General features: G+C 34.6%; 5 protein-coding genes across 9 annotated transcripts in view; all 5 read right to left on the bottom strand.

Annotated features, from left to right (window-relative positions):
* Window positions 1-7,954: 7,954 nt before the first annotated feature.
* Window positions 7,955-16,609, bottom strand: LOC111994142 (uncharacterized). Of its 3 annotated transcripts, none has more exons than XM_024025996.2 (10): window positions 15,680-16,606; window positions 14,993-15,123; window positions 14,816-14,878; window positions 14,589-14,678; window positions 14,161-14,323; window positions 13,365-13,554; window positions 11,679-12,514; window positions 10,534-11,148; window positions 10,386-10,451; window positions 7,955-8,304 (listed from the first exon to the last, which is right to left on the bottom strand). In XM_024025996.2, exons 1-10 carry the CDS (start codon window positions 16,235-16,237, stop codon window positions 8,200-8,202), a joined length of 2,817 nt encoding a protein of 938 aa, XP_023881764.2. In that variant the 5' UTR covers window positions 16,238-16,606; the 3' UTR covers window positions 7,955-8,199. The 3 variants fall into 3 exon arrangements, with proteins under 3 accessions (XP_023881764.2, XP_023881765.2, XP_065617157.1); XM_024025997.2 differs by having other exon boundaries at window positions 14,816-14,875; window positions 15,680-16,605; XM_065761085.1 differs by having other exon boundaries at window positions 8,300-8,406; window positions 15,680-16,609.
* A 12,530-nt stretch (window positions 16,610-29,139) lies between these two features.
* On the bottom strand, window positions 29,140-35,101 carry LOC111994153 (exosome complex component RRP45A). 2 transcript variants are annotated; one of them, XM_024026014.2, is made up of 9 exons: window positions 34,781-35,101; window positions 34,462-34,671; window positions 33,844-33,939; window positions 33,639-33,753; window positions 33,150-33,230; window positions 32,835-33,023; window positions 30,696-30,970; window positions 30,441-30,499; window positions 29,140-29,737 (listed from the first exon to the last, which is right to left on the bottom strand). In XM_024026014.2, exons 1-9 carry the CDS (start codon window positions 34,915-34,917, stop codon window positions 29,520-29,522), a joined length of 1,380 nt encoding a protein of 459 aa, XP_023881782.2. In that variant the 5' UTR covers window positions 34,918-35,101; the 3' UTR covers window positions 29,140-29,519. The 2 variants fall into 2 exon arrangements, with proteins under 2 accessions (XP_023881782.2, XP_023881783.2); XM_024026015.2 differs by lacking the exon at window positions 30,441-30,499 and having other exon boundaries at window positions 29,596-29,737.
* A 9,733-nt stretch (window positions 35,102-44,834) lies between these two features.
* On the bottom strand, window positions 44,835-51,603 carry LOC111994147 (transcription initiation factor IIB). Its single transcript, XM_024026007.2, has 7 exons — window positions 51,131-51,603; window positions 49,436-49,460; window positions 47,227-47,356; window positions 47,011-47,141; window positions 46,598-46,686; window positions 45,342-45,418; window positions 44,835-45,262 (listed from the first exon to the last, which is right to left on the bottom strand). Exons 1-7 carry the CDS (start codon window positions 51,514-51,516, stop codon window positions 45,129-45,131), a joined length of 972 nt encoding a protein of 323 aa, XP_023881775.1. The 5' UTR covers window positions 51,517-51,603; the 3' UTR covers window positions 44,835-45,128.
* A 5,651-nt stretch (window positions 51,604-57,254) lies between these two features.
* Window positions 57,255-57,725, bottom strand: LOC112002266 (uncharacterized). The gene has a single exon (XM_024034427.1). It carries the CDS (start codon window positions 57,723-57,725, stop codon window positions 57,255-57,257), a length of 471 nt encoding a protein of 156 aa, XP_023890195.1.
* Window positions 57,726-59,355: 1,630 nt separating this feature from the next.
* Window positions 59,356-64,006, bottom strand: part of LOC112032354 (leucine-rich repeat receptor protein kinase HPCA1) — a 9,276-nt gene continuing 4,625 nt past the window's right edge. The window contains exons 9-19 of one of the 2 annotated variants that reach the window (XM_065761094.1): window positions 63,951-64,006; window positions 63,784-63,852; window positions 63,489-63,563; window positions 63,297-63,368; window positions 62,986-63,120; window positions 62,336-62,820; window positions 62,056-62,208; window positions 61,827-61,963; window positions 61,380-61,599; window positions 60,501-60,739; window positions 59,356-60,134 (exon numbers count right to left, since the gene is read on the bottom strand). The exon at window positions 63,951-64,006 is cut by the window's right edge and continues 13 nt beyond it. In XM_065761094.1, coding sequence (XP_065617166.1) covers window positions 59,661-60,134; window positions 60,501-60,739; window positions 61,380-61,599; window positions 61,827-61,963; window positions 62,056-62,208; window positions 62,336-62,820; window positions 62,986-63,120; window positions 63,297-63,368; window positions 63,489-63,563; window positions 63,784-63,852; window positions 63,951-64,006 — 2,115 coding nt within the window. In that variant the 3' untranslated portion in view covers window positions 59,356-59,660. Of the gene's footprint in view, window positions 60,135-60,433; window positions 60,740-61,379; window positions 61,600-61,826; window positions 61,964-62,055; window positions 62,209-62,335; window positions 62,821-62,985; window positions 63,121-63,296; window positions 63,369-63,488; window positions 63,564-63,783; window positions 63,853-63,950 lie in introns of both variants that reach the window. The other variant, XM_065761093.1, reaches the window with a different exon arrangement.

Below are 64,006 nucleotides of genomic sequence, written 5' to 3'. Positions count from 1 at the left end.
AACAAAACAAAAAAAAAAAAAAAAAAAAAAAAAAAAAAAAAAAAAAAAAAAAAAAAAAGGGTAACAAACCCTTTACTTAAAAGAACAAGTAAAGTTAACAAACTAACTTGATTGGTAAAGTTAAGAAGAACAATTAGATTGAGCTAGCTCAAATGGGCCATGTTTTTGAGTACTCGTGCTAGCAAACTCTCAACCCGATTAACTTGTGCCTTCAAGAGTTGTACATTAGCATCACTCTCCTTGCAGTGTTCCTTAGATTCTTTCAATTTCCTTAGAAGGTTAGCATCATTCTCCTTGCTTCTTTCCTCAAATTCTTTCAATTGCCTCAAAAGGTTTGCATCATTCTCCTTACGTCTTTCCTCATATTCTTTCAATTGCATTTGGAGGTCACAGATAGTAGATGAAGAGGAACCCTATAACTCTGTAGGACTAATACCATCACCATAACCACGAACACGACCTTGATGTTCAGGTCCAAATACCTCTACAAACATTTCATCACCGGACATTTGCAAAGACCCTTCAGCCACTTCAGCAGTAAGTCTTTTAAATTCCATCTACATTAAAAGAGCATTTATAATTTTATACTACATTTGCTAAAAGCACATAAAAAAATACATTTTCTAGTAGCATATAAAAATAAATCTTAATAACAAGTTATACAAGCATTTTTAGGAATTTCCATACCAATACTTCCTGTGTAGTTTCATTTACAGCTTGCCCATTAGATCTCATATGTGTGATCTCAAATAATTGAAGTCGGCTAGGATCTTCTCCAGTTTTCTCCCTCTATCATTAAACAACACAAAGCATAGACATTCCATAAAATGTCGATCATTTAAACAACACAAAGTATAGACCTTCCATAAAATGTCAAGCACCATACTATGCAACAATATTTTATCTTGAAAAAATTAAGTTTCAAAGATTGAGAAAATGATATATACAAACCTCTTCTTCACTTTGTTGTTGGAAGCTTTTTGATCCAGTAATGGGAAAGATAAAGTTTTTGGAACGACTATACTTGTTTTTATCACACATTGTCTACATTCAAAACCATACATTGGATTAAAAAATATTTTTAATTCTCTATAAAATTTCACAAGATAATAATTTCCATATGCAGTAGTACCTTCCAGTCCTTATTGCTCCATAAATTCACAAGATAGTTCCAATCACCATCCGCCATGTTAGGTGGCAAAATTTCTAGTGCCTCCTCAGGATCCTCCTCATATGACTTAAACCATTTTTTCTTCAAGGAGCTTCGGTAATTTTTGTATGACCTATTCATTTGCCGCCAAACAAGAGTCTCTTGACCCTCAACAATGAAGCGTTCCTAAAAAATGAAAACTAATAAGGATTACATTTGTGCATTATAAAGAAAACTTTTATTTCAAAACACTTTTATATAACGCACCAATATATAATCAAATAGCTTTCTTTTGTTTTGGTAAGGCTCCTCTCTCCAATCTTTGACTTGTAAAGGTACTATACTAATCCGTCTAACAAGGTACACTTCGATTTGAATACTTTAGCATATTTCCCTAGTGGTCTTCCCTTCTTCCATATGATTGGGAAACTTTCCTTTGTAAAAAGTTTTGCAAGTTTTAGATTTTGTGTAGCCCCTCGCCCTTTCTTATTTTCTGTGTAGTCAAAAAAATTGATAGACACAAGTTAGATGGTTGCAAATATTAGAATGATAATTTGATAGACATGTCAAAAAATGTAGTGTTTTAGTAAGGGGCATTAACTGCTGTTTCAGAATCTGAGATCACCCACTACGTAGTTATTTGCAAGTTTGAACTAGTAGCTTATGCGTATTCAGAGTTTGCAGAGGTTCCTATCCGTATAAAGGTACAGTTAGATGAGAATCCTATGCAGTTACTATTCTGCCTGTAACAGCTAACATGTCCTTCAATATTTGTAACCAAATCCCATTCATTCTTTTGCTCATACATTAATAGATTTTTATTTTTTGGGTCATTGTAACGACTAACGAGTGGCTTCGGCTAATAGTTAAATATTTATTTTTAAAAATTTTTAACACAACTTTTACAAAAATCAAAAGAATTTTCAAAGTATTAATTACTTTTTTTTTTTAAATAAATTATTAACTATTACACATTCTCTTTTTTTTTTAACCGGTGCGAATTTCATACCAAAAAAAAAAAAAAAAAAAAGGTCTCCTGAACCGTAACTACGTAAACGCATGAGTGGGTAACTTGAAGACGTGGAACTTGAACAACATAAATTAGTGAATTACATGCATGCACAGACTCTTTATTAACAATCCTCCAAATCCATTAGTGAGAGAGAGAAGCTTAGGAATTTCTTCGGCATGAGTTCACCCATGCCAACGAGTTCCTTATGGCTTTTCTCTTTCCCTTCTTATTGAAGGATATGTAAAATGAAAGTAGATAGGGGCTTAGGGGGGTACCTAGCTTGTATTCTTCTTACATAGGCGTCGTTTTTTATTTTTATTATTATGTCTTATTATTTGATTAAACTAAGTTTTTGGTACTAAAAAAGAAAAAGAAAGAAAACTAATATGATTTGAGCTTATTTACACAACTTTTAGATTTTATGTACAATTTTTTAAAATATCATTTTTTATCACTCTATCAAAGTATAAATACACTTTAATGCATTTTCAGCAAAAAATTTTCACAAGAAATTAGATAAATTTTTGCCAAATAAACACTTAGATATTATTTGTGGATAGGTAAAGTTTTTGAGTGCTTTTGGTTTCCCGGATCTTTGATATACAGGGGTTCTTTTGGACCATTTGTGCACTTTAATTTCTTTATATTCTTTTGGACAATTAGAGCATCCACATCAGTGGATGCAAAATCATATAAAATAGAAAAAGATCACATTTTTACACATTTTGCCTCAAAAATGCACTACATCAGTGCTTCTAAAAATGTGTATATTTTACACACCCACACACAAACACATCCACATAGACAAATCAACACAGAGATTCACTTGCTCAAAAAAAAAAAAAAACACAAGAGATACACAAACACACCCACACACAAACAAACCCACACGGACAAACAACAAAGAGACAAATCGGAGCCTGATCGGAGCTTGACTAGAGCAATCAAAGCTCGTGGGTCTTGCTTGTGGAGATCTGGACGATGCTTGTGGATCGGAGCTCGTGGGTCTCGCTTGATCGGAGCTCATGGGTATGGGTCTTGCCTAATCGGAGCTAGAGAGATCTCGGATTTGATTGGAGCTGTGAGGGAGAGTTGATGTGTGGGTATGGAGATGGGTGAGATCGGAGCTAAGGTAGAGTTGATGTGTGGGTATGGAGATGGGCGAGATCGGAGCTGTGAGGGAGAGTTGATGTATGGGTATGGAGATGGGTAGAGAGATGGGTACAGAGAGACAGCAAGAAATCAGAAAAAATGAGTAGAGAGAGAGACTGCGCGTATGTAAAGTGGTAGTTGAGAGAAATAATAAAAAAATTGATAAAATTGATTATTTAAATAAAAGAGGGGATAGAATAGATAAACTGATGTGAGTATTTTGTAAAAGTAGATGTGTAAAATAGAAAAAGTAGGTTTTTAATGTAAAAATGGGTGTGTATAATGCATGAACTGATGTGGTTGCTCTTAACTAGCAAGTTTATTTACACTTATGTTACTGTGATTTTACTCTAATTGTTTTGCATTTTCCGTTTCTAAAAATATAATTATGTTTTTAGAAATGTGACTTACCTTATTTTCTTTTTAAAAAAGAAAAAAATATATATGTAACTTACTTTGGACCAAAACAAATTTATATATCAGTATCACCTTATAGTGGACTACATGCTAGTTTTTATAAATTTCACACACATCTCTTACATCTGTGTTTTCATCTCTTCACTCTTCATATATTGAATTTTTATTTTGTGATGCTTTTTGGATGTGTTCACTTTTCTTCATGCACGAAATAACAAAATAATTAAAGGAGAAAAAAAATTCAAAAGTAAGTCCAGAAAATTATATTATAAACAAAACAAAAATAAAATAAAAACCCTTATCGAAGGGAAATATTAGAGTTAAAAAAATATTTTTACTAGTGGTAAATTAAGAATAATGAAATTGATAGTTCGGAGGTATGTGAATGTGAAAGTGAAAGTGATGGAAGAGACAAACGGAAGTGTCTACAACACTACAATTGTCGAAAAAAGCTCGGTCCAATACAATTGAGACCCTTGGGTAGTTCACCAGACTCGTGGGCCAAACAGTGGGCTGATCATTATGTTTAAGGTGTCTATTGGCCCGGCCCGTTAACTCAAATTTATGTGAAAATTACTTAGCAAAGGGATTAAACTTGTGAAATGAGAAAGGGAGACTTTGAGTTTGTGAACCTAAGGTTGTGTTTAGTAGAGTGAATTTTAAGGAAGGAGAGAGAGAGAGAGAGAGAGAGAGAGAGAGAGAGAGAGAGAGAGAGAGAGAGAGAGAGAGAGGAAAACTTTTTTGAGAGTGTTTGGTTAGAAGGGGAAGAGGGAAAACACTTAGGCCTTACCAAAAAGTTTTCTCCCCAAAATGGGGAGAAAATTGGGGGTGGAGGTNAATTTTTATGCTAAAAAATGTGTTACATTTTTATTTGCACATACTCTATTTTCTTGGTAAAAAAATGTGTTGCTTTTTTGTTTTATTTAATGAGGACATAATTTTAAATTTATACCAACTTTACTTTTTCATCTTCTCATTTTTCTTCTTAATCAAACAAATAAGTTTTCCATCACTCCACTTTTCCATCCTCCCCACCAAACACAAATAGGAGAAAACTAAATCTCTTCTATATATCCTTTCACTTTTCTATCCTCTCTCTATTTTCTATTCTCTCACTTTTCTACTCCTCCAACCAAACGGATCCCAATTACTAAGATATTTAAGTAATTGTGTTTAAGATATGATGAACTGTTGTTTGGGCCTCAAAATATTTAAATTTTTTACTTTTTGGCAATTGCTAACAATTATGTTTTCAACTGTTAGTATATTTAAATTAATACCACAATTTAATATTTTGTGTTCCGTGATATGTAAGGTCGTTTGGTTAAACGTTATAAGAGATTAATTTTTTTTTTTAAAATTCAAAATTTTATTCTATAGCTACAACTTCTCATAACTTTTTTACAAACGCTTATTTTTAACTCAAATCATAATTTTGTAATAGCTTATACAAATAAACCCGTAATATCTTTATAATTTATATATTTAATTTTATCAACCTATTAAAGGTTTGTTAAAATCTCACGAACAGCCTATTAAAAACCCATTAGGCCCGCTAAAGGGGGATTTAAATATTTTCATTGGAAATACAAGAATATAAAACACAATTTTATCATTTTATAATATCATATCATATATACTATATAATAAAAGTTGGGCTTAAAAGTCATGGTTGTGTCAAGTGGTTTTACCAAATTGTAGAAATTTTTTAGATTAAAAAAAAAGATTTTAGATATACGTGATCATTTTTATTGCGAGATAAAATAAGTGAATGAAATATGTTAACGGGTGTTCAATTACACTCAATAAAGAAGAATCGATTGGTTCCTACTGTATTCAAAAGTAGTAAAAACTAATAAATAAATACTCTTTTGATGATAAGTTACTTGAAAAAAAAAAAAAAAAAAACCTCAATGCTACGTTTTTAACTAATGCAAGTCAGCAATTGTTAACTAGGCCCAAAACGAAAGGGTAACCATTATTCATCTTTTTAAAGCAAGGTAAGATAGAAGGAACTAGAGTAAAAAAAATAATAATAAATAAAAAAATTCATTACATACTATATTTGTCACAGATGCTCATTTGGTAGAACTTAATACTTCAAAGATATGGCTTAAGTCAAGTATGCTGGATTTGTTGGGATGATGACAAATAATCAAATATGAACACGGCTTTGTTGGGATGATGACACATAATCAAAAGTGAATATATGTTACCATGGTGATGGGTCCAATGCATTTAGATACTAAACCCAATTTGTTATTACATACCATGCATTGAACTCACTGGATTTGTTTGGTCTTTTAATTGGTGGTTTATATAAATAGTTTAATTATTGCATATTTGTGTACTTTGATAACTCACAATGTTGTTCCTATTAGGATTCTCATTAATCAATTGTAGTGATCTTTGTTTTACGGACTCCAATGCTATTCCTGTTAGCATTATATTTATATTTATTTTAGTGACTGGATATGGACAAACTGATCTTTTATGGAATTTGAAATCAGAAGGGGAAAATAAAGGATTCGTCTTTTACCTGTTATCACTTGTTTCTCTGGATCAAACTCTAACTCGGCTTTTCTCATTTTTTGTCCCTTTTGCTTCAAAGAGTATATTTTTCCCAACATACGTATGTAACACTCTCCTTTCATGTGTACATGAATCTATGCGTGAAGACCACCATTCTCAAATCTATGCGCGAAACCACCATTCCCGTTATGCCAAACTGCCTCTGTTTGTTGGTTGTGAACTTGTAAATATGCTCGGGTTGAATAGCCTAGCCCAATGAATACTTTCTTGCATAGCTTGCCATTTATGCTCATATCTTCTTCCATGTTATGGAAGAACATTTCTTCTGTTTTATCTTTTAGGTTTTTAGCTTATCTTATGAGATGATATTGGTTGTGAACTTGTAAATATGCTCGGGTTGAATAGCCTAGCCCAATGAATACTTTCTTGCATAGCTTGCCATTTATGCTCATATCTTCTTCCATGTTATGGAAGAACATTTCTTCTGTTTTATCTTTTAGGTTTTTAGCTTATCTTATGAGATGATATCTCACGAGGTCACCTCACAGAGAATGTGTGGATATTACATGTGAGAGGTTGTCTAATAAGACTATCTCATAAGATTCATTTTTGTTCTAGTAGGTAACTCAACTACGAACATCTTAAATAGAGAAGAAAGTCTGCTTGAAATGGTATCTAATTATATGATTTTATAAGATCATGCATTCATACAGAATGTGTGGATTTTACACGTGAGAAAATTGTCTCATAAGATAATTTTATGCTTGAACGGATATCTCAACTACAAACAACATAACTAGAGTGGAAGGATTTAGGTAAAATAGTTTGAGGCATCTTAATTAATTAGTAGATTGAAAGCCGGACTTTAAGACCAAAGAAAAACCAATTTTTCAATGTACATATCTATTAGAGCTAGCAGCAAGGTTGCAAACAAAACAGATATCTGAAAGTAAGCTTTATGCATTAGGTTTATTTTCATCGTGAATTTCAACCAGACTTTCTTTTCCTCCGTCTTTGGCTGGACGGAGGTTTTTGACTAGCTCATCATTTGGATACCTCATTTGCCAACTGGACATCTTTTACTTGCATGCAATGGAATTTAATCATTTTAATAGATATTGTATTGTAGTGCCATCCAAGCTGGTATATATATCAATATATGCAGTAAATTACTAAATTTGGAGTCTCAAATAAAATAAAATAAAAGAGAGTAAATTTGGATGGTTTCATTATGAGGTGTCGTACAAACTCCAGATGGGCCAAGAGTTCCAAAAAATTTTATAGTTACTTCATAAGCTAGCTAAAACAAAGGATAAAATGTATAACAATGTAATAGTATAATCTCATCTAATTTATTAAATAATAAAGATATAAAGCGATGTCTTAATATAATCAATAAGGAACCATCAGGAAAAATATTAAATATTGAATTAATTATTAATTTGAAAATTTAAAAATTATCTTAAAAAATGTGATAAAAAAGAAAAAGCAGAAAAATTAGGGAAGGAATTTTTGGAAAAAAAAAAAATTGTAAAAGGAAAATCAAGCATATGCTGCCATCTTGAGATATTCAAATTCAATTATATCTATGTTCACTCTTTTTGAGACGTTTTTGATTGAGTTTGGAAACGTTGATCATGTTACTAAAATCAGTTTTCACTCAATACCTTGACATGATAATTACCACCAAAAAAAAAAAAATGCCATTATTTTTTTGACAAGGGCATTATTTTGATTGTTGATGTAATCAAGAAAAGTTTACATCATTATGCTTTTTCACTTTGTATAAGTGGTTGAATCCTATTTTCTCCAATGTAATGAAAAAAAAGGGTATACTGCTTGTTCAGAATGACTCCTCTGTGCTAACTGAAGAATGCAGTAGATGTGTAGTTTGTACCATCATGTTCTTTCTAAGTAAAAAAGATTGTGTTTTGTTTCATGATGCTGGAGTCCAATAATTTGTTATGCAGAAGCTTGTTGGTGTGCCAATGGTACGAGACCATACCCAATGCGTGCCCTCCATTCGTTGCATTTCTGCTAGCTGCCATGACATAACAATATTAGCAATAGTCTGATTCTCATCTGTTGTTTTCAGGTTGTGGTTTCAGTTGTTCCTATTGGTGATGCATTCCATGGAAACTCTCTTCAAAATTTAGAAGCTGTCAATGACTAAAAGAAGCATGAAATGTTCATAGAAGGAATAGATATTTGCTGCTATGTATTTGCACCATAGGGTTTTGTGACCAAGCATCTTCTTGCTATTCATCACGTGGATGAACTGAAGAACTTTGCAGCCAACCATTCTTTCTCAAGTTGGTGTTCTGAAGTCGCGTACTTGGATCCGCGCATTGGTTAGTCACGTACTTGGGAGCCGTGCATCAAAGGTGGAGACTGTCACTACAGATCAAGTCCAATTGGGTATTGGGGTAAGGGTTCAACTGTAAGTTGGTAAGGTACTTGGGATTCCTTTCTTGTAACCGCTTGATTTGATAATAGTGGAGTTTCGGGAGTGGTGACCTGAAAATCACCCGGTGGGGTTTTTGCCGTTAGTGTTTTTCCCATTCGTAAACAAATCACCGTGTCATTTATTTTTTCCGTTGCATAATTAGTATTTGGTGATTTGTTTGTGCTTCCACGTATTTGCATGTTAAATTGATTAATTAATAACTTGGTTAATTAATTAATTAATTAGGGTTAATCACAAGGGGTCATTCAGATTGTGACCTAACAACAAACAACATAACTAGAGCGGAAGGATTTTGGTAAAATAGTTTGAGGCATCTTAATTAATTAGTAGATTGAAAGCCGGACTTTAAGACCAAAGAAAAACCAATTTTTCAATGTACATATCTATTAGAGCTAGCAGCAAGGTTGCAAACAAAACAGATATTTGACAGTAAGTTTTATGCATTAGGTTTATTTTCATCGTGAATTTCAACCAAACTTTCTTTTCCTCCGTCTTTGGCTGGACGGAGGTTTTTGACTAGCTCATCATTTGGATACCTCATTTGCCAACTGGACATCTTTTACTTGCATGCAACGGAATTTAATCATTTTAATAGATATTGTATTGTAGTGCCATCCAAGCTGGTATATATATCAATATATGCAGTAAATTACTAAATTTGGAGTCTCAAATAAAATAAAATAAAAGAGAGTATATTTGGATGGTTTCATTATGAGGTGTTGTACAAACTCCAGATGGGCCAAGAGAAAAAAATTTTATAGTTACTTCATAAGCTAGCTAAAACAAAGGATAAAATGTATAACAATGTAATAGTATAATCTCATCTAATTGATTAAATAATAAAGATATAAAGCGATGTCTTAATATAATCAATAAGGAACCATCAGGAAAAATATTAAATATTGAATTAATTATTAATTTGAAAATTAATAATTATCTTAAAAAATGTGATTAAAAAAAAGCAGAAAAATTAGGGAAGGAATTTTTGGAAAAAAAAAAAAATTGTAAAAGGAAAATCAAGCATATGCTGCCATCTTGAGATATTCAAATTCAATTATATCTATGTTCACTCTTTTTGAGACGTTTTTGATTGAGTTTGGAAACGTTGATCATGTTACTAAAATCAGTTTTCACTCAATACCTTGACATGATAATTACCACAAAAAAAAAAAAAAAAAATGCCATTATTTTTTTGACAAGGGCATTATTTTGATTGTTGATGTAATCAAGAAAAGTTTACATCATTATGCTTTTTCACTTTGTATAAGTGGTTGAATCCTATTTTCTCCAATGTAATGAAAAAAAAGGGTATACTGCTTGTTCAGAATGACTCCTCTGTGCTAACTGAAGAATGCAGTAGATGTGTAGTTTGTACCATCATGTTCTTTCTAAGTAAAAAAAGATTGTGTTTTGTTTCATGATGCTGCAGTCCAATAATTTGTTATGCAGAAGCTTGTTGGTGTGCCAATTAGTTCATCTTTCTTGAATAATATCGCATATAGCTTTGTATTAAAATCCATCTCAATTTGTATATACTGTATGTCTATGTACAGAGCTTGAAACCTATATAGAAGGAGTTGGATTAAACTAACGTTTCTTGGATTCTCTATTAGGAAATGAAATATAGTAATCAATTTAAGATAATGATTGCTTACTCTGCCATCTCTCAGCTCAAAGATTACTGAATCTTCAGCAAAAGGAATTGGTCGAGTAGATGCCACCTGCATATGTTTACAACCCTCACCATTACTATTAGTTCAAAGGTTTACTAGCAATTAGTGCAGTTTGATCTTAACAACTTACCTTTGGGTCACAGTAACTGCTAAGATCATTCAGGGTTTCTGAATTCATCTCCAAGCTAGCTGCAAGATCTTCGTCAACACAAATTTCTTCCTTCCTGTCTTTGTCTTCCTCTTGTCTTTGATTCTCAGCAATAATATTTCCCATATATGGAAATCCAAAACTTTTCCATTTCCATGTCATTTGATCCATATACCTCAGATATACTTTTCCATCTGAACCAATTAAAAAGAGTTGATTATCTTCAAAGCATGGGCCTGGTGAGCCAACCAAGGTCACACCTTTATATGGAGTTCCATGCTCCACCCAATTCCAGCCATCGAATGTATTCCAGTGATATTCAACTAGTCCACCATCTTCTGAAAGCATGAAAAGTGAGCCTGCAAGTGATAGTGATGTTGGCCTCATAGCAGTTCCAGGAAATCTTGATAGAATCAAATGCTGAGACTGGTAATGATCATGCCACAATTCAGTCACTTTGTTATACTGATATAGCCGACCGTTCCTTCCAACTACAAACACTACATTTTCCCTGAACATTTCCTGATCTACTATAGATGCAACTTTAGTGTTTGGAGGGTTTCGGCAATCCTTCCATTTAAATTTCCTCAGGGCAACCTACAGAATAATTTTGGTTATCAGTCAGTCATCTCCATTTGTAATATCATTTGAGAAGCCTTGTCAATATTTTTGGCTTAGTTGGAAGAATAGTTCTCCAATTACTTGTACGATTCTACATTTTCTATCGAGGTCACTGCTAATACTTGCTTGCCCTGATCTTATACAGTATCATCCACATGGATGATGATTTAATTGATACTGACTATAAGTTATTTTCAAATGTGATACTAACATTAGTAAAATAACTACGCGGCACTTGCAATGTTAATTATGGTGAAGCATTGTTCTAGATGTCATGGTTATGTATGTGATGTGGTCAAAATGGGATGAGAAAAGTGAATTAAATAATAAATTGATATCCTTGTATATTTCTTGGATTTATTTTAATGTTCTGAAGAGCTGTCTACCAAAATAAGGGAAGAATTGTCAAAATTTTCTTTACTATTATGCTAATTATTATATTTTCAATGGTTTTAAGTAATTGAATCGATATATGCACTCATATTGTGTGGTTCTTTTTAACTTACTGTGAACTGTAATAATCTTCCTGTTTTGCTCACAAAGAACAGTGCATCTTCTGCTGTTACTCTCATAGTTCTACCTGGCATTACATCCCATGGAGGGCCTCCAATAACTTGCCTTCCTTTCCTCAAAGCAGTACAATTTATCCACGCCAAGTCATTGCTGCTCCTTTCCCTAATAAGCAAACTGCCATATGTGTCAACAACATATAAACTTCCATTGTAGTTTCCTATTGCACCTTTGATAGCTGTTGTGTGGTCATGCCTCAGCCACAGCCATACATTTTCAGTATAAAGATATTCAAAAGTCAAACCACCATCTGTTATGAGGAAAAATGATCTGGCTCCATGCATCACTCTTAGACGGAAGTTTGTGTTGACCCAATTGACTGGGAAAGTATATTCATCAATAGCTTTTATTGGCTCACTAACTGATGCACCTGAAGGTAAGTAAGCTTGTTCTTGGGTTCCTTTCCGCCTTCTTGTCATTGGTCTCATAAATCCTATACCATTTGAATCATCTTTTACACCTGTGATGCAATTTGTTGGTCCACGTTGTTCTGTGCAATACTCAGCATTCCATCCTTCAGTCTCTGGGGCATCAATTATTGACCATATATATTTAGTTGATGCTTTTCTTCGAAAATTAACTTGATATGTTGGCCCTGAATTTTCACCACCTAGGCCTGGTAGATGCAATTCTGCAAGTCTTCCATCATCCAGTGGGAACAGTATCTTGCCAGGATAAAATTGTAGGCCAGCAATACCTCTTGCAGCTTTTGCATGTAGGGGATGCATATGACTAACCCATGCATCTGGAATTTGATTCTCTTGAGCAATACCTGTATTCATGTGAGGAATTTTATATTTAGGATGAATTCCTAAGTTTTCTATCAATAAAAATTTGTTGGATTCTCCTGTAGCTACCCATAACTCATGTACATTATGACAAGAGAATTATGACTTCATTTTTAGATTTAAAAAGGATAGCTGATCATTGAATGGGAATGAAAAAAATTATGATACTTTGACTATATTTATGACATGGTGTAGGAATTTAATTTGATTATATTAGGAAAAATGAGGCTAACGAAGTTTTTTCCAAAGTAAGAACTGAGTTACTCCTTTTCTGTCAAAAACATTGTGAAACTGAATTGTGGTTACTTCAAATTGCTTTCCTCCCTACACAATTTTTTTTAATCAAGCAAAAAAAAAAATGATTAAATATAATTTGTGTATAAAAAGCTACTTCAATGCATATTGCTTTAGTTTTTTCCACTCAAATTACTTTACTTTGGGACTGATATATACTGTACTGCCTCCTTGCAACCTCTAGTGGACCATTTTAGCTTTTCTAAAGGGGCAGACTGCACCTGCTTTGCCTACTAATTACTTCAAGAATATCCATTAATTTTGTGAGAAAAAATTAGAAGACTATTCCTAAACTTCTTTCAGATGTGATCTTAATGGAGGGTAATTGTTTTTAATGTTTTGGTGTGTGTGAAAATGTTGAAATATGATAATTTGGATTCTCAAATCATCATTTTCAATTAAGGCTATAGATTGTGAACAAAGGCTTTAGAAGGTAAAGATGCTTGTTCCTGTAAAATTCAAATTGGGAAACTGCTTCCAAAGGTATATAATTAACTGAAATTAAACAACTAGTTTCCCCATAATGCCTGCTTGACTCACCCGATTGTTTTGGTATTTGATATTCATAAATGGATCCAGAAGATGTGGTGAGAAACAATGAGAAGAACTTATCATTTATCTCATCTTGCAGAACTGGTGTGATAGATGTCAGGTGTTGACCTTTTGGACTTCCATGGACTACCCATTTCCACTTCCTTTGATTTAGTCGTCTCTCTACCAAACTACCACCCTGTATATGCAAAATCTTGTCAATGGATTCTGTTAAGTTTTGAAAAGAAAATGTAACTTTAGGTCTACAAGGAGATCCATGCATGTAAAAATAGCCTTTATTGATATATATGACACAATTAGACAGAATTCGCTAGCTGTGGCAAACAGAGGACTCTTGTAGCTTATAGTATAGTGGATGCAGTTCATTGTAATAACATGTTCTTTATATGGACCTTCAAAAATTCAAGGAGTCTGCAAATTTTGTCCCAGGACTCAAAATTCATGCGGCAACAGTCATAACTTTAATACTAACTGCATGGATCTTGAGTTATTCCTTTTTTTTTTTTTTTAATTTATATTATTCACTTCATCAGCCTAGATATTATATCTACCACTGGCTGCTGAAATTTGTCTCCTGATGTATTTTTGTTTGTGCGCATGTGTGCACATGCGTGTCTTTTTCTTCTGTGGAGGGCAGGGGCAGGGGCAGGGGCGGGACGAGGGGTTGTTCTTTTTTATCATTCTTCAAATCATAATAACACTTTTCATCCTTTTGGTATGCTCTAATGCTGAATATAGATTATCACTATTTGCTTCAGTTAACAGATGCTTGCAGAAAAAGTACCTTGGTTAAGAGAAACAAGGATATTGAATAATCTCCACTCAAGCCATATAAAGTATACCCCAATGATGGAATTAGAGAAGCATCTTGAGCTGCTCCTCTCCATATATGCTTCTTCCATGATGGTTTTGAGTTCCTATCATATTCATAAAGATCTCCTATGGAACTGCATTGTACAATTACATGTTTAGCTTAATATGATAATAAACCTCTCTAGCAATGTAAACGGTTACTTGTAACACCAATGGTTAACAATTTCCAAGTTAGCCTAATTTCATATAGTAATTATTTGAATATTGATTTTCACTTTGGTAATTCTTTGAATTGGCTAAGAACAGGAATTGGGATTAAGATATTTGTTGATTTGATGTTGTGTTGATACTTTATCTATATATGGAGATGCACCCGGTTGAGGGAGTCAGAGATCACACCTTATGGTATACACTACTTCTGCTCTCACAGTAGCAGCATCAGCTATTGCTGCAACATTTGCGCCAGGTGGTTGACCATGATTAACCCATCTGTTCTCCGTTTATAGCACAAACGTCCAAGTGAAATTAGAGTCTCCCCATCTGAATCTACATTATAAATAGAGACTAAAATTTAAGGCACTAGCATTAGCTATATAGCTTCAATCATATACGTATGTAACTCTTACCTTGGGGGCTCAACCTCACTAAGTTCTAACAGTGTCCCATTCCTTGTGCAGAAATAAACACTGCTGACAGGAAGCAATGAAAACCAAGTAGTTATTTGGAGGATCGACTTGACAAGTTTCTTGCAGTGACAAAATTTATGTACAATCTACTTATAAAATATAAGTTGATGCACTTACACTCCATCATGTGACACAGCACCAGACTTTATTAATATCTCAGAACTTTGTTCCCCTTCTCTATCTATGCTTTGATTTACTATAGGTGTGAACTCTACCCAAACTGGCTGTGAGTTCTCACTGAGTTGCATCTGAAAACGACAAAAGAATAAATTAGCTTATACAATCAACAAGGATACTCTAGCTGCTCCAGAAAAAGATAGGTAATTCCATTTCCATTTATCAAACTGTTTTAATCTGAGTCAAAAAGTGCCAAAATTTTATTTGTTTAGATTTTTATTTTTATTTTTTATGAAATGTCCTGGTTTAACTCTGTTATGATTTGAAACCTTACACTGATATGAAAACTTTCATATGACATAGCTAGAAAATCTGATGGTCTCTGATAATAAGTCTGTCTACCTATCAAACTGAAAACACTAAGAGAAGGGGAAATTTCTGCTTCCAAGTATCATCTGATCAAGGTTTACTACTCTACATGTCTGGAAATGCACTCCTCCCACCCAACAATAATATGAGAAAGTTTATTGAGAAGAACTAGGAAATAAATATTTGTGTATATTTAAAAATTATGAATCGACACTACAAAACCAACCCAGAAAAGAGAGGGAGAATCGATACAATGATGTTGATATGTTATCTGCTATAAATTTTTGAGACAACTGGTGCATTATAAATTTAAAATACCTGATACAGAATTCCTGCTTCAGATAAAGCAAGAATTGTCTGATTGACAATAAACACAGAGACTGCATGACCTGCATATACTGGTAAATCGTGGGGAGCAATCACCCACTGCACTCCATTCCAAAACCTCTCGTAGATAGAGCCACTTTCACCAGTGACCCAAACGGATGTCTCAGACATTCTAGTCAATGAAATTCTCTTTCTCAGAGGAAGACCCATATCAGAATTCTCCTCATCCTTCTTTTTCAAACTCTCCCTTTGTTCAGGAACATCATGCTCTTTTTCTAAGTGATCCTTGTTCTTGTTTGTTGTTGAACTAATCGATCCCACTTTAGTACAGTTATCATTTACACAAGAGACTAGATCATGAGGCAGTTCAACTTCAACCCAACTGTTGGTTTGCTCATTAAACTCCCAGAACCTATCAGTTTTCTGCTCAAACTGTTGATTGGTTTGTTGAACAAAATGATATGGACACCATGAAGCATAAGCAAGAACCAGAAAACAGGTCACTGACAAAAGGACCTGAATGAAAAACATGAAAGGGAATATGGACATGGTGGCACTGAAGAACCTGGTGAAGACCAGACATATCAGAAACTCTTCAAGAAAAAAACTAGTACATGTTACATGTAGATTTTGTCAAGTACGAAGTTTGGTTGGGTTTGTATATATAAATATAATATACATGATCTTTTGTGGTGCCCATAGGGACCATAGCAGAAAAGAGGTTATACAATAAGGCTCAAACTTCAAAGAACTATTTGCTATCACATTTAGAAAAACAAAGTTCTCTTTCTCAGGGCCACGAGAGAGATTGAGAGGATGCTATGGCCTATGGGGGTCCATATGGGGAAGGCTGAAGGTGGGTAGTTAGTGCAGGTACAGTTTCTTGGATAATAACTAATTTTGTGGCAGAGCTTATGAATTTGTCAACTCTAACGGTAAGAATACCTAAGCAGTGTAAGACTTCTTGATAGGGTAGTTTAACACCTTTATTTACTATAACATCGTGTTTCCTTCTTTTTTCTAATACTGTTGGTTCTGATTTACCTAATTCTAATGACTTTATGTCAATTATCTACTTTATTTATTACGTATTTCTCTGGTATTCTAGATTGAGAGTCATCTTTTTATTGAAATTCTTGCATTGTCTCCATCAAGAGGTCTCTATGTGTTGCATGCAGGTGAAATCCTATTGATACATAGAATGTATTGCAGCCATTAGATCATTGGGAGGTTTATCAAATGTTGGGTGTGGGCCCTTGGCAACTTAACTCCATGTTTTGTGTTGACTAATTAAATATTAGGAATATTTTATTTAAACTTGAAATTTTCAAAATATTTTATTTAAACCTCAAAGTTTCAAGAAATGTTTAATTCATACCTTCTGTCACATTTTTTTTTTCTGTTAACCTGTTAAACATCACATGACCTAATAGTTTAAATGAAATTTATTTCAAAGTGTGAAGTTTAAATGAAACTTATCAAAAATTCTAATGTTTAAATGATTTTTTTTATAGAAAATTTGATATTTAAATGAAACATTTTAAAAGTTTTTGGTTTAAATGAAACACATTAAAAACTCTATGGTTTAAAAAGTAATTTACACTAAAGATTATTATGATGTGAATAGAGTTTATACTTAAAAGAAAAAACACGCATAAAATAGATGGAATGAGATTCTAACAATTAAAGTTTTTTACTTAGATTCTTCTAAAAAAAAAAATGTTTTTACTTAGATAAATTACTTTAAGAATTTGGAATGAGTTTTATGTTTTTTTTTTTAAAAAATAATTACAACATACTACTAATCTTGCAGCTTGAACCCCTTTTTCTCCTAAACCCCTAAACACTTTGTGCATGAGAAAGTACCAATTTAGCTACAAGGCCTTTGGTAGAATGAGTTTTATGTTTTAGAATAAGGCTAATGAAGTATATTTATTCACAACTTATTTAAATGGTTAGTTTAATTAGTAGACGATAAAATCGATGATTCCGTAGATCCAAAATTACTGTCTACCTATCACAACTTTCCATCTCATTAAAAATATGTTTGAATACTGCTTATTTGCTGAAAATTGAAAACTTATTGTTGAAAACACTGTAGTAAAATAATTTTTAAATGTGTAAACAGTACTATAGGACCTAAATTTATATTAAAATATGTGTTTGGATGATTTTTGTGGGTCCGTAAACAGTAACATAAAAGTCATATTTTTTCAACAAAACTCAAAAATGCAAACCGGAACGCTTCTCAAACACACGCTAAATAATAGGAGGTTGTGTCAATAACATATCACTCTTTCGTCACTCTTTTCATCTCTCCTTCTCAATTTACTTGGCAAAATAATTTTTTTTTTTAAACAAAATATTTAGTCAGTCAGGTGATTGACTTTTTGGTTAGCTTTGATAAATATCAGCTGAGGTAAGATGTCACTGGCTACCTTTTTATAAAGTCATTAATAAAGGAGAGAGACATCACTAGTGGGGGATGGTATTCATTTTTATATTGTATTTTATGCTTAATTTATTGGAGCGTATATAATTTAGGTTGTATTTTTATGGATCCGCCATCTACCATGGTCCACATATGATCATAAATATATACCTAATAATCAATTTGATTTTGATTCATTGACTTTTTCTTAGTAGATAATAATAAGAGTCTAATTAACCGGTGTCTTAGTCTTAGAGTATTTGTTAAGATTAAATTCTATAATACAGACAATCGATATGAATCGATTAATCTAAAGGGTTTGCTGTTTATTAGTTTTTACTGCTTTTTAATACATGTAAAATATTTGAAGATTTTTTAACGAGTACACAAGAACATCTTTCTATAAATCAATCTTTGATCGGATCCATCCCACATCAAAGGTCCCAAAAAGAAGGACCCATTTGCTTGATAGGACAAAAATTGGGGGGTCTTGGAATCTTGAGTTCGTGCACATCGATCAGCTAAAAGAATCTTGAGGTAAGGCATGCAAATCGGCTGAAAGAATCTTGCTTCTTTTTATTTATTTATTATTTTTTTATGTGGCTCTCAAGATTCTAATTTCTTATTATAATTGGTACAGGCTAGTAATTGGCCTCATGTGTCTTTCATAGTTCATGCTAAACGTATTAGTGAAGGTAGCTATTTTATATATATGTTGAAAGTATTTTAAAAAATAAAGGGTAATTTATATTTTGTCCCTTCAATTATTGTTTTACCCTGAAACTAGTTAAGTTTATATGAACACTTCAAGTCTTTAAACTTTAATTTATTTTATACAAGTTGAAAATAAATAAATAAATATATATATATATATATAGACAATAATCTACCTCCATGTGCAATGCCACAAATTTCAATGTGACATGGGAAATGAAACTCCACTAATCCAATCAAATTATATTTGTACCTACAAGTTAAATTGGAATTATCTCAATGTGAATTTTCACGAGACACATGCATGAAGAAGTTTATGGTACGTAAATTGTCTTTAGATGTATAAGCTCAATAGAGTGAATCCGAGTTAAAAGGATTGAGAATTATTGCATTTTTTTGCCCTTGATAATTTGTGTTTTTATAGCAATTATTGATAAATTACTGTCAAAAAGTGGTGTTACTTATATGAAATATGTAAAAAAAAACTTTCAAAAAAAATTAATTTTTTTTTAATAGAAATTTTCTAAAAATATTCCTTAACCTAGTGAGTAAGAAATGATTGGTTTAATAAAATAATATTTCTTAACCTATTAACTTTCACTTTTTATTTTTTGGTTGCTGAGTAAGAAATGATTGGTTTAATGAAAAAAAAAAGAGAGAAGGACATTTTTTGGTATGTAGTGCTTGCTTTTGAAAGAATGGCCCTAGCGAAATCGTGAAAGCAAAGAAAACGTTAGTTTATGTGTCCACTTTTCCTAAGTTCAAGGGCAAGTTATGACTTATGAATATAAAACAAAGGCAAGTGTGATACGCAATAATAGAATCATGAATATAACCATTGCTTTATAATTGCTATTCATTTGTTTTGTTAAGTTCTCATTTCTTTATAATGAGAAATAGTTATTTTTTACTAAAAAGTCCGTAATAGTTATTTCTTACTAGTTATTTTTTACTAAGAGGTCCATAATAGTTATTTCTTACTAAAAGGTCCATAAGAGCATTTTCTTAAGTAAGGTAAATCAACTTATATTATAGTATAAAATTAATAATAATAATAAACAAATTACAAACTCATGCTTTATGTATTAATTTTAATTTAAAAGATGTATTAACTTTTTCAAAAAAACATGTATGATTTTTTTATTGTATTAAGAAATCCAGCTTGTTTTATATATTATGATTTTTCTCAAGAAGGTGAATTTGTTATTTATTAGAGTTTATTCTTTAGGGTAGATGCTGTTAGTTTTTCATTTAATATTTATAGAGAGCAATTTTGAACAAAAGAAAATAGTTTAAATATACAGTTATTTAATTTATATATAATTTTTTTGGGAAGAATAATTTATATATAATTGAATGTTAAACAAGACCCATAGAAAGTATAAATATTATTATATAAAGGGTATTTTAGGATATTTGAATGAAATAGGACTCCATTCTATAATGAAATCATGTTACGTGAAATAGAAATTTAGGATTCTATTATTGTTTAGTATATTCCTAACAAATCACAATATATTAAACATACCATATTTTTAGAGCTATTTTTTTTTTTTTAAAACTATAATTGGAGAGTTATTTGGACAATATCGTTAAAAGCTGTTAGGGATAAAAGGATTAAGAGTTTTTTTTTTTTTTTCCACATTAAGTTGAGGGTGGGGGGATCGAGCCCTAGAAATTGGGATTTGAGATCCCAAGAGGTAGCAATTAAACCAATAGTTCATTGGTGTCCCATGAATGTTTTATTTTATTACCTATTGTGCCTTTATATATAGAGCACAGGTATATAAAATGTTTTTCCTCTTGTCCAATATTTGGTGAAACCAAAAAATTTTGGGTTAACGAAAAATGTTTTTAAATTCAATGAAAAATCAATCAATCATCAATCAATCTATCTATATATAAAAACAAAAATTTCATATAGGAGTGTATGGGATTTTGTCAAGTGACATATTCTTCATTTAGGCTTCTACCTTAATAAGGGTTACATTTATGTCAAAATATTAGTTCATTGAATGTGTTAATGGGTTAAATGCACATCTTAATTATTTATAGGCGTGCACTAATTATATATAAATAGTTTTTTTTAGAAACTATAGATTGTTAAATAACAAAACAAAAACAAAAATCTCATGTGGAAGACCATAAGGTTCTGTCATATGACACAATTACACCATAAAATAAACATCAATAATATGAAATTGATTAAAATACTTTTATCATTATTCAAATTACAATATTTTTACGTTGTTCTTTAATCCTTTAATTTCTCTTTACTTTAAGTTAAAAATTGTAATGGACATATGTGCGCAATTTTAAATTTTCATTTTTCATGATAAAATCAATACTTTAACTAATTTCTATGGCATACTCTATTTCTTTATCCTCTTGAGATTAAAAAAAATATTGTTTATTCCCTTAATTTCATATTGCTTTAATTCAATAAAAACTTATTCATGTTTTTGCAACATTACTTCATGTGATTTCTTTAACATATTGGGAAAATTTTATATAATCTTTCACATGGCAATTAAAGCATTATCCGCGCATCACGTGGTCCCTATGCTAGTTTTACGAAAATGGTAGAAACGGAATATCCTTTGTGCCCTCCCCCTCCCTCGCCCCAATGTTTTTTGCTCAGCCATCATCTTTCTCCCAACTCCTCTATCCCACCACTGCGTATTGGATTGATCAAAAAGCTTTTTTATTTATTTGGTATAATTCTTTATGTGTACGTTGTAATTGAACAAAAATTAGATATAATTTCTTAAATGTTGTGCCTTAAGTTCTTTAAATAAATTCAATCATATAACCATAATGATGAATAAGCAACATATGCATATCGAGTAATGAGCAAATTCACTATAAATAAGATGCGTGTTCAATCTTCAAACTATCATTGAATATGTTATATATTAACAAAGTACTCCCTTGGAGATAATGACTTTTAGGCACTAATGACTTTTCGGCTTGAAATGAAAAGAGTTCTTATTTCTTTAGAACAATCTCTTCTTCATGATATATTTACTACTTTTATTTCAGATTGAATTTCATAGTCTTTCAATAAAAAAATGTATTTCTAATAATGAGAAGGAAATTTTGAGTAAAGTCTAATAATGAGAAGTCTCCCATTGGATAATAATGAGAAGAATGAGTAGTTTTTTTTTTTTTTTTAGTAGTTAATATAACATAATTGACCACATACCCGATGGGGCTTAGGCATTTTGGATTAAAATGTATTTCTATATATTAATTATTCAAGGAAATTTTCCAAGTTATTTATCTCCCTAACAAAATATAGTACTCCTTAGATAATATATTATATTATCCAATTAAATTCAACCATATGATTTTCTTGCATTAAATAATGCAGCATAAAATGTATTGTCTTCTACTTCTACCTAAGTTTTGTTCTTTTGTTCTTTATTGGGTTTGTCTCAGTCGTGCTCAGTTAAAAATGAGAACAAAATAAGGCGTGGAACCTAGAATTGGAAAGCATCATTGACAACATGTTCTAAAGAATTGATTTTTTTTTTTTTTTGGGTCAATTTTGTGTTAAATAAATAATAAATCAAGATCATGTTTAGCTCTTTTTGAGTTTCAGTACAACTCCAAGTAGAGTTTAGCCATGTTAATAGCTGAAATTAGGTCAATAATTGAGATCAAATCATATCATACTTATTTTTTTTTTTCTTAATTAATAAAAAGCAAGTAATTTTGTTATAAAAGTAAAACCTCATCATGATAATTCAACATGTATTTACCTTTTATGATCTAAGATTGGCCAAACTCATTATTAGCTTCCCATCCAGAGGAGCCAAATCCAAGAAAGTCATCATACATGGCACATGGCATATGTTCTAGCCCTATACTTCTTTGTCATACCGAGTGTGATCTTTATCATATTTTAAAAAAAAAAAAAAAAATGAAGTTTAAGCAAACTGCTAATTAATTAAGAAAATGACACGGGTTATGGTGTGATTCATGTGGTTATCCTGATCCGTCAATGATCGACGGCCTAGATCTTGCCACATGAACAGGATGACAAATCCTTTTCATCTAGTGAAAAACTAAGTGCATATATTATAAATGTATTTAATGTATCCATATTTCTCCAAATCAAAACGTGCATCTACATGTTGAGTATAGTCTAATCATTCCACTAAAATTCAAGGACTAAAGTAACTTTTGACTGTGATTGTTTGAGGATTATTTATATAGGGTATCAATTATAGCCATGTCATGGAGGACTTATCACTAATTGTATATCCCCTTGGAAATCCCACCTTGTCCTTGTGTGCTTGTATCTTTGTAAGGAAGACTCTCTAGTTTTACTACATGGGGGCATATTTTAGTGGTAATATGATGTTATCCACTTTACTTTCACACAACTAACAAGTAGCTTCTGATTTGGAAAGGCCACCCCCAATAACAAACCCAAGCACTCACGCATAATTGCATCAAAATTCAAATATTCATTATAATTAATCCTACTAAAATCCAAATCACAACCCAACTCACACGTTGAAGTGGTCTTTATTGAATAATGTATTGTGTATATGGTTCTTTTGATTTGAGTAATGACCCTCCCTGTGTTGTATCTGTAATCAGATTGGAGACCAATTTGTTTTTCTTGTAATTTATTTTGTTTTTGAATAAAAATTTTCGGTTCATAAAAAAAAAATCCTACTAAAATCCAAATGTAAATTTATATCCTAACTTACACAGGAGAACTATCTCCTACATCAATTATATGTAATGGTTCTTTCATAGCATAAATGCTTGAGATACCTCTAATAGATTATTTTAAATGGATTTCATGAAGTTTGAGATTTTTTTTTTCTTAAGGTAGGGTTGGTGATCCTTAAGAGGGACCAAAGGGGTGTTAATCCATTTGGAAGATCACGTGGACCAACATCAAAAGGTGATGATTCACTTCACCATCTACAATAGTAACATGTGTCTAAGACCTACTGGAGCATCTCTCAATATTCTTCTTAGACAAAGGGTAGGTCACTTGAAACCATCTATTTTACCAAAAAGTCGGTGGCCAACTTGAACATCAACGAAGGAGAATTGTATAGGGAAAAGGACATATGCCCTAATTAATGGTTGGCTAGGTTTATAGGAATAAGGATATCTTCTTCTTTCCTTTCTCTCTCTCTTTCTTCTGGTATGAGAGGGCCTTGTCTCTAATTTTGACACCTCACTTTTACCAAGTGGAAAGCTGACACATTCAATCCTGCATCCATCTTTGTGATAACAATGTTACCATTTTTTTTCCCACAACTGATCAAGGTGTCAAATTGTGGTAAGAATAATTTTTTTTTTTAATATTGAAACCATTTACATCACTTTTATTTTACACCAATCATAATAAGTTATTTAAATATTTATAAAAAATATTCGAAATTTAACGAGTCTTTAGAATTATTGTTTTTATAATTGATCTCATCAATTGCCATGTCATATTGAGGATGGGATTCTTTCACCATTATGGTAGGTATTTGGATTTTCAAGGATTTAGTGTCTTCAAAAGTTTCTCAAACAAGTTTGGAATGTTTCTGATCAAAATCTGTGTAGAAATTATATATAATCAAAATCTTTTATTTTATTTTATTTTTTTGAGAGGGCATGTGAGATTCTTTGACCGTTAATACAACTTAGTTGAGCAATTCTATCTTCTCAAGTAAGTACAAGATAATTATCAAAATTAAATTCCAAGGACAGCCATTGAAATAGTTTTATTTATTTTCGTCAATTAAGTTAATAAAACTTAAAGGTTAAGATGATATTGTGATTTTTTTTTTTTTTTTTGAAACAAGATGATATTGTGATATTAGTTATACACTTTAATAAGCTTTTTTTTTTAAAAAAAGTCAAAGTAATTGATATGAGGTATAAAATTATGAGTTGCAATATAGAATCTGTGGGGTAACACAATCTATTTGTCCGCTTTAGAGGGCAGGCTTGGGCATACTTAGGGTGCAACGTCCGCAAGCTTCTATCCCCTGCACAGCTTTGTCCTCTTTGCGAGTGTGGAAGGCATGCTTAGGCACTTTGTGCTTTGCAACTTCCGTCCCACATCGCTTAGAGAAGCGCCCCCCCTATGCCTTATAAGCTTGAGCTTAAGGCATAAGGGTACCACTAAAGCGGACCTTAGGTGATAATTCAAGAGTCAAATTATAAAATGAGATTTCCATTTATAAAACAATATTTCATCTATAGTAGTAACATCATCAGTCCCACTAACTTTATTTATTTCTTTTCCTTCCTTTTGCAAATTAACATTTTCCCAATCACTTAATAAAAAAAAATAAAGAAATAAATAAAACTCCATCTCTTAATTAACGTTTCCTAACTTTTCAACTTTCCATTTAATATTTCATCAAGCCCAATTTGATAACAATTCAAACTTCCTTCAACTTTATAACTCTACCTCTCCCCAATTAAGCAGTTATGAAAAATTGAAAACTGTTCAGTTGCCACTTTATTAGAATTCCCAAAAAAAAAAAAAAAACACATTAATTTTTTGTCTATATTGGTTAAGATGATATTGTGATTTTTTTTTTTTTTTTTGAAACAAGATGATATTGTGATATTAGTTATACACTTTAATAAGCTTTTTTTAAAAAAAAAAAAGTCAAAGTAATTGTTATGAGGTATAAAATTATGAGTTGCAATATAGAATCCTTAGGTGATAATTCAAGAGTCAAATTATAAAATGAGATTTCCATTTATAAAACAATATTTCATCTATATCTATCTATATATTATTATTATTATTATTATTATATATTTAAAAGTTAAAGCATAGCATTTATTGTTGCTACACTCCTATTGAGCCATCAGCGATCACATCATCGGTCCCACTAACTTTTTTTTTTCTTTTCCTTCCTTTTGCAAATTAACATTTTCTCAATCGCATAATAAAAATAAATAAATAAATAAATAAAACTCCATCTCTTAATTAACGTTTCTTAACTTTTCAACTTTCCATTTAATATTCCATCAAGCCCAATTTGATAATAATTCAAACTTCCTTCAACTTTATAACTCTACCTCTCCCTAATCAAGCGGTAATGAAAAATTGAAAACTGTTTAGTTGCCACTCTATTAGAATTCCAAAAAAAGAAAAAGAAAAACACATTGATTTTTTGTCTATATATATTTGCAATTGCTCTATCTCCCTCCTACAAATTTGGAAAGTCCCTCTAAGGTGAGGATTTTTTTTTTTTTTTTCTTACCCATATTCTTCAGGTTTTTTGAATTAATTTTGTTAGTGATGTACCATTGGAGATCTTAGGTGCCAACAACATTGGTTCCCATAAACCAACCAAAAAAATTTCAAAGCCATGGTGGAGAATACATTAAAAGAATTGCAATGGGGTCTTTCTACTACAGTTTATGTGATCGTTAATCATGGATGAATTTTTTTTTTCCATTGATGTTATACCTCTTATGTGAACTTGTGTGATGCATTCTCCATTATGGATAAATGATTCTCTTTGTATATGCATAGCATAAATCAGTTCTATTATATGTACATATTAGTTGTGACATGAATGTAGATGCATAACTTAGTACAAGACATGTTACTTTTTTTTTTTCTTTTTCTTTTTTGTATTGTAGCAAATTTAGATATTATTATAGGATAACTTTTCTGTAAGACTTTTTGCCAAAATTGTAGAATTTGATGTCAATGGAAAGAAAATGAAATCAAAGGACATGTGTAAAACTATATAAGGTAGAAATAGACAACCAAAAGAAAGACTAGGGTGAAAGATTATCCAAGTTTGGACAAAGTTTCAAAATCCACAAAGACCAATTGGATGTGAGACACTCCAAAATGATGTATGCTTGGCTATATGAAGAAATTGAATTTGGATAAAATATGAAGAAGACCAATTGAATTGAATTGAATTTTCTATCATAAGTCATCTCTCTCCTTCTTATTGTTTTGATTTAATTTTTGTTTGAGCTAATACTTAGTTAAAAAGTTTAGTTGTATTCTAGATATTCAAGAGGAGAAAATTCTAAAAGGAAAATCAAGTTGTTGAAGAAAATAGCATAATCCAAAATCTAAAACTAAAAACCAAAATTAGGAAAACATAACACACTATAACGTAATTTAAAGGAATATGAACCACCTAAGAAATGGATAAATATCAATCAAATACACCCAAAAATAATAGAACGGTATATTTGTATTTGTAGAGATATTGAGATGAAAAATAATTTTAGAAATTATTTAATTTTTGTAAAGTGCTACTCCTACAACGTTTTCACAACAAGTCATAGTTGGTAAGTTGTTATTGATTCTAATTTAAACCTATCACTAAAATTACTTTTTTTTTTTCAACTAATAACAATCAATAACAACTTACTACATATGATTTATTGTGAAAGTGTTGTGAAATTATTGTCAACATAACATTTCTCTTAGTTTTTTGGTAGAGCAAATTATTTTCAACAAATTTAGGAGAACAAATTATATTTATATCAAAATTACAAAGTAATTATCTATTCTTACGCATTACATGAGTTTGCAACTAGTTATTTAATAATAATTAACCTCAACTAATGGAGCAGATATTCCTCTCTCTCAAGTGGGTGTGAGGAATTTGAACCCAACTAGACAATATTATATATATATATATATACACAATACGATGATTGGTTGTAGGTGAACTTGAACCCTAAACATTTATATTGAAAATTTTAGAATAGGTAAATTGAGTTATAAGACTCCTCGGGAATTCTCACCTCTTTCCAAAAGATTGAGAACTTAGTATTAAAGCAAATATAGGGAATGATACTTCTCTTAAATTTCTGATGACAAGAGATCACGGCTAAATAACCGACACCTATTAACTGCAACTGCAACTGCAAGACCAGAGACCTCCTATAAGTCGCAAAAATTAAATATGAGTTAAAGCGTTTCTTAAATCCACTTTGACTTTGTTCGCAGGCAACCAACCAAACCTATTGAAAATTCAACAAGCCACAGGCTGAAAGTCTGGTCCATTTGCAGCTAGGTACAGAGGTCCACTCTTGAGGTATGCGAGATAATTCTAACCCCTGCAACCCGTTCAGACCCAAGAGAAAAGAGAGATAAGTTTGGTGAGTAGTAATGACTAGAGAAACAAATTATTTGAAATAAGTAAAAGCTTTCAACTGGAATAACATTTTTTTTTACCACGTTTTCTAAGTCTACATACAGAACCAAATGAAATTGATAACCTCTAGTTGAAAATGGTCACCAATCAGAAAGGAGAGGTAATTATTTCAAATAAGTAAAAGCTTTCAACTGGAATAACTTTTTTTTTACCACGTTTTCTAAGTCTACATACAGAACCAAATGAAATTGATAACCTCTAGTTGAGAATGGTCACCAAACAGAAAGGAGAGGTAAAATTAATTATTTTTCCACATTTTTTTAAGGCCTACAGCTTTAGGATATTTTACTTTTTTGTTGTTGTGATTATTCCATAGTTGGGAGAAGGGAGAATTTATACCCAAATATCTAGGTTGAAAACACCATAAGGAGCTAATTGAGCTACAAGGCTCTTGACACCATATTTTCAGAAAAGATCGGATTCCCAAATCTCAGATAATTAGATGCACGCATTTTGTCGAATTGGGTTAGTACTCATCTATCATTTCCACACACAAGAAACCATAATAATAAAATAAGACAATTATTCAACGAAAACAACATTTAATATCTTTTGGTCAGTAAGAAAACCATGCGCACACACAAATGGAAAAAAGTAAATGAGACAATTTTGATGATGTGTTTATCTAATCACATGTCCTACGTTCTCTTATGATGGTGACCAGATTTGTAGGCCTATGAGGCTTCATTATATGTAGGAGCACCACTAGGGTGAGGTGCATACCATTGGTGACTGGAAACCAAATCGCCTTACCTAAAAGGCCCAAGAAGCAACTTTAGCAGTATCAGTTTGGCTAACAATAAGAGGATGAAGGAATGCATCAACTTAGCACAACTCAGATCATACTAAATAGTCAAGCCAAGGATTTGGTGCAGAGCATAAATCCTTCTATTGTTTGTGATTTCAATTTCAATCTACTGCTAGATTATATTGATCCCATCAAGTGACCTCAAAGTCTGAAAACTTTACAGTTGACCTCTGTAAGTTCTAGAAAGAAGTATGCTAACCCAGTATCTGCAGAGTAACATCAACTAAATGCAAGGTGGAGAAAATAAAATAAAATGAAAAATAAAAAAGAACAAGAAGAAGTTACACCCTTTTAACTTTTGTGATAATCTAAACACTAGTTCAGTAAAACCAGGAGGAATAGTTAGATAAGATCACGAATTCGCATAGGGCAGATTCTAATCTGCAATTCTCATTACAATGAAGAAAATGGAAAGTTTACAACATCTTGAAGAGAGATTTCTATACATACTACAAAATACTTCCACAAGTGCTTTGAAAGTACAAAAACTACTCAGGTCAGCCACCATTTGAAACATAATGGATTTCATGAATGTTACCCTATATTGTGGCAAGATTTCAAAACTAAAACATGAAAAAAATTTCTCATGATAATGAGGGATTCAAAATTTGGCTGTCTGCATTCAAAACTAAAAAGATGGTCTGAAGAATTAGGTCGTCAACATGCATGGTAGACGAAGATATTCCTATCGGCAAAATTTCATCTCTCACTAGTGGGGGACGACTTCATTTTTCTCTTGTTCTTGGGCTTCACAGCATCCTTTAAAGTTTTCTCTCCATTTGTCCGCAACACAGTTTCTGACGCCTCAATATTTGACAAAGATACATTAATATCTTCAGGTGGTTCCACTGGCTTGGCTTCACCTGACATATTTTCTCCCCTTGAGTCCTGTTCTTTCCTACTTGGCAGTGTTTTTCCTGCGTGTTCATTAGCCATGCAGGTAAATTTACTTTAGAGAAAATATAAAGTAAAATAAAAAGAGGCTGGATGGAGTATCTCTCACTCCCTTTCTCATCACAGAGTTACTCATGGACACCAGTATCGTATGCAGGGTAAAGCTTAGTTAAAATTCAGGACTGAACAATGAAGCCCTTGCATTTTCTAAATATTGATAAGTTTTTGTTGTAACAAAATCCACTTTTGAAAAGAATTTCCAAACACTGAATCAGTAAAAATTTGGGAGGGAATCCGGTATATGGTAATTTTTCAAAAGATTAAGAAAAAGATAAGTCAGAAAATTTAAAAGGGCATTATATGGTAATTTGTATTTATTTATTGGTAAGCACATACACCCTGTAGGTTTTGAACCCACAATCTAACCACCTCCTTCCTCTCACAAGGGGACCTGCCATCTGAATCAGAGCTAATCCGGCAATGTGAAGGAAGAAGAATAAAGGTTGAGAGAGACAGACAGCGAGAAATATCAAGGAGAATAAAATGTTGAGCACATAGAGAAGAACAGGACTAAAAAGCAGCTGAGATGTCCATCATTGGTATAACGTATGTTTTATCTCATGTAGATTGGAAGTTTAAAATGATGGTTAAGCATTTGCCAGAAAGATGAATTACAGAAACAAGACTTGAAAGTTATTCAGTAAGAAATAAACTTTAATTAAGTACCACGTGAAGCTAGAGAGGCTTTCAGGAAATCTGAATTAACGCCTGCAGAGTAAGGGTCCCTGAAGAGGAACAAAAAGAGAAACTCAAAAAAATTAGATCTCCCACCCCTCTGGATGAAGGTGGGTGTGGCCAATGTACTAGAATAATGATTATCAAATAAAAAAAATAAAAAAAAAAAGAATAATTTAATCACTTGTTATTAAGAGAAGGTTATCAGAAGCAATGTCATAAAGTTTTGGACAGAATGAGACATACCAACTTGAGGGGCCTCCAATGAAGTTCTTAGCATCTCCATCTATTTTGTTAGTTTGCTGTTGTTCAGATGATTTGGCTTCACCTTCTATGTCCATACTTTGATCAGCCATGCTCTTCTCAGATGTCAGATTTGATCTCTCACTGTCACCCTTCTGGGGAACAGGTTTGTTTTGGCTCTTCCCTATATTAACACCAGCTCCACTGATGTCCAAAGCAACTGAAGAAGGGTGGCGCTTTATCTTCCGTAATGCTCTTTCTGTGTTGTATGATTCAACCTACATCAATTTGAAGAAGAAAAATAAGAAGTAGAGCAAAGAAACATACACTTAACAGGAAAGCAGCTACTTGAAACAGAAAGAATAAATAAATAAATAAATTTAATATTCTGCATCAAGAGGACACCAGTTCTCAGTTTCACAAGCACAATAAACAGTTCTAAAAAGTGAAGCTTGGTGCATTAAGAGGTTCATAATGGTGGCTGGCAGATGTTCACTTCAAGAAGCTCGTTGCCTGCGTTACAGAAGTAGCGTTTGACAATTATTTCCCACACACTATCTCCTACTCGCACTTAATTGCAAAATTTTTCCTCTTTTTTCTCTTCACAATTTTGCACTCAACTGTGCCAAGGGATATTGTGTCATACCCCAAAATCAAACTCATGAGTCTGCGGGTGACACATGGCAACCAGCAACCAGAACCACAAAATTGTAGATGACTACAAAATTTAAAATTTTATATATTAATAACCTGACTTATGACTCAACCAGGCCGGTATTCTATTCTTCATTGGAAACATGGTCAAATCAACACCACCAATGGTTCCTGCCGAAGTAGTACAACTTCTACCCTTTGTCACACATTAAATTCCAAAAAACAGGTGGGACCATGCAACAACATTTAACTCTAAAACAGCCTCAATTTCCTTTATCCTAAGCATAATACCTCGCGTTAGCTCCAGCCGTAATCATGAACTCAAACATATCCAAACAACATTAGCTAAAGTCTCTGACAACCCAAATTAACAGAAACACCAATTCTAAGCCAAATCTGTCACAAAATTCCCAGATTTGCACAACACTTGAGCTTCAAGGGGAAACTTCCTCCAGTTTTGGCCAGTCAATCCTAATAGCATTAATTCTGGAGCTAGTCTCAGTCATGCATCATGCTTATAGCATAATCGAAATATGAAATAAACCTAAAACTAAAATCAACCCTTTGAGGCTTTGGAAGCTTGCAGTAAATTAAAATGCTCCTGAAAAGATATCAAATAGCCCTTATAGGTCATCAGAACCTCAGCAATTTGGTGTCATATCTGAAATGCCATGGCCTTGAGCTTGTTCTTTTTATTTTATTTTATTTTTATTTAAAGATTGGTATGTCACACACACACACACAATCCCAGTGAGTCTTGAACCCAATAACTCACCCTTCACATAGCACTTGCAAGGGAAGGAAGTGCAAGTTGAGCTAGGGCTCATTTACTTCAACTCAATAATTCTCAATTATACATTATCAGGAAATGGAAACATTAGTGAACCAGTTCACTAGTGCAAAATCTTCAAAGGAAACATACCATTGATTATGCAACCCAGATCACAGATAACTAACACCACTTAACCTGACAATAATGAATGGTTAATCAAACCTAATTTAAAATTCTTTAATATTTACATTGCTAAAGATGTACCAGAATGCAATATGACTGACAATATCATAAATAAATCATGCCTTCACTTTTTCTTAGTCTCTCCTGATCATGAGTATTTTTATAAACTTTTTTTTTTATTATTGATAAATTACACAGGCACCCAATGGATCTTGAACCGACGACCTCACCCTCTACCTAGACTTAAAAGGGCAGAAGGCGCCAGTTGCGCTAGAACTCATTGGCAGACTTTTAAGAGGACTTGCCCAGATAAACTGACATTGGATGGTGTTTATGAGTATATAGGGACACAAATGAAATTCTCCACAGGTTGCCTTTCACCATAGCCAATAATGAGCATAAAAGCAGTCCATATATTTAAGTTTAGCATCTTGTCCAAAAAGCTATCATGTTACTCAACTGATATATTGGATATAAAGAAGCACAATAGAGACAGCAGTGCCACAAGGATTATTTTGGACAGGAAAACTCACTGCATTTTTTATTTTGGTAGTGATATCATAAGCCTTCTGACCAGCAATTCGCAAACATTGCATAATTACACTCTGCAAAACACCCTCACCTCCAGCTTTTTGAATAGCACAAATATCATTATTTGCATTAAGTGTGGCAGTCATTCGTCCCCCCATAACAGCCTCTTCATAGTGGGTTGGGTCTATGACCTGCATGGTACCCCCATCAGATTAGAATGAGAGCCTAATTAATGAAGCTATGCTCCAAATTGTTTGTGAACTTTTTATTATATAAAAAAATTGTTTCTACATTATCAACAGAGAGCATTTGCATACCACGGTGCTCTCATTACTGAAAAAGGCAAAGGTTACTGCTATAGGGAGGTGATGTATTATCAAAGGAAGTGGCTCCCGAACCTGTCAAAAAGCAAACATGAGACGAGCAACTGATTAAAATGATAGATTCAAGGGACTGAAGTATATATTGATCAGAAAATAAGTATGGACACTAGATTCCCGGAATGACATAACTACTTATTAAAAAGAAAAAAGATTCCTAGAATGACATAACCAAAGTTCTAGCTAGCAACCATTTATTCCAAAATTTTCCTTTTTGCTTCTTTCTCTTACTTTTGAGTACATTATTTATAACTGGGGCTTGTGCTTTCTATCCAAAGGGAAAGATTTTTCAAAATTGATGATGTATCTCCCATGTTTTTTCTGGATGTGTTTCCCATTTTATAATACCATAAATCAACATAAATGTTTTCTGTTTTCCACAACAACAATTCTTCAAATAATTTCCAAGAAATTTGCAAAGCTAACCTCCGGTGGGTGCACTATCACTTGCTGACCATCTTCTCCTCCTAATGAACACTCTGGCCTCCGAAATGTCAAGAGAGCAGCCAAAGCAGCAATATTAGCAGCATCAACAAGGTTTCTGCTTAAAATATAAATGAATAAATATCACACATTAGCTTCAACAAAAAACACTTGATATTTCTTATTGTAGGAAATACCCTTAGCTTACCCCCCATTATCAAGAATGTGAAGATCAACGCGGACTGCCCATACTGACTTCCCGGAAAGAACACACAGTGATTCTGTATCCACGGCTCTGCTTTCTCTGCACAAACACTTTAAACCTTCAAATAAATCATTCCAACTCAAAAAACTTCAACAGCATTTTATTTATTTTTTTGCTTCTCTAGAAAGGCAAACACATGCCTACATAAGAAGGGACAAACATAGAATATTATCACTCCTACAGCCAATTCCAACCTATTCCTGTGGGATAAGGAAATGTCTTTTGAGCCAAAACTCATTTTTCTTCTAAAAAAATATGCAAAGTTTTAAAATTTACCGAATTAGCAAGAAGAAACATACTGAAAAAAAAAAAAAAAGGTCAAATTCATATAAATAAGTATATGTGATTTTATAATGAAAACAATGTCATCATTAATAAAATGACATAGCATTTTAGGCACAAAAACCAGCTTCTTCTTATTTCTTAGTCTTACTTAAGACGCTATGAAAATTCACATAACTACACCTGAACAAGAATAACACATTACAAAAAAGTCTCAAAATTTAATACTACCAACAAAGACCCAATGCTAAAAACACTAAGCTTGATCGAAAAATTCACCTAAGACCGCGGTCAATTACGCGTCCCAACTCCACAGCAGCCTCACTAGGCCGGCCCGGCTCGAACGAAGGATCGGCCATGGGCGAAAACTCGGTGAACATCGAAAGCGTGCCCTCGTTAGGCCTGTCCTTGTAGGGCTGCGTCAATTGGGCAGTCACAAAGGCCATCACATGGGTCTGACCCAACTGCACCTCCGCAGACCCCTCTTCTCTGCAAAAAAAAAAAAATCAAAACACATCAAAAATTGAAACCCTAAAAAAGCAAAAGCATAAAAAATACAAAAAAGGAATGAAATTGAAAGAGGGGAAAAACGCAATGCCTGGAGAATTTGATGGAAATGTTGCGAAAATCGAAGGGACGACGACCGTCGATTCGGAGATCGGATTGCAATGCGGTTTCGATGAATTTCTTCTCGTTCACTGTTAAACGCCATATATTGGCTAATCTGGTCTCCATTTTTCTTGGGTTTTCTGAGAGAGAAGGAAAAAGGGGTTTAGGGTTTAGTGGGTTTGGGACTGACAGGGAGAGAGAGACTCCGAGAGTGAAAGTGTGAAAGTATAAACCCCAGCTAGCTAGAATCCGTTGGGTTTTTCTTTCATTAAACCCTAAAAAACTTCTTTAGGCGCGTTTGGCTACTATTGTTTGTATTTTTTTTTTTTTGGCTAAATTACTATTGTTTGTATTTAACTATTTATACAACGTTACTTTTAAGAATAATAAATAGAATTTTTTATTTATTTATTTTTTAATCAATAAATTTTAATTTTAAGTGTAAAACCTTATATTAGTAACTTTTGAAGATTATATTAAATATTTTCACTTTGTTAAATGCCACACTGCGGTTAAAAAAAACAAATGAAAATCAATAGTTCAAGTTTAAATAAAAGACTTTTTGTTAGATGAAACAAAGGTGCATTACTTATGTTTCTACCATGCCATTTATTTTCATTAAAACAATTGACAAACATTCATGAGGAAATACGTGGCAAAAAATTGACCCAATTTGTTCAAATAGATCAAGTTGGACCGAATAGAACCGAATTGAAGTGGACCAAATAGGACCGAGTAGACCAAATATGATTAAAGTGGACTAAATAGGACTAAAGTGAACCGTATAAGACTGAATAGGACCAAAGTGAACATAATGGACCAAATAGAATGAAAATAGACTAAATTGACTAAATAGAACCAAAGTGGACAGAATAGAACATAATGAACTAAATAGAACCAAAATGCCCTGAAGAATGAACTAAATAGAACCAAAGTGGACCGAATAAGACCAAATGCACCAAATAAAACTAAAGTGGAAAGAATGGATTGAATAGGACAGTATAAGACCGAATAGGACTGAAGTGGACAAAATGGATTGAATAGAACCATATAGGATTGAATAGAACTGAAGTGGACAAAATGGACCGAATAGAACTAAAGTGAACCAAATAGGACCGAAGTGAACCGAATAAGATTGAATAGAATCAAAGTGGACCGAATTGGACCGAATAAGACTAATGTGGACCAAATAGGACCAAGGAAATAATGGGACTAAATGGATCGAATTGGACCAAATTAGACCGATGTGGACCAAATAGGACTGAAGTACACAATAAAGATAGAAGAGAAACACGTTACAGTAATGGTAAATTTTAGTTTAATAATCAAATAAATAAAATAATGATGTTGTGAAACCTTCAAAGTGAGGTAGAAAATATAGGTATAAAATATATATGATATTCAGTTTTATTTATTAATTCTTATTTAACCATGCAATTCATGCATCATAAACAAATATAGGACATTCAATGTTTGACACCTTATTGTCAATTTAGATTTCGATGTATTTGACATAACAAAAAAGAGTGCGCATAGTTGTTGTAGTTGAATTTTTGGATTGATTCCATGGACTTTACACATATTTGGCATGTGAAGATTAGATGATCTTCATGTACTTGGTCATGGTGTATTTCTTCTTCAATATGTCTCATGGATATTTCCAAGGTGGGTTTCCATGGCTTGAAAGTTGAAACTATAACTACAATGTTGTTTTATTTTTCTATGAGGGTTCTTGTTTCTTAAATAGATGTATGGGTTGAGTTTAGCCTAGTTTTTATAATCCTATATGATTTTTAGGAGAGTAAGTCAGTTACACATCCTTTATTGTGAAGAAATTTGTGTTGCATACAAACATGCTTTGGAAGCTAGTCAAAGACTTGCACTCTGCTCTAAGAAAAACAATTCCTAATGAGAGTCTAAATACAAGTTACGTATTGGGTATTAAAAGGAATTGTTGACATTTGATTAGTTTTTTTGTCAAATAAATAAGGAATTGAAAAAAAATTATGTGCCAAATAAATAAAGAATTAAAAAAATAAAAATTATGCGAAAAATTGTAAGGCTATCAAAACTTATACGGCATAATATGAAAGAGTTTAAAAAAATTCAAATGTCATCGGCTATTACATTATATATATTACACAAAGATTATAGATAAAGAAAAACAAAAAGTACAATGCTATTTTTTAAATAAGACATTATTAAAATACTTCTATTATGAAAAATCTATTATATAAAAAAAAAATTAAGAAAATTACAGAAGTTTTTTTTATTATAAATTATTTACTATTGTTTATTTTATTTTGGTAAAAAGCAAAAACTTAGTTACACAATGTGTTCAATAAATTTTCTTTTATCTACTTTATTGTAGAATTTTAACAAAATCAGTGAAATTTATTATTTGACTTATTCAGTGCTTAAAATAGAAGATGTATTACCATTTTTGAAGAAAACAAATAATAATTTAAATTGGGAGATGTGACATTTAAAAACCCCCAAGACTTCAAAGATTTTAAGAAGGATTACAAATAATACTTGCAGCTCGATGTGATGTAGTTTTGATCTTTATTTCTCATCTTATTAAACAAGAGGAAACACCTAGAGTAGAGTCAAATTTGACCTCTCATTTGAGAATAGGACTCGGTGCAGTCCCATCAAGAATTGATCATGGTTCATGGATCATTTGCATTGCACAACAAGAAAAACTTGGTTAAGAACAATATTTAATGAGCTCCTCCCAATGACTCTTCACTTGTTCAAAATAAGAACTCACAGATGACTGATTTTGACACATGATGTAAATTACACTAGCCACGATATCTTTAGCTACTGAATCAGGATCTAAGAAAGAAACATATTGTTACATCTTGAAAAGTAGCATTTAGATATGATAGTAGAATTGAATCATCAATGAATACCACTTTGTTCTTGGCAGTGATTGACATAAACATGGATTGACTCTATATTGGATAATCGTCTCCAGTTAATAACTGCGTGACCAACACAAATCTAGAATTTTCTCATTATGAAAAAAAAGATGGGCTGAAACGGTCATGATAAATATTTGGATTGAATGAAGAAGAAGAGGTACAAGCCATTAAAATCCAAAAAAGGAAAAAAAATTATATATGATACCATGATTGCTAATTAGTACAAGTTTAGCCAAATTCAGGAATTCTCATTGATAGCTCATTTATTCGAAGAAAACTAGGCCGCCAAGGTTAAGAGATTATAGAGTATAGAAGAAGAAGAATAAGAGGAAAAGAAAGAGGAAAATCACAGAGAATGTATTATCAGTCAAAGATACCATTACAATCCTGTCATAGTTTCCTTATGTACATTTAGTTCTTACAATACTCACAGCAACTAACTAACTGATTCTTGCCTCCAATTCAGTAACTACTCTAACTAATTCTAGTTCATCAATTGTTCTAACTAACTTTAGCCCAACAGCTCCAGCTCCCCAGCTCAAGACACATTATTACCAAACTAACTAAAACTAATGAGTACAACAACAGACAAATATACGGCTATAACCTCGTTTAATATTTCTCCAATACCTCACTATAAACAAAGTTTCCTTTACCATGTTTATTAAAATTAAACTATAGTTATTAAACCCTAAAATATAATTAAAAAATAATGAGAGAATTAGCGTTTTATGTTATTCCCATATATGTGGATTGACATTATTGACTGCAAGTTGAAAATAACAGAGACCAAATTGATTATTACCAAAATATAGAGAGCTAATTGGTAGTGACCCTAAGATGGTATTTTCACTGATAACTTATTTGTGTATTTCACCAAGCAAAGCAAGTGTCCAAGTAGAAAAGGAGTCACCATCAAATATTGGGCTGAATGTGAAGGCCCTTATGTGGTTTTCTATTTTCCTAATATTGGGCTTCGGAATTTCCATAAACTCTAGGCCCAATATTTAAATTTATCCCTGAGCAAAAACATTTGTGAGTTGAACATTCCAATGTTCTATTTTATTTGGTCAGGCAACAAATGCCATGACGCTTGAGCTTATTGGATCACATTGAACAAGCAAAGAGCAAAATGGGCTTTAGTTATTTACAATTTCTACAGTTGTGTTGAAATGTTCACATCTACATGAGACTGATGGTGCTAACTAATACTAATAAATAAAGTGGAGAGGATCACAGGAATATGCATGGGTAGCTAGCATCAGGCTTTGCATACATTCAAACTCCTGCGTACTACTTGTGGATTAGATGGAGAGAAAGTACAAGTTACATACTACAAATAAGTAGGTAAGACTAATACAGACAATCTTAGAATTAAGATGGTACAAGATTTCGGCATTCCTTTTTGTTTTTATCTTTTCAGCAAGGAGTATAGTACCTGAGATTAACCAATCTTAACATAGTACAAGCAAACAAATGTATGAAAATAATGAAATTAAAATAACACAAAGCATCTTGATCTGGCAAGAACCTTGGATTCAATCCCAATGTTTGACACAAAATTTGAAAGCTGCTTAAAGTGGCTATAAATTTGTACAATGATATGCAGCATTGCATAATTTACAACAAAAGGAAAACTAACACAACGGGTAGGCTCTAAGTTTGTCCCTACCCATCAAATAACAAGAACAGAAGTACTAGATACAAATGTCATACTCTGTGTTTACCCTTCCACCAACTATACTACTTTCACACACCAACTTGCTACATCAGTGTTTCATGCTAACCCTCCATAGTCCAACAAAACAGAATGAACAAGGGTTAGAGGAATCTTGCCACAACAGACAAAGGCAGTTTAGTGGTTGTTGGCTTGCCACTAATTTGAATGAGACTACACATAATTGAAAAATACGAGTTAGAATCCAGACAATTTAGAAGGAACAAAAAAGGTGAACTAGGATAGAAATAGAAGTTCTTCCATGTCCAAAATAACAGAAGCAGCATCTAACTCAAAAATGCTGCAAATCAATGCACCATATCAGAGTTTAGATAGAGCTGAACCTGAAGCTACCAAGATCAGTAACAAGAGCAGAGTTGTTCACAAAGCTGATGATTCTATAACAGAGGATGAAACGACAGATCAACACAAGTAAAGCATAATGATGATACGACCTGTAGTTTAGTGTTTAGATGCTTACTTAAGTGTTAACACGTGAATCAGTTAGCTAGTCCTGTAGCTACACGTGTGATAGGTTGTTAGTTAGTTTCTTCTGTGTTCACACCTGTACAAATCATTATATATAGGTAGTTTGTGTAATCTTTGATGATTAATGAGAAATACAGTTTTTCAATCTTTTGATTTGTGATATGGTATCAGAGCAAATTCCCAAATTCCTGTAGGGTTTTTGCATTTCTTTCAATTTTAGCTTTCTATTTCTCAATTTTCTCGAGAAAATCTTCCTCTGTTCTTGAGAAATTCTTTGTTCCTTGAAAATTCTTTCTTCATTCGTCATCCGTGGCTTCTGCTACAAATGTAAATGGTTCTACAGATGCTTCCACACCTGTGAATCCATCTTCTTCTTCACAAGAATCTCCAATGGATGATCCTCTGTTCTTGCATCACGCAGAGAATCCAAGTTTAGTTCTTGTCACACAGCCACTGATAGGTGGAGAAAATTATGTAGCTTGGGCTCGTGCAGTGAGAAAGGCTTTACTCACCAAAAATAAACTAGGGTTCATCGATGGGACTTTGACTCTCTCATCACCACTGGTAGCAACTCCTTCGAATGTGCAAGCTTAGATAAGATGTGACAACATGGTTGGCACCTGGCTAACCAATTCAGTTTCACCAAAACTCCAAGCAAGCATCATTTATGAAGATACGGCCCTAGAAATTTGGAATGACTTGAAGAATCGCTTTGCCCAGACAAATGGACCTAGAGTTTTCAATCTCCAAAAGGATATAGCAGAGCTTCATCAGGGTGAGATGTCTATCACTGACTTCTTTACACAATTGAAGGTGTTTTGGGATCAGTTACAGAACCTTAGTCCATTTCCCTCTTGCACCTGTGGTAAATGCATTTGCAATATTAACAAGAGGCTTACTGATTTGCAAGTAAGAGAGTCTGTCATTAAATTTCTAATGGGATTGAATGATTCTTTCTCCCAAGTTAGATCTCAAGTTTTGCTTATGGATCCCATTCTATCTCTTACTAAGGTTTACTCCTTGCTAATTTAAGAAGAGACACAAAGATCAGTGCCAAATGCCTCTTTTACTAAGGTTGATTCCACTGCCTTAGCTGCTAAATTGTCTAATGAGCATCTTGGTTCATTTCTTGGTGGTGCTGTTGGCAAAGGGAAGGAGAGACCAACTTGCACACATTGTGGAAAGATCGGCCACACAGTGGATAAATGCTATAAAAAGCATGGTTTTCCCCTAGGCTTTAAATTCAAGAACAAGCCCTTTATGGCTTATCAAGTGTCTTTAGAAGTGTTGCCCATTGCTCCTCCAATTGCCTCACCAATGCATCACCATACTGCTTTTACTCCTGAGCAATATCAACAGCTCTTTGCTCTATTTGGAGCTTCCACCTCATCCCTTGCATCTTCTGCTCCAGTGAAAGATACTTCAATGGCCAATGTAGCATCATCTTCCACATCTGTCACTGCCAGTGCCCCAATGTCAGGTATTGACTTATCTCATAGTGTTTTCTCTGCACAAGTTGTGAATAGAAGAACTTATGATAAGTGGACTTGGGTATTGGATACTGGTGCAACTGACCATTTCGTTTGTTCTGTTGATCTGTTAACTTCAATTACTGCTACTACACAGTCTTTGGTTCACTTGCCTAATGGGGAATCAGCTCAAGTCACTCATATTGGGACTATTTTTCTTTCTTCTTCACTCACTCTCACAAATGTCCTTTGTGTTCCCTTTTTTAGTTTTAACCTACTATCTGTTAGTACACTCACATTATCTCAACCTTATTGTCTTGTTTTCCTCTCCACTTATTGTTTTCTGCAGGACCTTTTAACTTGGAAAACGATTGGGGTGGGCAAGGTTGTTGATGGGTTGTACTTGTTGTAATGTGATAGTCTCCAGCACATTCCTCATTCTTCACTTGTTGATTACCTAAGCAATCACAAGTTCAATGCTTCTTTCTTCCTTTTTTTGCAACAAGCTCTACAAGTTCTGCCTCTGCATCTTCCTTTCTCTAGCATGCCAGATTAGGACATCCTTCAGATATGAAGCTTAAAGCTTTAGGTCACACTATTCCTTTTTTACAATCTTGCTGTAATAAGACTTGTCAAGTTTGTCCTATGGCCAAGCTTAAAAGGTTACCCTTTCCTTTTAATAATAAAATCTGTGCTTGTGTTTTTGATTTAGTCCATATGGATGTTTAGGGTCCCTATTCCATTCCTACTTTAGATGGTTATAAATACTTGTTAACAATTGTGGATGATGCAACCCGAGCCACTTGGCTGTTTCTAATGAAATCCAAAACTGATGTTAGGCCTTTATTTCAGTCCTTTTACACTATGGTTGCCACACAGTTTGGTCAAAACATTAAATCCATTAGGACTGATAATGCCAAAGAATTTGTCATGTCTGATTTTCTTAGTTCACAAGGCATTATTCATCAACATAGTTGTGTTTACACCCCACATCAAAATTCTGTTGTGGAGAGAAAACACCAACACTTATTTTCCATTGCAAGGGCATTACAAATTCAATCTCAAATACCTTTGCAGTTTTGGGGTGACTGTGTATTGACTGCTACCTACCTCATAAATAGACTCCCATCTCCTTTGTTGAATGACAAAACACTCTTTGAGCTTTTATTTCATAAACTTCCTGAATATAATCATCTCAAAGTCTTTAGTTGCTTATGTTTTGCCTCTACAATTGCTCAAACCAAAAACAAATTCACACCAAGAGCAAGAATATGTGTTTTCCTTGGCTATCCTTGTAATGTCAAAGGTTATAAACTCTATGGCCTTGATACTCATGTTACTTTTATTTCTAGAGATGTTGTTTTCCATGAGTCTGTTTTCCCTTATCTTTCATCTTCCAATAACTCTATTCCTCTCAATTCATTGCCTTTACCATGTGTTTCTCCTGTTTCTTCCTTACATGATGATCCCCTTCTCTTCCCACCCAACACTCCTGTCCTTACTCCTCAATTTATTATCCAAGTTCATCACACTATTGATGATGACTTTCTTGATGACGTTCCAGAAGCACCCCTTGATCCCATTGCATATTCTCATCCTCTTAGGAGGTCCACTAGACCTGTTAAAAGACCTTCTTACTTACAAGAGTTCCACTGCAATCAAGCTGCTTCTGTCTAGCCTTTGTCTTCATCTCAATCAGATACTTCTCATCCCATTTCATCTCATGTCTCATACCATCATCTTTCTCCATCATATAAGACTTTTTGCTGTTCTATTTCCTCTCTTGTTGAACCTCAATATTACTACCAGGCCGTGTCTGATCCCCAATGGCAAGCTGCTATGGCTGCTAAAATAGCAGCTTTTGAGGCTAATAATACCTGGACTTTGACACCCTTACCTGTTAATAAGAAATCAATTGGGTATAAGTGGGTTTACAAAATCAAGTATAGAGCTGATGGTTCTGTTGAGAAATATAAAGCAAGGTTGGTGGCTAAGGGATTCACATAAAAGAAAGGCATTGATTACTTTGAAACCTTCTCTCCAGTGGCAAAAATTGTGTCTGTTAAAGTTCTTCTTGCTGTTGCTGCCATTCAGGGTTGGTCTTTAAGCCAATTAGATGTAAATAATGCTTTTCTTCATGGTGATTTAGATGAAGAGGTGTATATGGCTCTTCCACAGGAGTTTCACAGCCAAGGGGAAGTTGTTTGTAAGCTCAATAAGTCCATTTATGGCCTCAAGCAAGCTTCTAGGCAATGGTTTGCCAAATTCTCAAGCACTTTGATTCAACTTGGTTTCATTCAATCCAAGGCTGATTATTCCTTGTTTACCAGAAGACATGGTGACATTTTCATGATTCTTTTGGTCTATGTAGATGATGTTTTGATAGCTTGCAATGACAAGGCTGAAGTGGACAGATTTAAAGTCATGCTAGATGATAAGTTCAAACTTAAAGACTTGAGTGATTTGAAGTATTTTCTTGGCTTAGAGGTTGCAAGATCAAATAAGCGAATTGCTCTCTTCCAAAGGAAATATACTCTTAAGCTACTCAATGATGCAGGATTGCTTGGCTGTAAGTCTGCTAAAACTCCTATGGAGCACAGTTTAAAGCTAAGCAAGTTCGAAGGGGAAGAGCTTAAGGATCCTAGTCATTACAGAAGGCTTGTGGGCAAACTCTTCTATTTGACAATCACAAGACCTGACATTACATTTACTGTCCATAAACTCAGTCAATTTATGTCCAAGCCAAGGAGACCACATCTGGATGTAGCACATAGAGTATTGCAATATTTGAAAGGTGAACCAGACAAAGGACTCATGTATTCTTCTAACACAGACTTGCACTTAAAAGGATTTGTAGATGCAGATTGGGTTGCATGTCCTGACACTAGGAGATCAGTGACTGGCTATAGCATCTTCATTGGTGATTCTTTGGTGTCATGGAAGTCCAAGAAGCAATCTATAGTATCAAGATCCTCAGCCGAAGCTGAGTACAGATCCATGGCAGTGGCAACATGTGAGATTGTATGGATTTTGTACTTTCTCAAGGACATTGGAGTGAATCATGACAAGGAGGCCTTGTTGTTCTGCAACAATCAAGCTGCATTGCACATCGGATCCAATCTAGTCTTCCATGAGAGGATAAACATATAGAAATAGATTGTCATGTAGTTAGAGATAAGGTGGTGGAGAAAGTGATCAAGCTGAATCATGTTAGATCAAATTGTCAATTGGCTGATCTACTCACTAAAGCTTTGAATTACAATCAATTTTCAATTCTTATTAAAAGGATGGGGATGATTAATATACATACACCTGCTGCTCTTGAGGGGGAGTATCAGAGTTTAGATAGAGCTGAACCTGAAGCTACCAAGATCATTAACATAATCAGAGTTGTTCACAAAGCTGATGATTCTATAACAGAGGATGAAACAACAGATCAACACAAACAAAGCTGATGATTCTATAACAGAGGATGAAACAACAGATCAACACAAGTAAAGCATAATGATGATACAACCTGTAGTTTAGTGTTTAGATGCTTACTTAAGTGTTAACACGTGAATCAGTTAGTTAGTCTTGTAGCTACACGTGTGATAGGTTGTTAGTTAGTTTCCTCTGTGTTCACACCTGTACAAATCATTACATATAGGTAGTTTGTGTAATCTTTGATGATTAATGAGAAATACAGTTTTTCAATCTTTTGATTTGTGATACACCAGTCGTTAAAATATTTTATGGGCTGCAGAGGTTCCCAAGATCTTCCTCCTTCGCACACCAACTTGGTATTAGCCTTACAGCATAGGGATAAAGATCCTTGTAGGAATTCCTGATGGTCCCTTCAGCCACTCCAGTGGAAAGAGATATGTCTGCACCCACAGGGCTTAGTAATTGTTAGCTTTATCAAGTTCATAATTAGGAACAGTAACATCAATCTATCTTTCTAACCTTTGAGAAGCTTCTTGTCATCTGATAGCTGAGTTATCATATAAATTACAGCTGCTGCTACTGATATTGGGCTCCTCCTGCACGTATATAAACCCAATGTGGCAGTAATGTGAGTTTGGATGAGTTTATTTTGTTTAAAAATTAAGCTGCGTAGAAGTATAACTCTACCTAGAAAAGTGAGGTTTTAAAGCTATAACTAAGCTTCTAGTGGAAATAATCTGGCATTTTAAGCAAAAACAAATCGTCTGAGAGTTCTAGTCATCCAGAAGACCCCCACCCCCCTTTCGAAGAATGAAATACATGAGAATCCTATATAAAATCCGGAGTGTCATGGGGATATAGTGAACAATTTCACTATTCAAGCTATTGTCAAGTTAACCAAAGTTGTGTTTGAAAGAACTGGGCTTATAATCTCCCTCACCACCATTATAAAGAACTGACAAGACTTCCAGAATTACTGCTTCCTATTCCTCAGTTTTTTTGTTTCTAAAGTTCAAAAAGACTTCTTAGCAAAAGAAAACTTTTAAGAGGACTATTGAGCAAGCTGTGTCACAGTCAGATGCAATATTAACATCTATTTATAAAATAAGCAAAAAAAAAAATCACAAAACTGTGGTATTGAACTTGGTAGAGATAGCACTCAGCTGTGAGACAGGTATTTGAAGACTTATAGTTCCATGGACAATATCAATCAATCTCCAAAAACACATCCAGACTTAAGTATACTGTAATCTTTTAATTCTTGTTACAAGAGTTTCTTTCTTATGTTACACTGGAAACTTCATCTTCTTCTAAAAGCATGTCCCATCTGCTCAAATATGAGTGTCAATAATTCGGCAGAGCACATATATAGGCTTTGTATTAGTAAAACACCTATAAGCAATATTATGGAATAACAACAGTGGTCATCCGAATTGTGGATAAGCTCTAACCTCCTCAGATACTCTCACATATTGTAGACATCAATTCACTCATTTCGACAAATACTCCCTTTGTTCCATATTGTTAGTCTGTCTTAGAAAATCAAATTTTTTAAGGGAACATTATTCAATGCAATGTTTTTCAAACATGAAACATGAATGTAGCGGTTTCCCAAATTACCTTCTTAAATTAAACTTAAAAAAAAAAAAATTGACGGAAAAAAAGATTATTAATTTTTCAAATAAAGTAAAAGGTAAGTTGGGAAAGGCATAGAAATAATGGAATAGAGAACTAACAATATGGACGGGGAGGAAAAAGAAAAAAAAAAGAACTACCTAATATCAAGCTCTTCAGATTTCTGAACAGCTTCTTGAGCAGCCTTTACTGCTTGATTAGTCATGCCAAGGTGGGAACAAAAACGTCTCTGAAATTAGTTCAAGGCGAAAACAATGTCATTGCTTATTCTAGACAAATCCATAATGAGGCATGTTCAAAAATAAAAAGTCATTCAAATAGATAAAACCACTACTATGGATATGCTAGGAAAAAGGACAATGCAAGCGACAGTTGCCAAGTCAGTGACTGTCCCTTGCTCACCAATCAGTGGGCAAGATGCAGTATACACAGGGCTCATCCCATGCATATGTTGTGCAGAGCCTGATGCCTGTAAGCGCCACCATTAAGGAGACATTGCATGAAACATTCATGTTTAGCAAACTACAGAGTATGACTACACCATCAAACTCACCAAAAAATCCCCAGCATGTATGGTTCCCATTTCCATAGACTGACCCATCTCTACTTCCAGTTGTTTTACAATAAACTCTTTTGCACGACCAACTTCCTTCTTTGTGGCTCCATTAGCAACAGAACAAATTTCTGAGTTAAGAAAAATGTTCAGCAATCCTCAAACACTCACAGAAAGATAACGTCACAAAATACAAATTTGTCAAGAGAATTTCACCTTTCACAGTGCGGGGCTTGTCTTCTTGACGACAAGCAATGTAGAGGCATGCAGCCAAAATTGCATCCTGATTTCGTCCACGGAGAGGTTTTTGATCTTCTACTTTCTTATATATTTCATTGGCTCGATCCTGAAAGTATAAAGTTACACATCCAAAAACAGATAAGCATTCCAAATCAAAAGTCTCAAAATATATCAAGAAAGAACCAAAACCACTTTAATAGTAGAAATATCACTAGGCATTCTAAAAACATGTTAAATATGTGTTATATATATATATATATATATGTATGTATGTATGTGTGTGTGTGTGTGTGTGTGTGTGTAGAAATCTAGAATGAGCTTAGAACAACAAAGAGAAGATAAGAGTACTTTAAATAAATATTCCTAAATTATTGTATAAACTGATAAAGTAGTAAAACTACTAAACTATTAGCTATTATAGATGCCAATGCACTTGTTAGCAAGTAGTCTTGAATTCAAACCCTGTTTCTGCCCTACCTTCCATTTTAAAAGTTAAAAATCTCACATGTTGGGCACACTTATTAATGGGGAGTTTGGGCCCACACATGAGGGGAGTGTTCAAATAATTGTCAAATGATTAAATCCACCCTTCTTAACAGCTTGAACTTTTGAAAAACAACTAGTAATTTATCAATGCTAATAGCCCAAGAGCAATACTTGCTTGGTGGTGGCTCTTCTTCCTAGGTTCATTCTTGCTTGTGCATGGGTGCATGATTGAATTTAACAGAGGAAAAAAGAGTTAAAATACTACTGACGCCCTCTAAGTTTGAGTTTTCTTTTAAATCAATCATTTAACTACAAAAACTTGTAATTTAAACGTATTACAACAATGCTAATGTAACCCTTCTGTCAAAATCCATCAGATCTTGTCATTAATCCACACAAAAAGATGTTGTTTTGGACACACAGACACACAAAAAAACAATGTCATTTTTAGGCAGGGTATCAGTGAAGATGTGACAGACCTAATGTAAGGCACATATTGATATCATTGCAATAGTTGGGGGTGTAAATTGCAAGTTTTGAAAGTAAATGGGCCAATTTAGAAGAAACCTCAAGGTGAAAAGTGCATTTTAGCCAAACATAAATAAATAAAAGTGAAAAGCAATTATAAACCAAAAATCTGCAACAACATTGCAATGATGACTTCCACATCAAAAACGGTGATCAACAACTTTCCGACCAACAGGTTTTCAACAACTACCTTTGCTAGCATCAAAATACAAACAAAATCAGATAAGAAAGGATACTTAAACTAACATCATCAACCATTAGAAAATGAAAATAGTTTTCATCACATTACAGAATATTTCACTGTGTCAACTACTGCCAATCAGTATGAGGGGGTTTGAAAAATTATTAACATTTTTCTGCACTTATGTCAAGATACCATATCTCCTTCTTTTTTCTTTTCTAAAAAGAAGAAGAAGAAGAAGAAGAAAAGTTCAAGACCATATATCCTTAATAAGAAAACAAATTTTAAAATTTTTACCGCATGATCTACTTATAATTTTTAATGAAAATTGATAAATAATAGGTTAAAAATTAAATCTAATAAGTTTAATCATGTATCAAGCTCCAAGAGGGTGAAATGAGAAAAGAAGGGGGGGGGGGGGTGGGGGGGGGGGGGTTCTTGTGGTTTTAGCTTCAGAGAAACAGGTCCATCTTATACATTTCCCCATTCAATAAGACAATCTAGAACAAAAATCCTATTAGGTGCTTAGACGTGTCTATGATGAATTCAAGGTCTATATTAGCCCCTCTTGATTGTTTGCAATTAACCGCTGAACTGAACTATGAACAAGGATTGATAACATAATAATAAGGGGCATGCTTTCACTTGATATGGCACTCATTCAATCAGTTATGAGTGATATTCATACAAATGCAACGTATCACTGCTGGGCCATTCAAATTCTTAAAATTTTATTAAGAACGTGCATTCTAAAATAGGCAACCGACAATGTTGGATGTATCAAGCTTTTGAAATATCCATTGAAATCAAAAGTACAGGTTAGAGAGAGCGAGAGAGAGAGGACATCACACATATATAAGAAAGTAGAGCAATAACCACGCATCAACAAATTCAGATAGAGCAATTCGAATATTTAGACACGCATAATCAGAAAGTAACAATTATGGAAAACTTTAAAAACAGATAAATGATTTTTTTTAATTATCATACCTTTATTGTTGCAACAAGGCCCAACCTGAAATATCCAATGATTGCATCAGCTTTTCTAAATTTTTGGTTATTTTATTTTTTTTCTTTTAAGGGAGGGGATGTTGAAGAATAGTACTATAACAAAATGCAAAGTTCAACAAGAACATGACAAATTAAAAATGTATTATGTATACTTATTCTCTGTACAAAATCTACTTCTCTAATTACTAAAATTCACCAAATTGAGCCAATGAAAGGAGCATATATTGAAATTACATTGCACTGCTTTTAGCAAATCATTAGAATCTTTAAGGGTAGAAAAACAAAGAGAGAGAAAATCCAGTTGCTCGAATTACAAAGAAGAAAAAAGACTAAACTTTGAACAATATTTTCCTAACCATAATTGGTTTAAAAAGAAAAAGAAAAGGAAAAAGAAAAAGTAATACTTTAGACTAAACTTTCATAACAGATTATGAAAACCACTTAAAGTAAATCCCACTCAATCATCCCCATTAGATTACTTGTCCAACTTCAATAGTAGTATAGGACTCATTCTCATTATCCAAAAAGACAAAAAGATTAATAAAAAAAGACAAAACACAAAGGACCTACCAATTTTCAACTCTTTTCTACTACTTTCTCACCCAGCAAACAGAGAGGGACCTGAGCATAATTTAAAATCTGAAATTGGTTCCTTCGAAAACCAAAAAGTCAGCTTCACTTATCCAAATAGATAGGAAAGTCAGTCCAACTCAATAACTTGGTTCCATCATATACAGTAATTTCAATTTTTTGGGAAAACCAAAACAAAACACTAACAGCCCTTTCCATTTCGAACTTTCTCACCAACCAAACGGGAAATTAAGAGGCCCAAGTTTGAATTTTTCTTTCTCTACAGTAAAGTTTATACTTTCCAATTTCAGGAAACAGAGACAACACATAACTAAACCTTTCAGAATTGTCTCTAGCTTCCCCTCTCACTTTCTCACCAACCAAACACACAAACAGACTCTTAACTCTTTTAGAACTACAAATTTTTTTTTTTCCTTTTTTCAAAACTTAGTTCAATACTTGAAATTCAAGAATTTTATTTTATAAACAAAAAAGAAAACAGAGGAATTTAAACGTTTTCGAAGACATCTCATTTTCCTTCACAACCGAACAAAGTTAACCGCTAACCCTCAGAGAGAGAGAGAGAGAGAGAGAGCGCATAAATACCTAAAATTTGCATGGAAATTTTAAAATTTGATCAGACAAAGAAAACAAAAACAACCGCAATTCCTAAACTTTCCCTAGCTTTCTCACCAACCAAACAGAGTATGGATACCTAAACCTAAAAGTTACATAGAAAATTCAAACTCAATAAAAGTAGAAAACAAAGACAGCGAATTTCCAAAGTTTCTCTCATTTTCTCATACTTCCTCACCAACCATACAAAGAGAGAAACAGAGTATGATTATCTAAAAGTTGCATGTAAATCTTCAAATTCAATCAAACATGAAAAAAAAAACCGCAACGCTAAAGTTTCTCTTCCCCCTAGCTTTCCCTCTAACCAAACAAACAGAGAGAGAATATAACTATAAACAGCTAAAACTTGCATGTAAAAACTTCAAAATTCGCTAAAAACAAAAGCAGTCCTAACAAAACTTCCCAAACTTTTTTCTCAGCAACCAAACAAAGAATAACATAAAAAAGCGCGACCCAAACGAAACGAACCTATCAGACATGGAGGCAATGGCTTTAAAAGCTTGAAGAAGCGAGCGATCCGGGTTAGACCCACGGCTCTGCCACCGGCCCAAACCCGAACCCAAGAAGTCACTCCCACCGTTCGCATTATTGGGTCTTGAAGATATCACGGTGGAGAGGCCGCCGTCGGAAAGCAGAAGGTTGGAGGGCCCTCCGACGCGAACGGGGTCGTTGTCACCGGACTCGTTGGTGAAGGTGCGCCACTCTGAGGTCTCGTCGATGGAGTGAGCCTCGAGAACTAGGCCACACTCGGAGCACACGGTGTCGCCTGCTGAGTGGTCTAGCACCACCTCCGTTGCTCGCTTGCACTCTGGACATAACCACTCTGACGATAATGATGATGCTGACGATGCCATTATCTTCCACAATTGGATAAGTCTTTTTCTATTCTTTTGTTTCTATTTATGGGGTTCTGTCTGTGTTGTTTTTAGGATGTTTCGTGGGTCCCATGTTTATTATGTCCAAATTTTTGTTAAAAAGTAATTTAAGTAATCGGATTAAAAGAACAAATAGCAACTTACGTAATGGTTGGACACACCTTCTCACCCTCACGTTGCGTTTTTGTAAGGACCCACATATACCGTGCAGTTTGTCCATTTACGTAGTTCAGCCACCGTGTGCTGTGCACGTGATTCACGCAGTTCAACCACTCCATTCATGCAGTTCAGCATGCGTAAACAGTTTGTCCAATGCTCATGTGTGCACTGTTTAGTTTTATTTTAAAATTATTTGGTACAGTATTTTTAGTTTTTAATAAAATAAGTGATATTTAAATAGATTTATCTATGATTTGTTGTGAAAGTATTATAAAAATATTGCATATGTAACACTTCTCTATGTTTAATATATCTTGCAAAAGTCTTGTAATTCAAACTACACATCTAGCTTTCAAATCCATAATTTCTTGTTATAACTGCTAAATTATCTTTAAAAAAGATAATGTTTATTATGGATCTGTTTGGGTACAGTTGAAAACTAAAAACTAAAAAATACTATAGCAAATAATTTTTAAATGTGTAAATAGTACCGTGGGAACTATTTTTAATGAAAAAGTTGTGAAAAAGTGAAATTTGTAGGTCCATGAATAGTGTATACTATGCACTGTTCACGAAAAAAAGTCAAATATTGCAGCTACTATTCATGAACAGTAGCCGCAACAGTGAATGAACAGTAAAAAATATTAGACGAATACGCATGAAAAAAAAAAAAAAAAAAAAAACTGAAATGCAAATGCGCGTTTCAACTTAAGCCCCATTAAGCAAAAGACCAAGGGATGGTCAGAGGGTTAAGGACTCCTCTCGGTTAATGCATGTTTGGTGCAAATCTTTGGCATTGGTCACACTTCTTCACGTACTCTTGTACTTCCCTTTGCATATTTGGCCACCAATAGACTTGAGTGAGGGCTCTGTGAGACAAAGATCTGCCCTCTGTGTGGCTCCTACAAATTTCTTCATGTAGCTTTTCCAAGAGTAGCTCAACTACTTCAGGGTGTATACATAGTAGATATAGGCAAGGAAAAGATCTCTTCTACAATTTTTAGTCCTCGGACAGCCAAAACCGAGGAGCCTTTCTTTGCACCTTGTCAACCTCTGACTTTTCCTTGGATAGGATATCCTTTTTAAGGAACAACACCATAGAGTCCATCCAACTAGGTCCCACCCTAATCTGATGAATATGAGCCACGTTTTTTCCTACCTCAATAGGCTTATACAAGTCTTCTACAAGGATGCCAACGTGGCAAGAGAGTTGGCATATGTATTTCTACTTCTAGAGATTTACGATAAATTAAAAGACTCAAATCTAGACTGTAAATGTCTAACCTGGTTCAAATATTCCTGCATTCTAGGATCTTTGGCTTCCAACTCTCCTTGAACTTGGCCCACAACCAGCCTTGAATCAGAGAATATTTCCACTGCTTTTCCACCCATTTTCTGAACCATGGTCATCCCTACCAGTAGAGCTTTATACTCAACTTTGTTGTTTGTGGTCGAGAAGCCCAATTTCAGGGATTTCTCAATTGTAATTCTCTCGGGAGACATCAGAAGTAGCCCCAATCTAGATCTTCTGTGGTTCGCTGCACCATCAACATACACCTCATGGACAAAGATTCTTGTACGGCGATTGCACCAACCAATTTTTCATCCATATTCTGCTTCTCTACTCTTTCTTCTAATGGGGTTTCAGCAAACTCAACCACCAAATCGGCGAGGACCTGACCTTTGACAGAGGTATGAGGCATGTACTTGATATCAAAAGCCCCTAGGATCATACCCCACTTTGCAATCCTCCTTGTGTAATCAGCGCTCCGAAGTAGAGATTTTAGTGGGAGTTAGGTTAAGACAACAACTGTGTGTGATTGGAAATAGTGGAGGAGCTTACGTGTAGCATGCACCACTACCAAAATAACCTTCTCCAGTGGTAGGTAACGGACCTTGGCCTTATCTAATGACTTGCTCACATAATAAATTGGCCTCTATACACCAATATCAACCCGTATCAGCACCAAGCTCACCGCGTGGGAGGCCACTACAATGTAGGCAAACAAAACCTCATCCACCTTGGGTGTGACATAATAGAGGGCTGAGAAAGGTATCTTTCAATTGCTGGAAAGCCAAGACACATTCCTCAGTCCATTCAAATCCCCTCCATCTATTCAATAGCTGAAAGAAAGGCCTACACTTGTCTACTAACCAAGAGATGAATCAGTTCAGAGCAGCAGTCATCCCTGTTAGCTTTTGGACCTCTTTGGGATTCTGAGGTAGCTGTAGATTGTTAATTGCCCTAATCTGGTCAGGATTAACCTCAATTCTGCGGAGTGTGACCATGTACCTCAGGAAGTTCCCTGAACCAATACCAAAAGAACACTTAGAAGCGTTAAGGTGTAGCTTGTGTTTCCTTAGTATTCCAAAGATATTCTCGAGGTCATTAATATGCTCGAACTCTGTCTTACTTTTTACTACCATATCATCTATGTAAGGCTGTGTTTGGTTCCCGTAAAGTATTTTCCGGAAAATAAATATTTTTCAGAAATGCTATTTTCCGGAAAAGGAAAATATTTTCAAGTGTTTGGTTGCATTATGAAAATTGTTGTAGAAAATATTTTCATGTGTTTGGTTTTATTCTGAAAATGCTATTTTCCTACAAAATTTTCACATTTTCTCAGCTATTTTCTCAGCATCCAAACAAATTTTATTACAAAAAATTTCAAAATCATAGCCAAATCCCAATCCACAGAACAAATCACAGCCAAATCCCAACACCACACACCACCGAAACTCCAATTCAACCTATGATAGCAAACTCCGGCAATCAAAAGCCACAACCACCAAAACAACACCACCACCACACCACCACAACAACAACAAAAATCAAAATCACATAGAAATCAAAATCAGAGAGAGAGAGAGAGATCGGTTCGTGGGTTTTCGGCGAAGTCGAAGGCTCGTGGGTCGAAGGGTCATGGGTCGAAGGCTCTAGGTTGAAGATCGGTGGGTTGAAGGTTCTGGGTCGAAGGCGAGATCGAGCGGCGGAGGCGAGATCGAGCGACGAGATCGAAGGTGAGATCGAGCGGTGCAGTGCGAGTGGCGCGGTACTGCGATCGACAAGACCGGTGCGATCTGGTGCGTGCGATCGTCGGACTAGAGCTCGGGGTTTGCCGGCAACATCGAAGGCGTGATCTGGGCTCCCTCTTCTTCCTTTCGCTCTCTCTCTCTCTCTCTCTTCGAAAATTATTTGAAGTGAAAATAGGAACGAAAATGAATTTCAATGGTTAAAGCTTCTTTTTTATGGTCAAATGAAAATGATTTTCAGAAAATTCTATTTTCAAAACCAACCAAACAGCCTATTTTACGGAAAATGGTTTCCTGAAACCATTTACACCCAAAACAAACGGACCCTAAATCTCGATATTTTTTCCTAACTGTGGCTCAAACATCCTGATCATCATCTTCTGGTAGGTAGCCCTTACATTCTTCAAACCAAATGGCATCACTTTGTAATGGTAATTCCCAATAGGAGTGACAAAAGTTATCATCTCTTGATCATCCAAGGCTAAAGATATCTGATGGTAACCTTGAAAGGCGTCCAAAAAGCTCATCCAAGGATGGCCTACTGTTGCGTCCACTAGCTGATCAATCTGAGGCATAGGAAAGGGGTCCTTTGGATACGCTTTGTTCAAGTCTGTGAAGTCTACACATACCCACCACTTGTCATTTTTTTTCTTTACAACCACAGTGTTGGCCAACCATTTAGGGTAGAACACTTTTTTAATAGCCCCAGCCTACTTAAACTTCATCACTTCGTCTTTGACAACGTCAGGATAATCCTTGGATAAGAGCTGAGGTGGTTGCTTTCTGGGGATGATAGATGGATTGACGTTCAAATGATGGCAGATGAAGCTCGAATCCATCCCCGAAGCTTCGTAGGCATTCCAAGCGAACACATCAATGTTCCTCTTGAGAAAATCTACCAGCTCTTCCTTCTCCTGAGGCGGTAGCTGAGCCCCAACCTGAAAAAACTTCTCTGGGTCATCACCTATAGCAAATTTCTCTAAATCCTCACATTTCGCCTCCTCGGCTGGCCCATTTACAGGTAGTGTCGAAGACTTTGACTGCAAGCCCCCTTAGCAGAGGCCAAGGACTCAGCTGCAGGCTAATGCAGAATTGCAGACACGAGGTACTGCCTAGCCATGGACTAACTCCCTATAAGCTCTTCAATCTGGTCCCCTAATGGATACTTCACTTTTTGATGCAGAGTTAAAGAAACGACCCCTAGAGCATGAAGCCAGGGTCTGACCACAATGACCATGTAAGGAGAGTATGTGTTTACTACAATGAAGTACACTTCAACCACTTCTGAACCTGTGTACACGAGTAGTCTAATCTGACTCTTTGGAATGACAACCTTTCCATCAAAAGCTGAGCCTCAACCTGAAAAAACTTTTCTAAGTCATCACCTACAGCAAATTTCTCTAAATCCTCACATTTTGCCTCCTTGGCTGGCCCATTTACAGGTAGCGTCGAAGACTTTGATTGCTATAAACCCCCATCAACAAAGGCCAAGAACTTAACTGCAGGCTGATGCAAAATTATAGACACGAGGTACTGCCTAGCTATGGACTGACTCCCTATAAGCTCCTCAATCCGGTCCCCTGACGGATATTTCACTTTTTGATGCAGAGTTGAAGAAACGGCCCCTAGAGCATAAAGCCAGGGTCTAGCCATAATGGTTGTGTAGGGAGAGTATGCATCTACTACAATGAAGTCCACTTCAACCATTTCTGAACCTGCCTGCACGGGCAGTCTAATATGACTCTTTGGAATGATAACCTTTCCATCAAAACTTACCAAAGGTGAACCATAGGCTGTCAAGTCCTCAGGCTTTAAGTTTAGCTCTCTGTACAAGTCAGGGTACATAATCTCTGCACCATTATCCTGGTCTACCATCACCCTCTTTACATCGTACCCACCTATTCTAAGGGTGACCACCAAAGCGTCATCATGTGGCTGGACGGTTTCCATTTTATTCTCGTCCGAAAAACTAAATGCCGGTCGGATCTCCATTCTAGCCCTCTTCAGCTCAAAGTTAGAGTCCTCAACTGTTAGCCGAGCTACAGACATTACCTTGGAAGGTTGAGAACCAATTTTTCCAGGTGCAGTAAAGATGACATTGATTTTGCTCAACGGGGACCTTGAAGAAGTATTCCTTTGAGCCCCTGACCTCACTTCACCTCCTTGCTTGTTGGGCCAATACAAAAACTGTTGTAACCTTCTTTCTTTGACCAGTTGCTCCAAATGATTCCACACGGTTCTGCAGTCCTCGGTGGTATGCCCATGCTCTTGGTGGTATTGGTAATGAAGGCTCTAATTGTGCCTCAAGGGATCTCCACTCATCTTGTTTGGCCATTTGGAATATGGCTCGTTCTTAATCTTCTCCAAGACTTGATGCACTGGTTCTCGGAACACAGTGTTAACCACTTTAGGAGCTGCAGGCCTAGATTGCCCTATAAAATCCCTCTGGGGCTGCTATTGTTGTAGCCATCCGACTTGAAATCCCTCTTCTCATGAGGGATAACCTTACCCTTTCCCTTGCCCTGTTATTGGTTCTCCTCAATCCTCTTATACTTATCAATTAGATCCATGAGTTGGTGTATACTGGTGACAAGTTTCCCAGTCAGAGACTTCCTTAAGCCATGCTCGATAGGTAGGCCAACCTTGAAAGTCCTGATGGCCACGTCATTAAAGTCACCGTCTATCTCATTAAACATCTCCCAATATCTGTCAGAATATATTTTCAGGGTCTCCTCTTCTCTAATGGACAGAGACAACAAGGAATCTAAGGGCCGAGGAACCCTGCTGCATGTAATAAAGCGGGATCCAAATGCCTGGGTGAGCTCCTTGAAGGAGTTAATGGAACCTGCACCTAGGCCATCAAACCACCTCATGGCCACAGGCCCTAAACTGGAGGGGAACACCCTGTACATCAAAGCCCTATTCTTGGAATGCACATCCATTCTCTGGTTAAAATGGCTCACATGCTCCACAGGATCTATTCGCCCATTATACATGGTGAACGTGGGTTGGCTGAACCGCCGAGAGAGTCTCCCTCCCTCGATTCTGCACGTGAAGGGTGACCTAGAAATTTGGTTGAGTGCTCTACTCATGGCGTCATTTCCTAAACCTTTGGAAGATTATTTTTTGTTTTTTGCGTTTATGATGGTGTTCCTCATCATACGAGAAAGACTCACTAGGAGGAGTCCTTGATTTGCACCTATAGCTACCGTCCTCTTCATCGTCAAAAGAGAGGTCAGAAGTGAAGGGGGTTTGTCTCCTCCGTTCATGGCGCAACTTCCTCTTTAAATGATCAATTTCCCGCTTCATGTTCTCGGCATTCCGTTCATGAGAGACGTAGCTCCCACCCCAAGACCGGCTCCTAGTGCAGGTAGTGTGCACACTTCCCTCCCGGTCCCTTCTTTGTTCAAGATCACGGAAGTGATCTTGTCATTGAGACCCTATAGATTCTGCTTGATTTGGACCTGAACCTACCATAGTTGAACGTTTAACTCACTGAAACACCAAAATTCTTCCCACAGACGGCACCAAATTTGGTCCTTACAATTGGCGCGCCTTAGCCTAAAAGATGGATGGACTTCGACCCAAAAAGCCCAAAACAATGAATTTATAAAAAATGGGTTGAAAAACTGGGCTTTAGTGAATTAATCAACAAATAAGGTAGATCTTGATGACAAGAGAATGAAGTTAGACAAGTTTAAACTTAAAAAAATCGTTCTCGGTAAAGTTTGAGGAGATTAGTTCTTTTGTATTGATCCTCAAGTTGGATTACAAGTTTCATTCTTGAGTGCTACAGTCTTTTTCCCTTCTTTTTTTGGATCCCCCATTCCTCAGGAGTTTCTTACATTATATATCATCTTTCAATAATTTTGGCTCTCCATTTGTTGATTATTCAGGCCACTCCTTGAGTGTTTGTCCCATCGAACACCTCTTCTGGCCCTCTGTGGTTGGGGTAGCCAAGGCAGCACTGCTTAGAGGTCTTCTCCACATAAATGCAGTTAGAAAGTTAGCTGCGAAGCATTCAATGCGATGGCAGCAGCTTTTTCTTAGATATTTCCTAGCTCCCATCCTTCCAATACGTTCATAATGCACATCCCTATCAGTGGAATTTCCTAGAAGATCACTTTGAGCGATAGGATATACCTTTGATCTGTGCTTTGTTTATTCGAGGAGACACTCCTTCTCGGACTACCTTTCCCAACCTTTCTATTTGCATGTTACTTATGAGACTCTGAGCTTAATACTTTCACTACTGTTTATTCGTCTTCGGACTAATCAATGTATTCGGTTAAGGCTCAAGGCCCAATATACAATTTTGGGCCCTTGTCCCTACACCATATAAATGGCACCAACCTACTTTTCTTAAATGAAAGAAACATATTTTTGAATCAATTTCTTGGTATTCTCACTTCTCTTCCCAAATGAAGGCCATGTTGATTCTCTTTTTTCTTTTTTGTTAATAATTCGATATTTTCAACAATGGGAAAGAGGAGATTCAAAACTTAGTTTTCCTAATAAATGAGAGCGGACTATACCACTAAAATACAAGGCTATGCCATGTGTCATTCCTAAATTCTCCAAAAGCTGTTTTAAAAAAAAAAATAAATAAATAAAATAAACTCCAAAAGCGAAGCTCAACGTCCCCTTCCCACCTTCTCACTCATCAACTCCTCACAGTAATGCATGGCTGGACCCATCAAATGGTCAACCTCAGTCACAAACACCAACAGCCTCTCACACCCAAGTCCTTCAAGATCTTGGTTTCAGGCTAGGGTTATTTAACCCACCATTCTCTGGAGTTTGGACATATATATAGCCACTGTTTATCATCCTTGGTACCCCAAAAGGGAGTTCCCTAAAGTCAAGCCCTGTGATATTTATTAAAAAACTTTTTGCTACCAAGTTGAGCATTCTGAATTGTAAAATCATATTCACATAGGCTCTATTGAAGAAGGAGGGAAGGACCCACTATCACCAAATACATCATTGCTAGACGGGTGATGAGAACTGCTCTTACTGGCTTCATAATAATTTGCTGTAGTAAATTCGGAATCAGCACTGAGGTTCATCCCAGAAAGCTTCATAATACTCTCAATTTCTTTAACAACCTCATCCATTGTAGGCCTTTTGTCTCCTGAGTCTGCCACACACCTCATTGCTAAATCCACAAACTCTTCTAAGCCTTCAAGATTTTTTCCCATACCAATGAATGGGTCAAGAATTTCATGAAGATTGTATAAATCCTTTGTCTTATCCATTGCACTCCTTACTTTTACCACCATATACTTCCCTTGCTGTATTGGCTTTCTTGCAGTTATTATCTCCAACATGACCACTCCAAAGCTATAGACGTCACTCTTCTTAGTCAACTGTTGGGTCATGTAATATTCAGGATCCAAGTAGCCCTAAAAAAACAACAAAAAACCCGTTCTCCATGTTAAAATCTGATGCAATGTTTTGAAAATTTTTCTACACAGATACTATGGATAAAATAATAAAAATATATATATATATATATATAGATGGATAGATTGATAGATAGATACCAGTCACCTTAAAATGAAGGGAATTGGAAAATTTAAATGGGAGGAGGTCCTATCCCTATTATGGGGACTTCAGATCATAAAGTACACCTCTTCCAACAATGCATGGTGGTTCTGGCAGTAAAAAGAGTGTGCGCGTGTGTGGGTGCATAAATGCTTACATTTGCTAGCATACATAGGGGCATTGCTAGAAGGCTAGCAGTCAGCATGCATGACAGGATTATATACTGACCAATGTTCTTTAACTTGAGTGGTGACAGAATTCCTTTCACCATCAAACTCAGACTTGGAGAGACCAAAATCGGCAACTTTTGCATTAAAACTTTCATCCAGTAGGATGTTGTTTGATTTGATGTCCCTATGTATGATGGGAGGATTTGCATGTTCATGTAGATAGACCAAGCCCCTGGCTGCACCAAGGGTTACTTTAAGTCTGCCCATCCAATCCAACCTGATTCCTGACTTCCCTACAAATACAATATGCATGTTATCAAATAAAAGGCAAATGATTGTGTTCTTACTTGAAAAAAATTTGAAGGAAAGTTAATAGGTACAACATATGTCATGATTAACAAAGCTGTCTCCAAGTTGGGTTGTTAAGGAGTGGTGTACACTTGAAACTGGAACATGGGACTTCAAGGCAGACAGGACATGTCACAAAGGAGGTTTTGGAGATTGACCCCCAAACTCAACTCGTTAAATCTTCTAGCTGAATTATATCAAGAGTCTCTACTAGGTTTATATTTTTGGCCAACAATGTCAGGGTAATTAAAATAGCCACTTTAATTTTTTTTCAAGAAGATGAGGCAGAAAAGCATCGAATGATGTTAATATAGACACAGAATTCATCTCAAATGTCTCTGGTTGGAGGCACATTATTGAAACTATATAAAGATTATATGTTCGTATTCTAGTACAAAGTTCATCATTGATTCCATAGTTGAATACAAGTTATTATGTTGCCCAAATTAATTCCTCAATGGTTAAAAATATTAAAAATAAATAAACTGGAAATTTTCCGTGTGGTTATTTACAAAGTATGCAACGATATTCAATTGTTGCCAGAATTTATATCGAGTGGAGAATGTGAAGAACTGATAAAAGTACCTGAAACACTACCCGTTAGAGTACCATTTGGTATATACTCATACACCAGCATTTGTTCACCTTGCTCAAAACAAAACCCCAGAAGTCTGACAAGATTCTTGTGATGGACCCGTGATAGAAGTTCAATTTCAGTTTTGAACTCAAGTCCACCTTGCATAGAATCACTTTGAGCTCGTTTGATGGCAATCAGTTGCCCAGTGGGAAGAGTTCCCTGATAAACCTATACAAATGTTCACAAATAGACATTTGGTTATCACTTGAAATAATCCATGAATATTCTGAGAAGGCTGAGAAGTTAGCTTTAAGTAGAATTTTCTTTAAAGAATAAAAGTTCAAATTCGTTTTGACTTTTGAGTAATCATTTTATTTATAGTGATAAGTTACACATGCATCCAATGAGTCTTGCAAAATAATAAATAAAAATGATAAAAGACTATCAAAATTAACCTTCCCATAACCCCCAGATCCAATACTATTTGCTTCTGAAAAATTGTTGGTGTATTTCTTAAGCTCTTCAAAAGAGAACCGCTTGACTGCTTGTAACTGAGGAGCACTACCATTTCCCAAATTTTGATCCCAATGTGCTGCATTTTCGTGACATGAATGCAATAATAAGTCCCTATAAATTCCATATGATTAACTAAAAAGTGCTAGGTCTACATTATACCCATCTTACCAAAAGGATTGGTCTGTTCACTAGCTCTTTCTGCTATTTTCTTTTGGTGGAAAGCATAAACTACTGCAAGGACTACCAATAACAAAAGGACAGACCCACCAACAGCTACTCCAATTATAATGCCACTGCTTGTGCTTGATGATTTGTTCGATGCTGTAGGTACCTCAATCATAAGAGAGAGAGAGAGGATGCATCATGATAAAATTGCAATAGCATCCAAATAACATAGAGAAAACAGAATAACTATTACTTTTCAATTCAGCGTGAAATTCAGAGTTACCTGCTGCACAATTCCCATACGTATAGGCCATAAGATAGAAGGGTCCAAAATTTGGTGGCGGGTTGAAAGACAGAATGTTAAGTGAAAATCCAACCATTGTAATTGCTGTTTGATTGAAACACTCCTGACCAGATGGGAAAACTTCGAGGCTCAGTTTAATGTTTCCAGATGAATCCATGGTGGGATTACTTAGAGAAACTGAATCCACAGGAAGTGCAGAGGACTGAAGAGTTTTCATGAGAGACTTCGCAAGTTCTGCATAGTAAGTTGTGTTTCCCATGTCAAAGGAAGCAAGACCTCTGAAGACTATTTTGCCCTCGTATGGATACGCACATTTACAGTTTGGGCCGGCAACCTTATCCGAATTGCAGGAAATTTGCATACAGTTATTTGGTGGTGGAAAATATGAAGAATTTGATGTGGAAGCTGTGCAGTAACTCTTTGTCACTTGATCTGTCTTGTCACATACTGTGTTACCTTCAAGTCTGCAAAATGTTGTAGATAATTACAAGAAATAAAGATAATAGATAAGAAGTACATTGTTTGCCGTGTTAACTTCTAACAAGTAATCAAACAGCTTGCACTTCTTCAACACAGTTAAAAAAGAAGAAGAAGAAGCAATGACCAGATAATTAAAGGTTACTACTTACAATAACGTAATGTTTCCTCCAGGAATTTGTGCAACATTACTTATGGAATTGTTCCGCAAATCTATAAGTTGCAATTGGTTGCTATTTGTGGTACTGATATCCAAGGTGCCATTGAAACGGTTGTTCCTTAGTACCCTGTTCACACATGCCAGAACATACACCTTTTAATCATCATTGTCATTCTGTGAGGATAACGTGTAGACTTTTTTGTGTTCAAACAGGTTACACATGTTTGTTCTGTTTGGATTTTCATAACTCTCAATGACAATGATACTGAATGTGGTGCTACTTGAGATCAAGCTGATACTCACACTTTCTGTAAATCGGGAAGGCTGAATAGGTCAACTGGAACTTGTCCTTGAAGTTGTGTGTTTTCCATCATTCTGCCATTCAAGATTAATATGTTTATTAATATTGAGCACTTCAAACCTCCATGCAGCTTGACAAAATTTTATATTGGATTCACACGCACACACACAGAGAACTATGGAGGAGGATCATACAATGTTGTCAATAACGGTAAGGAAGCAATCCAAGGAGGAACATCAGAAACAGTGAAACTATTGTTGCTCATATCCCTAAAAAATACATTTCAGTCAGAATGAGAATTGATCACAAACTATTAGATTTATCATAATAGATATGAGACCATGATTTATATCTGTTTTAAAGAAGAAAGAACATTTAACTGGATCTTTTATTAAAAGAATGTTTAACTGATAATCTTTTATAATAGTCTAACTATGCCTACTTGCCACCACACCAGTGAATTCAGTCACTATAGTTATCACTACTTACAAATAGCTGAGGGAGTTCATGCCAGTAAGGTTGGCCATAGGGCCACTCAGGTTGTTGTTGGACAAGGACCTGGAAGCAAATTACTGTAAGCCTCTCTTAGTTAAGTGAAGAACTTCTCAAAAACTAGTTTAAAAGCTTTGATCAGCATATCTATCTTTTTTGCTTACAGCTCAATAACATTTGTAAGATTATTGAGATTTGAAGGTAGCCCACTTAATGAATT

The sequence above is a fragment of the Quercus suber genome, unplaced genomic scaffold (assembly GCF_002906115.3).
Source record: "Quercus suber isolate HL8 unplaced genomic scaffold, Cork oak 2.0 scaffold_395, whole genome shotgun sequence".
Taxonomy (NCBI): Eukaryota; Viridiplantae; Streptophyta; class Magnoliopsida; order Fagales; family Fagaceae; genus Quercus; species Quercus suber.
Note: the sequence above shows the minus strand (reverse complement) of the source record. Positions and strands in the feature narration are given on the sequence as shown.

Bases quoted from the DNA above. Each gene is read 5' to 3' on its own strand.
- LOC111994142 (XM_024025996.2), bottom strand. From the start codon at position 16,237: ATGTCCATATTCCCTTTCATGTTTTTCATTCAGGTCCTTTTGTCAGTG. The intron at 13,555-14,160 runs GTACTTTTTCTG...TTGCATATACAG, and splicing joins CCTTGTTTCTCTTAACCAAG to GGTGGTAGTTTGGTAGAGAG. The intron at 12,515-13,364 runs GTGAGTCAAGCA...ACATGAATACAG, and splicing joins TCAAATACCAAAACAATCGG to GTATTGCTCAAGAGAATCAA.
- LOC111994153 (XM_024026014.2), bottom strand. From the start codon at position 34,917: ATGGAGACCAGATTAGCCAATATATGGCGTTTAACAGTGAACGAGAAG. The intron at 33,754-33,843 runs GTAAGCTAAGGG...TATTTTAAGCAG, and splicing joins CACATTCTTGATAATGGGGG to AAACCTTGTTGATGCTGCTA. The intron at 29,738-30,440 runs GTACTTAATTAA...ATGAACACGCAG, and splicing joins AGCCTCTCTAGCTTCACGTG to GAAAAACACTGCCAAGTAGG.
- LOC111994147 (XM_024026007.2), bottom strand. From the start codon at position 51,516: ATGGCATCGTCAGCATCATCATTATCGTCAGAGTGGTTATGTCCAGAG. The intron at 49,461-51,130 runs GTTCGTTTCGTT...TGGATATTTCAG, and splicing joins ATTGCCTCCATGTCTGATAG to GTTGGGCCTTGTTGCAACAA. The intron at 47,142-47,226 runs GTGAAATTCTCT...TTCTTAACTCAG, and splicing joins CAAGCCCCGCACTGTGAAAG to AAATTTGTTCTGTTGCTAAT.
- LOC112002266 (XM_024034427.1), bottom strand. From the start codon at position 57,725: ATGTATAATGGGCGAATAGATCCTGTGGAGCATGTGAGCCATTTTAAC.